The sequence below is a fragment of the Magnolia sinica genome, chromosome 19, assembly GCF_029962835.1.
Source record: "Magnolia sinica isolate HGM2019 chromosome 19, MsV1, whole genome shotgun sequence".
Lineage (NCBI taxonomy): Eukaryota > Viridiplantae > Streptophyta > Magnoliopsida > Magnoliales > Magnoliaceae > Magnolia > Magnolia sinica.
Genome location: NC_080591.1, coordinates 8,457,754 through 8,529,842, shown reverse-complemented (window position 1 = coordinate 8,529,842; position 72,089 = coordinate 8,457,754). Strand labels below are relative to the sequence as shown.

Below are 72,089 nucleotides of genomic sequence, written 5' to 3'. Positions count from 1 at the left end.
GATTTGTCTTAGCATTCTTACCGTTCGTTAGATTGGGCCAAATGACAGTCCTCACTCCTGCAGCCACTCAACATAGAACGAGGAATTATATCATCCTCGGCTCCGAGTCGTCGCAAACGATACTCGGGCTTTCTATTCTCATAAGTGAGGCCCATGGATCAGCAATCCAGACCGTTGTTTGTTTCGGCACTATTGTTTAAAGATCATATACCCACAAAGTCCCAAATAAGACAATCCTAGTTAGAATCTTCGTATTTGGGAAGTTATTGGGGGCGTTTGCTGCGCCGACGCTCGGGTTGTAAGCAGCAACTATAATACCAGAGCTCTCTGGGGCCCACCATGTTGTGTGTAACATCCTCTCCTTTCATCAGGTGCGCCCTCTATGTTAAGCCCAAAAATCGTCCGAATCCACAGAGCAGTGGGGTGAGGACGCCAACCACATGTTTGTGTGTGAATTCGTTCCTCACGTGATCATAATCCGGATGAACAATCCAGAGCTCAGGTGGGCCAAAACCCATGAACATATGAGATTTTAGGCGTGATTTTAAATATTTTTTTCCACATGGAGTGGATGGCCTGAGTGTTAGATTGGGGTGATTTTTTGTCTAAATAGTGAACATGAGAACTCTCACCTGATGGACGGAAAGGATTATAAAAAGAAATTGCGGTGGGCCCACAGAGCTGGGAAGTTTTTTGTGCTGCGTACCACAGGTGTTCCAGAGGTTTCCGGTCCAAAGAAAAGTTCTGACATCCTCGTTTTCCCCGCTACGCAGTCTGCATTAAGATAACGTTGCAGTGACCATCTTTTCACCACCACTGGAAATCACAAGAACAATCTTTGGGGCCCGTTTGGCCGGTCGGATTGGAAGGGCTTGGATGGTATTGGAAGGGATTGAAAGTCAAATCCTGGGATTGGCCTGGCGTGCCAAACAGAGTCGGTGATCTGATCCCAATCCCATAGATCTTAAGATAATCTACTGACAACACCATCATTACCTTTAAATCCCATCCAATCTAACCTAATCCTTTCAAATTTGCCCGGGACGTGTTTGGTTCGAGGGATTGGAAGGGATGAAAAGGTTTAATCCCAGGATTGGCCGGGCGCGCCAAACTGATTAGATATAGCAATCTAGGGATATTGCAATCCCATGGATATCCAGACAATCCACTGACAGCATCATCGTTACTTAGAAATCCATGCCATCCACCCTAATACCATTCAATCCCTCCCAATTCATCCGGCCAAACTGGCCCTTGAAAGGAAAAGGCTAGGAGCGGATTCGGTGTTACCTGTAGTTGGTGTTTGCCTGACCGTGGGGTCTACCTTGATGGATGTGTTATGTATATCCACGCCGTCAATCTGTTTTTCCATTTTAGTGCACAAGTCCAAAATCGAAGCAGATCCAATTCTTAGGTAGAGCACACCACCAGAAACCGAGGTGAATAACCTTTAAAAACTTCTTGTGGGCCACAAAAGGTTTGGATGAAGCTCATATTTTGTGTTTTCCTTCATTAATGTCCTTGTAACGTTATCAACAGGTTAGATGGCAAATAAATATTACGCTGTGCCCTAGGAAGTTTTTAATATTTCAATGACCGTTGTTTCATGTGGTGTGGTCTACTTGATATTTGGATCTACTTCATATTTTGTACGATGACCTAAAATGATCTGAAAATACTGATGGAAGGCATGGATATACAATAAATACATCAAGGTGGGTCCCTCAGTCAGGGAAACATCCACTGCTATGTTACCTGGATAACACCTAATCCGCTCCCGGCCTAAGGTTACGGTCCGCCACTCTTTTCAAAATAGTGACAATCCACTGACAGTACAGTAGTCATGATGCACAAACATCCAAACCGTCAAATAGTGGGCGCCATTGCGGATGGAGATTAGCCCGGATACCACCCTAGTCACACGTTCTGATTTCGCACAATGAACTTTATCCGATTGAGAATTTGTTTTAGATGTTCATTTCCCATGAATACATGCGAAGGTTGGGTGATATTAAAATCTACCTCTCTATACTTTAAAAACAAATAGATAATTGTAAACACCTCCCCTTATTTACAAATTCCCCACGAAATGGTCTGTTTTAACCGTTATCATTATGTAAATGACCTATCTTTGGTTTCAAAAGGATTAAAGGTATCCTTCCAGCACATCTCATGAAAAGAAACGACGATGTTGTGTCCAAGGTGGGAACCACACGTGGCTACGCATCCAAGATAGACCACTCATTTGTATTGGTGTCCAAGGTGCAGTCCACCATCTATCCGTAAAAAATGGTATTGCCATTAAAGGTGGCGATAGTGAAATCAGTCAAGCGTCTATAACTCATAAACAATGAAAGTGCATGGGAAACTCCGGTGCCTTCGTTAAACCGAAAAATAAGGTCGGAAAGTTAATTCAATTGTTGAAAATTAAAGGTGTTGAATTTTAATACATATAAATATTGAAAAATCTGTTTAATAGTTTATTTAGAAAAGTTCTAATATATGAGAGTGAATTGAAATAAGCAAGAGAAAAAGAAAAAAATCAAGTAACCACACAAATAATATGGTTATTTATTTATTTATTTTATGTGAAAGACCATTGTAGGAAAAAATCACGGCATAGAGTAACGATCAATCTACTATTGAGAGAAGGTTACAATGAGGTAGAGAACTTAGTAAAGCTAAAAACTTATCTCTCCCATTGGAGGTTGGAAAGAACTTACAACAAAAATTCTAACTCTCTCCTCTTGGAAGCTCTTAAAAAAACTCAAAATCATAACTATCTCTTAACCCTAATATTCTAAAAGCCACTATTTCAAAAGGAAAATGTCAAAAATACTCGTCCAATTGTCCGCTAATACTTAGACCTTTTTAGCATGTGAAACATGAGTATTATGGCCTCATAAAAGTGAATAAACCCATATTAATTTTGGTCTCACAATTGTAACAGTCTAAAATTGGACAATTTGTTATATTTGCTCCTATTTTTCCAATTTTTATTCTTTTTATAAAGTATAAAACAAAACTAGTCATTATCATACTTCCAAATTTGTCACACGTTTGCCCAATTCAATAAAATTTAAATAATATTCCCATCAAATAAAGCCAAGTAGATGAATGGTCAAGATCTTTTATGTTTACCATGTACAATAGAAACATGCATGAATTAATTGTCCAAGGAGGCAAATATTTATCCTAAGAAAATGCATTATATGTTGAGATTTTTAATTTCTACATGTGTAGCCTTTAGTTCCATGGTTAATTGATGCACATTGGTGAGATGGGCCACACCATTGATGGACTCTATTTTAGATGGAGAAATAACTCAAAGATCATACTAATTGGATGATTTTAATCATTCCGAATTAGCACATTGCTATTATACCTTAACTAATTTAGTTTTAGCCATCCAATTAACAGCCACGAATTGAATTATTAGATCTCTAGACGACCTTGATTTTGAGGCTATGAATTATTTACAATGGAACCCACAGCTTGGACAATATAGGCATAAATCTATGCACTGCAACATGTATGATGGGCAAGTTGCTGTAACTTTTAACATTGTGACAAACTATCAATGTTGTATATTGATCCATCCATCCATTTCTCTAGCTCATTTTAGAGACGGGCCTAAAAATAAAACAAATCTAAATTTCAAGTAGACTATATCATAGAAAGTAACAGGGCCAATGATGGGTCCACCATGATATTTATTTATCATCCAAGTTGTTCACGAGGTTACATAGACTTGGATGAAGGGAAAACAAAAATATTAACTCAATCCAAAGCTTTTGTGGCCCAAAGAAGTGTTCAATGGTAAGCATTTAAATAATATGACAAAAAAGAAAGACAGTATGGATGTAACACATACATCATGGTGCGGCCATCTAACTTTGCCACGTCAACATGGTAGTGAACTTAGTGTTGTGTTATGCACTTGGATTCGCCAGTGACCCAGCTATACTTACCTTGGTATTGGTTGGTGCAGGAAAAGCTTTGCATGCTCCCACCATGATGTATGTGTCTTATCCACTCTACCCATACATTTGGGGAGCTAATATTAGGGTGTGAGCCCTAAAATTAGGTAAATCCAAATCTATGTGCATGGACCACACCATAGGAAATAGTGGTGATTGAATACCCACCATTAAAAACTTCTTAGGGCCCTTTGTAATGTTTATTTACAATCCAACATCTTGATTAGGTCACATGGCTTGACTAAAGGGAAAATAAAAATATCAACGTGATCCAAAACATGTGTGGCCCTCAAGAAGTTTCTAATGGCAGGTGTTCAATCATTATTGTTTCTTATGGTGTGGTCCACCTAAGATTTGGATACACTTCTTTTTTAGGACCGTGCCCCAAAATGATCTTGAAAAACTTATAGATGTTTTTTTTTTTAATTTTTTTTAGATGGTTTGGATATACAACACATACATCGAGATAGGCCCCATGGATAGGGCAACACCCACTAACTTTTACTTGCTGAGACCTAATTCACTCCCTTGCAAAACAGCGTGCTCAAATTGCCTAGTGTAGAAGACGACACCCAGGTCGGCATGGTGTTGACGTGGCAAAGTCCTATGGGTCCCACCATGATATATGTGTTTTATCCATGCTACCCATCCATTTTGTCAAATCATTTTAGGGCATGCACAAAGGCAAAACTCAAGTGGACCACACCATTGAAAAATAGTGGGGATTGAATGCCTACCACTAAAAACTTCTCAAGACACTAGGTAGTTTTGGATCAAGTTGATATTTGCATTTTCCGTTCTTTCAAGTCTGTGTGACCTTATGACCAGTTATGTGAGGCCTTCCCAAGGTTTGAATGATGGGTATCACTGTCCCCATTTCTTACTGTGGTGTGGTTCACTTGAGCTTTGAATCTGCCTCATTTTCAGGCTCATGCCCTGAAATGACCGAATAAAATGGATGGACAGTGTGGATATAACACATACATCATGGTAGGAGCTCATAGAACTTTTTGAAAGCCTTAAAGGTAATATTATCTTTTTAAAATGTTACTAGGAATATTTTTTATCAATAATTATCCAAAAATATAAAAGAAAATCACTCACTGCATTCAACAATAAATAATAAGTGGATAGCCCGTTGCTAAAAAATCATGAACTTTAAGTAATTATTAACATTAAGTGCTTAATTTTTTGTCTCTACCAAACGGGCTAAATTTCTAAAATCACTCAAAATCACAATTATCAATGATAAGTGCTGAAATTAAATTTTACTAAATGACACTTTTGTCCTTTAAAAACTCTCACTCGTGTAAATGAAGGGGAGAAGTATACAATATTTGAAGCTAGAGGAGAGGGTAGGTATTTTCAATATTCAAAAGTAGAATGGAGGTGTTTCCAATTATAAGAATCGAGAAGGGAGGTTTTTATCTTTATGCTGAAAAGCCAGGAAAGTGAGACAACTAGGAATTTTAATATAAAATTATTTAGAAAATTTGATTTTATGAGGGATAACACATTTCACAAAAGTTTACAGTGCTCAAAGGCTTATAAATCACTTCGCACCTCTTTTATATTCAACGCCGGATTAAAGATTTTCATAAAAGGCTGAAACTAATCTGGATTTGCTTTGTACTCTTTTTTTTTTCCTTTTTTCTTTTGTGTGTGTGTGTGTGTGTGTGTGTGTGTGTGTTGTAATTGGATGGGCTAAATGGCAAAAAGAAGAAGAAGAAAGACTAAAAGCAAAAGGAAGAAGAAAAAGAAAATTAAATAAATAAAAAGATGAGAACACTATTTATAGTGAGTCACGGATTTTATGGAGTTTGAGTTGTAGTTTGATTCTGAAACTCATTACAAGGTTTGGTATCACTTTAAGTTGTAAATTCATTTTTATCGTCTGTCAATTAATTTTCAAATTTTTAGAATTTATTTTTATTTTCTTATTTTACCCTGTGAATTTGAGGTATCTCTCTCTGAGAAGTTTAGAGCTCTGTGGATTCTAAGTAGTCACATCGATCCCTGTGTCACTACGGTGCAATTTCAACCATCTGCATTGGGGTCCATGAATGTCACGTGTACATGACTGCAATTTGGATCATCTGCATGAGTCACCACCATGGCCAATTATAACAGTGGTCCTGCCCTAGAAAAATAAAATCTCATTCTTTCCACATTTCCCATTCTCACTCTCACTTGCAACACAAGATGAGAAATACAGTACTTCTACTACTCATATTCTTCCCACCTCTAATCTTTTCAAAATCCTATATCGAATCATGTCACTCTTCAGCTGTATGCAATTCGCTACTCTCCTATCTCCTCCCTTACGATTCCAAGCTCTCCGAAATCGCTTCAAGATTCCAAATAAACGTGACTGATCTACTCGGTGCCAACGCATTCAATGCCGCCAAACCATTCTCCGGCAATGAAATTCTCCCTCAGAAAACACTTCTAAGGATACCCATTCAGTGCCCATGTGTGGACGGCATCCGTCGGTCCCTATCGACTTCCTATATTGTTCGGGCAATCGACACCGTTAGTTCAATTGCAGCTGGGTTCGGCGGGTTGGTCAGCGCGGAACAGATTCAGACCACTAACGGGATATCGGAAACTGACGGTCTCGAGATAGGACAGAGCCTAGTGATTCCGCTGCCTTGCACATGCCTCCATAACAGGGATAACGGCGTTACGGTCATTTACATGTCGTACGTTGTGAGAGAGAGGGAGAGCTTGAGGAGCATTGGGGAGATGTACGGTACAACTGTAACGGATTTGGTGACCGTTAACGGGTTGGGGACTCCGTTCGTGTATCCTGGAGACATTCTGACCGTTCCTTTACCAGGTTAGTTGGATACCTTCTTCTTGGGGGATGAGCAATTGTGTGAGTTTGATACACATCCATTGTGTATACCAAGCCAATGCGTCTGCATGGAGGGTTTCTTAGTTGATGGGGGTGTAGCTAGAAAATCACTTGGATGAGAGCATCTTAACAATCTGATTTCAGCCCTTGAATTTGAACGGTTCACCAATTGGACGTGATGATTGTCTAATCGGTGCAATATTCGGGCTGTGCTCCATTCACAAAAGGTTCCCTGATTTGCACTGTCTGGATTGACATTTATGTACGACATGCCTAGCGTGAATGGGTTAACTAGATGATAGGAAACTCACACCGTAAGCCTATTGATGTTACGGTATTTTGCACTGTCCCTATGCACTTAACAATAGACAGTGGGATCCGAACCGTTCATCCATCGGGCACCATTGCTGATGAACCTAGAGCACCATAATAGCATCCATCGGACTATATAACAGCCTGATGAGTGGCCTGCAACAAACCCTCGAAAACAAAAACAAAAGCATAATAATAATGATACTAATAATAATAATAATAATAATAAAAGCAAGAACAGTGGGCATGAAACGTTCACCATTGGGTAGATAGAAATACATTGAACTGGCTGCTATGATTGTCCACTGCGGTTTTGTGGCCAGCCATATTGAATGGTTCAAATGTCCTCACTCTCTCTCTCTCTCTCTCTCCATATTGAATGGTTCAAATGTCCTCTCTCTCTCTCTCTCTCTCTCTCTCTCTCTCTCTCTCTCTCATTAAATAAACACAACCCAGTCCCGTGATTGTGCCGTACATAAGGCCCACTATATACGACAGAATTTTCATGGCCAATCACATTGTATTTTCTCAGACGGACCCCATTCATAGACAGATCACTATACATTTGTTTAAAGCATTTTCTTTTTTCTTCAACAAGATTCGGGCTATGTTGAAAATACTCTTATTCTTTCTTTTGATTACTCTATTTTGTTGAGGCGTATGTGCAGCCGTCAAAAGAAGTTCGGGAGGGGGGTGGGTGGGGGGGTTGTGTGAATCTCATGCTCTTCATTATAGCCACAACAGTAGTAATTGACGCCACCCCAAATGGAAGCAGAAACAACCTTACCCCATCTAGCTAGCAACAGAAAGATCCAACCAAATAGCAACAAATGCAGCCTAGCTCACAAATTCTGATGAAGCCAACTAACAGTGAGCCTACCATACTTGAACCACATCATTGACATGCCCAAAGTTGCACTTTCACATTCATCACATGGTAAACATTAGATATAAATTGATGATTACCATTTCTCAAACGAATTAGGATTTTACCTGTTCATTTCACTAAAATTTTGGATGAGTATCTAAATGCAACGTGGCCTCTTATCGATTTATCTTACCACATATTTTGGTCTCTACTTTTAATGCATTTATAAGCCAACAACCCTTCAATATAATTAACTCTCTTTAACATAGTTTGATTCTAAATTCCCCATCATAGTAATTATATTTTTTAGAACCAAAATATTAAACTTGAGATTTGTATTGAAAATTTTTTGACGCAAGAAAGGGTGTGAGGATTGAAAATTTTATTATTCAATAATGCAAAACCTTAAATCCACAAGATAAAAAAGGAAATTTTGAAATTTTATTATTTAATAATACTCAAACTTTCTGATTACATCACTTACAAAGAAAAAGAAAAACTTCTAAGTAGTAAGCCGACAAAATTAGAGTTTATCCGAAATAATAAAATTTACTAAAAATAAAACGTTGTAATTTAATCTTGTTGGGTGATTAGTAGTATGATTAAAAGCAATTCATAAAAAGACTGCATATACTAAAACTCTAAAATGAAGGAGACACATCCAAATTAAACTAACTAAAATTAGTAAGTTTTTATTTTTTTTTCTAAAACTATGATTTTGAATTGGAAGGAAGTAATTTCTTACGAAACGGACTGACGTGACTCACTTTTAAGTCAGTTGACTTCAGATGGCCTGTTACAGTAAAGATTTATAGGTTGTGCATCCCATAACAATACACGAATCAAAAGTTATGGCCAATTTATGGCTCACACTTCGAACGACATTTTCTTCCTATCCGTAATAAATTTCTTCAATCCAAATGCTTATGGGGCTCAATTATATCATGCCCTACGTTGGATTGGGCCTAGATCTGATGGACTATGTCTGTTTCTATTCGGGCTTCTTTCGGTCCAGCTGTGCCAAGAATATTTTTGTGGCCCGCTTTATATTACTTTCATACTTAGCCTTGAAAAATTCTCTTCCATTTCTTAAAGGATGAGATTCTTTTTATCCTTTTTTCAAAGTGGTAGATGCATTCTCCCATTCCTCTTCCTTGGCCATGACGCTGTCCTCTGCCTCTTTGACTTTTAAAATATTCTTAATCATTTTTCAATGTAGGCTTTAGTTTTAAAGATCCCATGATATAACCAATAGTCATGGAATTCAATTCTTTTAATTCTTCAATGGCTATAGTAACATAGTCAAACTTTGGATCTAATGACCATAAGATTTTTTCTGCCACCGAATTTCATTCAAAGTTTTTCATTGATTTACAATAACCAATACTCTTGAAAAATAATCTAAAATTAATTCTGACACTTTAATATTTAAAGTTTAAAACTCACTTGTAAGAGTTTGGAGATATACCTTTTTCACTTTATTAACGCCTTTATATGAGTTTTATAGAATACTCTATACTTGCTTTGAGGTGGTGGCACATGCAATCTTCTCAAAACAAGCCTTATTTATTTTTTGATGAATGAGGAAAAAAGCTATTTCTTTTTCTTGCATCTTTTAGAGTTTTTTTTTTTTTTTTGACAATGCGTACATCTTCATTTTGAGATTCAATGTACAATTTCTCAATGATCTCTCACAATTCCTAAGAGCCAGACAACGCCTTCCATTTGGATATACCAATTTTCATGGTTGTCTTTGATTGCTCGAGAAACTTAAAGGCATTACCCCATTCGTGATCTATGGATTTTTAGCTCTGAGATTACAATGTTAATATGAAAAGAGGCTTTTAACACTTTCACACTCTGGACAAATAAGGAGTGAGATAAGAGTAAGGGGGATTGGAAGAAAATATGTTCAATAAATCTCACAATTATTAAGTATTTCTTACTCGATGCATCACATGTAGGTTTCTATATGTATTTATAGGCACTTGAGAATATTTCCACACATTTCTCTTCTCATTTAATGAGTCTTTGCCTATTCAACTGTCCAAAAAATTTAAAAATTTTATATTTAAATTTAAATAAAAAAAAAAAAAAAAAAAAAAGTCACATAAATTTAACTCTATAAACCTTGAAGTGTAATCTCTTGATACTTCTAACTTTTTCTTTATAATAAATCTTTTTCCAAAATACCTTTCAAAATTTGTATAACTACAAAATTAGGTTTACTTATCAGCTCAACCATCTGCATTTGAGCCATAACGTCAAACATTCTGATCACTGAACCATGGGCCCCACTAGCCCCTACTTGTATGATGGAAAAGCCATGCACTTGCCCAATCCCAGCTTCAGGTCTGATATATAATAAATTGCTTGGATCAGGGCCGAAGCTTTAGTCCCAATTTCCCCGATTGCATGATTATATTCAAATTGTATTCAAATCTCACAAACATGGATGGTTTATATCTGCAGCTTGTTCATCAGCCTACCTCAAACTGCGTCATTCCGAGAAGCTGCTCGTTCCGAACGGATCCTACGCTCTAACTGCTTTAGGCTGCGTTGAATGCACTTGCGGGCCGAAAGATCTTATGTAAGTAGACACCTTTAAATGCCATAATCATACATGGCCAGAAATCTGTCGAACAAAATCACATTTTACATGCTTCCTTCTCATTGTCATGTCCAGCCTACGCTGTTTTCCGGCCCCGCTCGCAGTGTCTTGCTCTAATTTCATGTGCGAGCAGACCAATCTTTCGATCGGCGACATTTTCGTGCAGCCCACTTCGACAGGCTGCAACGTGATTACATGCTTGTATCGTGGCCACAAGGGCCACAAAATTCTCAGCAGGTAATACAGATTAGTTACTTTTTTTTAATCCAGATTAATTAGTTGATGCTAATGTTAATAACACATCTTTGTGACATACGCATAGGTGAGATCTGAGCCCTTCGTTAGGTAGGACACACCATGGATATTCACCAATGAGAAAATCTTGCGAATAGGATTATCCTGACTGTAGAATTTTAATGTCGAATATGATCATTGGTCAAGAAAATTTTGTTGGCTGTCCATCTTTTTACTCAAAGTCAGCTGCTAGGATTGTCCAACCTACCAGATTTTCGGCTTGGATCTTGCTCACCTGCCCTTTTCACTTGTGCCATGAGTCAGTTGTGAGGGTAGTGGTTGACAGCTGGGCATTGAGTCGAGTCGGACTAGTTAGGGCCGACACGGCTCAATCTTTTGAAATAGGCTTGACCCGAACTTAACCTGACTCGGTACTGAGTCCAGCATGCCTGACACGATCCGAGTTTGGGTCTGGCCTAGACTAATCCGGACTAAGTCCAACCAAGTCACAAGTACCGAGTCAGCACCGATTTGGGTTGAGTGCAGCTGGTATTCCCAGGCTAAAATCATAACTCAAAACCTAGATTCACTTGAGAGAATTGCCGCTTCTCCATCAGCTACATGGCATCTCAAATCTGAAACGTTAGATCTGAATTTTTTTTATTTTTTTAAATATATATATATATATATATATACACACACACACACACACGAGTCGAGTTTTGAATTGAATCAAGTCAATATCGAGTTGGATTTCAGGTCAAGTCGAGTAGAATTACTGGGTGAAGTCAACTTGATTCGAATGGACTCACCCACTCTATTCGGATCAAGTCAGATATGAACGAGTCAATGATTCGAGTTTTCCGAGTCGCTTCATTCCGTGCCCAACTCCAGTGGTTGTTAATCCTGCTCCTTAATGTTGCACATATGTGCAGCTATCCAGATCATCCAAATTGTGGGGCCATATTGTTGATAGAGGCTAGCACAAAATCAAACTGATCAAGCATTTCCAACCATTCAATTGTTGACTATTAAATCAATACGTAAAATTAAAATGAGCGGTCCAAATTCAACATGCAAAATCAGATAGTTGCTATCATCAGCTCGATGTGATTTTTGTCTTATACCATCTACGACCTGATCAGCAATTTGATCGGTCTAGATTGTCATACACATATCCCATGTGGATGGTGGATGAACCAACCTCATTTTTTTGGAATGGTCTGTGCTAGCCCAAGTTTACTAGAGCATTTTTGGATTTTTGAGTGCTGATAACCGATTTTCATCCTGTTTCCAATCGCAGCTTATCGAATACTTCTCAGGTTCTATGTTCAGGTGATCAAATCCATCTTAATCTCAATCCCCACCGTCCATCTTATGTAATATGACTTACAATCTTCAAGTCTAATTCATTTGATTTTTGCCACATGCCACAGGCACCACAAGACGGTCAGCATTGCCCACGTCATCATTCCCAACGGTAAATCAGTCCATATTCCCATCTGAACCGTCATCTCCAACTCCAAATCCAAATCCAGACGATGTCCCACTTCTAGCGACCGTTGCATACGGGCCCACCAGTAGACCAGATTCTAGCACTTCTGTTGCTGGAGATGCATCTAAGCATGGTTTATTTTTCAGATTATTGCAAGTAGAACTCATTTTATTGGCATGCCTGGAACTTATTTGAATCACAAACATTCAAGAAAGCATAACTTTCTTATTACATCAACCACTCCACAGATTTCCTCATGATTCAATGGTGCAAATCTCGATACCACATGTCACTCCCATCGGCACCATTGATTTGGATGCTTTTGATTTAAAACAGATTGATCTAGGGGCCAAAAACCTTACATTTAGGTGGGCCCAACATATTGATGATCTGGTGAAAATTTTAAGGCCGTCTAACTATCAGGTAAGCCACGTATGTAGTACATGAAGAATACATGGCCTAGATAAACTCCCACCATCATTTTGTGGCCTACTTGATAGTTGAACGGACTGAGTTTTATCCAAAGAGAAACGATCACATATATCCTATCGTGCAAAAAGATGGGCCCCACTCGGATTGGTTGTCTTACACAAGTGCCCTGTTGACACGTATGGATGGGCCCCCTAACAAGCCAATGCCATTAGACTCCAGGACACCACACAGAATAATGAGGAGATGATTGAATTAATAGGGCCTAACATTCCAATTGGGTCCTATTTAAGGGTGGCAATGCCAAGTAGCGGCCTGACCTGGCTTTGGGTCCGGCTTGGACCTCCTAGCTCGGCCCATGATGCATGGCTCAGTCAATTTTTAGGTCAGGCTTGGGCTCAAGTCATTTTATCCATGCCATCCACTAATTTTTTCAGATCATTTTAGGGCTTGAACCCAAAATTGAGGCAGATCTAAATCTCAGGTGGACCACACCACAGTAAAACAATAGTGATTGAACATACATCACTAAAAATCTCATAGGGCTCACTTTAATGTTTATTTGACATCTAACCTGTTGATTAGATCATGGATGAAGGGAATATATATATATATATATATATATATATATATATATATATATATATATATATATATATATATATATATATATATATATATATATATATATATATATATATATATCAGTTAGATCCAGAACTTTTGCGACCTCGAGAAGTTTTTAATGGTGAGCGTCCAATCAGTTTCATGTGCTCAATATGAGAATTGGACCTACCTCATTTTTTGGACTCTTACCATAAAATGATCTGAAAATAGGATAACCAGCGTGGATGAAACACATAAATTATAGTGGGCCCACAGAGCACTGATGGTAGGGTCCCTAGCCAATCCACGTCCCACGTGAGGTTACCTATCCCGGCTTAGAACCAGTCATTCATTCATACAATTAGGAGCACACTGATCAGATTTAGATGGCAATTGTTAAAACCATCCATTATTTACCAGCCATAAATCGCATCAACTATTTTATGGCGCTGCCCTTGCCGTGGGGTAACCATGAGGTCTACATTGATGTATGCATTATGTATCCATGCCGTTCATCCATTTTTTCAGATCATTTTAGGGCATTATCCCAAAAATGAAGCCGATCCAATTATCAGGAGGTCCACGTTGATGTATGCATTATGTATCCATGCTGTTCGTCCATTTTTTTCAGATCATTTTAGTAGGGCATTATCCCAAAAATGAAGCCGATCCAATTATCAGGTGAACCCTACCGTAAGAAACAGGGGTGCACCGTCCTACTATTAAAAACTTCTTAGGGCATACATTAATGTTTACTAATGTTTACATGGTGTTTATTTAACATCCAATCTATTGATAAGGTCACATAAGCTCAGGTGATGGGAAAAAACAAATATCAGCTTGATCCAAAACTTTTGTGGCCCGTTAATGGTCAATCACCACTGATTCTTATGGTATGGTCCACCTGATAATTGGATCTGCTTCATTTTTGGAATAATGCCCCAAGATGATCTGAAAAAATAGATGGACAGTGTGATACATACATCAAGGTGGGCCCACAGTAACCCCACCGTAAGTGTCTTGGGTGAGGCGGGGTCTAATCTCATTTACTCTAGTTCTCAAGGAATCCTTGCCATAAGTAGGGAATATCTGTTTTCCTGCATTGTGATTGGTTCAAGTCATCATGGATGTTGTCGGCACTCCTCCGTTGAACAAATTAGTTTTTGTGTGATGATGCGGCCCAATCACATTGAAATAAATAAGAAAGATCTGCTCATGGCAAGCCGACTATACGGACTCATTCTGAAGATGCTACTGTGATATTATTAAATGCAAGAATACCGGTGGTTTGGTCCCCTCGTCAGTTTCAAAACCACCAGTCTATTAGCAGACGAGAGCTCGTGCTTTCAAACTAATGGTCACCTTATCCGCTTCTGTCAATCGCGTTGTATAGATGTGCCATGCATCTACGTTGATCCATACTGTCCAAATCCTAGGCTGCATTGCGCATGGAGATAGCGGCAAATTACAACAATCGACAATCTTAACGATCCAATTTGTGGATACCTGACAGATGATTAAAAACTAAATGGTCAGCTGTAGATATTTGACAGGAGAGATGAGATGGTTATGATCTATCAACAGCAAATTTTGTGGACAATGGGCCGGTTGACAGAGTTAGTCCACCTTACATCAAAAGGGTTCACACCAATGATAATCAACATACCATTAAATTGGTACACATTGATAAGCCCATACCATCAAATAAGTATACTGGAACATAGTTCTATAGATACGGATAAACAGTAAATTTCTGTTTATTGCAATTTGATTGGACCACATCATTACACATTGTGTGCTGATGATATCAATGACTACATGAACCATTCAGCCGTTCAAGATATCATTTACAGCTGTAACATCTGTACATGCATTTCCAAGATATCATTTCCAACTATAACATCTATACATGCATGTCCAAGAATGGGATTCAACAACTCCGTATCTCTCTCTCTCTCTCCAAGAATGGGATTCAACAACTCTCTCTCTCTCTCTCTCTCTCTCTCTCTCTCTCTCTCTCTCTCTCTCGTGTCTGCTCACCCAAAACCAACAGAGATAGATTGCTTAGAAAAGGGCCAAAAAGCCAGAAAATCAATACCAAGCATGGGATGTAAGACAATTGTAAACGACCTGATTCACAATTTATCTAAACACTAGTGGCGTGGGCCCCTCATCATCTTCAAAACTACCAGTCTCTTAAGAGACGAGACCTTGTGCTTTTAAACTAATGGTCAACTTGCTTCTATCAATCGCGCCATGCATTAACGGTGATCTATACTGTCCAAATCTGTGCTGCATTGTGGATAGAGCTAGCAAAGAAATTACACTGATCAGACGATTTTAACCATCCAATTTGTGGCTACCTAGTGGATTATTAAAAACTAAATAGTCAACTTTAGAGATCAGATGGTTATGATCTATCTCAACACCATATTTTTGGACCATGGGCCCTGAATCATGGTCTGGGATTCTTTACATGTATGCCATGAGTAAAACCATATTTTTAGAATTTAAGCCCTTATGCATTAAGAAAGAAGGGGCCATTGATCATATGAAGAGGAGAAGCATCAGGGAGTGTTCGACTCTCATGGGTGCTTTGGGCTCCTCAGGTTATCGCCTTTCTGGTGCAGGAGTGAAATAATTTATTTTTTTCACACACGCACACACCCCCACACACTCATGCATCACCACCTACGGATGCTCGAACCCTTGACCGGGTCTACCACCGGATCAAGAGTAAGGATCCACAGGAGTAAAATAATTAAGATGACGTAGTCATGGTGAGATCAAGGTTCAGCTCGGGTAATGCCCATGTGGCATCATTGAGGCAGCTGGCCCCATCGGACACTTGATCGATCGTTATTATCCCTGTGGGACTTCACCTGATCGCATGGCTGGCACACCAGTGACTTGTTGATCTTGATGCTTGGGGACAGTGTGGCCCAATTGATGATTGTTGGGATAGATTTCCATGTTGATCAGCTTCCCTCCTTCAATGGGAATTCCAATAACTCTTAACCTTGTTGTCAATGCGGCCTCACAATCTCCAGGGCAACAGTCTATAACCATCATAGCGAACATGAAACACTGTTATTACCAAAATTGTCATTATTGCATGATTTCTCTTGTGACCTGCACCATCATAAATCATAATGCACTGATACATGCAAAACCTTAATTACATCTTTCTAGGTGAGTCATTTCTAATGATGTTGGGGAATTGTGGAAGCACATAAAGACGAATGAAGCAAAGTATATGCAATTGCACAACCAAACCCAAACAAGGACAATGCAAATTTTACATGGAAAAACCATCGTGGAAAAAAACATGACACAAAACAACAAGTAATGCACTATGAAAGCAGAAATTACAAAAGAAAGTCTTACCAATTCAAACAAGCTTCGAATCTCTTTCCTCAAACCCTAGCTATGCCCTTGACTCTTTTGGAATGAATTAGAAAGCCCTAATACATCTCTCGCTCCTCCAAATCCCAGTTATACTTGATATATATAGTGTTACAATCGGAATAGAAAACAACTTACAAATTTACCCAATTATAAGCACATTTTTTATAGGACCTTCGATGGCATTGACACTCCATTGAGGATCTGTCGATAGTATCAAACTCCCTAGATGTCATTGAGTAGTAACACCAGAACGTTCCAACGACCAACATAATTTTTTTAAATTTTCTCGATGGGATCGAGTATTTGTCGATGGCATCGATATCTGCTCGATGTCTATTGATGGCATCGACAGACCCTTATTACTAACAGATTTAATTAGATATCAATAACAAATGACACTAATAAAAAGGAAAATAACAAATAAATGAGAAAAACCTAGTTTACATGCATCATTTGTGTTATCATTTGGGAGAGGATCCAGTATTAAAAGCTTATTAATGATTCATTTGGGAGCTTGGATTTAGAATGCATTGGAATCCAAAACACAATTACATTGGAATCAAGGTGATTCCACCGAATAAGTTAAATTCAGAGTTGATCATTTTGTGTTGATTATTGTTTAACACCTTATTGGATTTGGAATATCACGATTTCCATTAGATTACAATTACAATTATAGCTATTAATATAGTTCTATTTTAAAAGTAAAGTTACATAGGTCGCACATGGTGTTATGGGACACTTCGTCCGAGTGTCAGCCATTGATGAGTGATGAGCCCTCCATATTATCCAGTGAGCACCAATGGAGATGAAGAGCCTTCCATTCCTTTGTTAATTTACTTTTGGGTGACAAACCCATACCTGTGATTTGAGTATTGTATATGGTATCAGTGACGAGCCCTTGCCATGTTGATTACATCTTTGGATAACGAGCCCTATCCTTAAAATAATTACTCATATTTGATAGTAGGGTGACAAATCCGCATTTGGATAAAGGGACACTGGAGACAAGTTGTGTGATCAGGATCATTTAACTTGTGATATCCTAACTTTGTTATATATAAATGGACTAATAAATGCTGGTAAATATGTATACATGACATATGAGCATTATTGGGTGCCTAATTGACTGTTAAAGACCAAAGTATTGTTCAAATGAACCTCATTTCTTTATATGGCCATTATCAAGTACTTGGTTGATTGTTAAAGACCGGAGTATTGTTGGAATGGCCCTCATATCTTTACATGAGCATTATCAGGTGCCTGTTTAATTGTTAAAGACTAGAGTATTATTCGAATGACCATTTTTTATTCATGGGACATGTATTCGCATATCATAACATGCAAGCACTTAATTAGCTAGATTGAGAAACTATTTTCTATGTTGTGTCATACTACCTATGCTTGATTGTGTTAGTATTGTGTGCAACTTAGAAAAATGATAACACTAAATTGGCCACTCACTCTCACTTAGAACGGTGTTTTAAAATACCACCCACATATCGTTGATGCAGGTGACATCGAGGCCATAGTCCTAGACAAGGCCTATGTGGATCCAATGGAAGAAGTGTTGTACTTCTATATTGTTGATAAGCAAACATAGTCTAGCATTACTTCCTCTATGTTTTTTTTTATTGGAGTTGTTACTTAGGTTTCTTAGGTTTTTGGTACATTTCAACACATATATTGAGTCCCCAACTAAGTGGACTCTATTATTGGTTCGGATGACTGAATGGATATGTGGGTGATTGTCATGCTACCACTTTACTTTTGGACTATATATACACTATTTAGTTTGTTTGTTCACAATTGATTTGATGCCGCCCTTATTCTACTATTAAACTATGCTTCCGCAATTTAAAGTAACACCTAAAATATTGAGGACCGAGTGTGTACTCAACTCTTGAAATTCAAGACATTACATAATCAAAACAAATTTTGAAGTTTTGAAAAAATTGGTCTACACGTTAGATTAGTTGTGCTATCCCGAGTGGAGTGTCTACGGTGAGTGGATAATCCATGCATCATCAAATGAGTGAATGGGAAGCGCAGACTGATAAGCATCAGATAGGTTGACAAGAATGATAATCCATATATAATGGGACGTAAGGATGATAGTTGTGGAAAAACGGGCTACACAGGAATGATGGTCCACTTGACATCAAATGGGTACATAGGAATGATAGTCCACATAGCATTAAATGGGTACACAATAATTATAGTCCACATATCATCAAATAGGTACTCATTAATGATAGTCCACATTACATCAAATGAGTAGACAAATTATGCTCCATGTATCATCCAATGGACCCACATAAATGATAGTCTACAATATGGCATTATAGGAATGATTGTCCACAAGCATCAAATGGGTGCCTAGGAGGGTCCCTACTTATGGCTAGCGGTAGACTTCTTGAGTTTTAACACTACTGAGGTCATGGGTTGTGCCCATGTGGTGTGTGTGTGGGTACCTAATAAAATAAAATAAAAGAGAGAGAAAGAAAGCAAAGCATCAAATAGTATACAAATGATAGTCCATGTAATTAGGCTAGACTTGGGCTGGCATATCTAGGCCAAGGGCCCAGCCCAGGCTCAAACTTGAAGCCCATTTATTAGTTCAGCTAGGGTTGGGTTGTGCATAAAGGCCCATTAGCCCAGCCTCATTCTAGCTCAACCAAGCTCAATTATAGTTTTCAGAGGTATATACAAAAGTACCACCTATTTATTTTTTTCATGTATTTTTTTTAGATTAGATAATTTATTAAAAGTAATTAATGTCGAGCTTGGGCTTATGCTAGGGCTAGGCTTGAGCTAGGCCAATTTTAGATTTAATAACTTATTAAGAGCAATTGATATTCGAGCTTGGGCTAGGGCCATGCTCTCAGCATATCCATTTTGGCTGGTCACGGGCTAGAGCCGGGCTTGCACTTAATTCCTACCATGCAAATCGGGCTTGGACTAACCTCAGCCTGCACCGAACCCGGGCCGTTGACAACCCTGATAGAGATTGCATCAAAAGGATAAACACGAACAATAATCCACGTAGCATGAAATGGGTACACATGAAGATACTCCACGTAGAATCAAATGGTTATACAAGAATGATAATCCACGTAGCATCAAATGGGTTTACAGAATGACAGTTCTATCAGCCTTTCTAACTTGGTATTGGCCGGTCAACATAACATTTTCAACTATCACATTACATGCATTTCCAAGAATGGCATTCACCAACCCTATCATTTCCCACTCTTTCCGCTCATTGAAAAACAACGGAGATAAAAATATCAGAAAGAGGCCAAACAGCTTTAAAAAAACCCAACACCGGTTATGGGATGCTTGGCAAATCTACACCACTTAAATTGTATAATATCGGTCGCGACTCGACCTCTCCCCTCGTCATCTTCGAAACTACCAGTCTTGGATGGTTTCAAACTAATGGTCACGTAATCCGCTTCTGTCAATCGCGTTGGATTGATGTGCCATGCATGTACGGTGATTCATCCTACATGTACCATGCATTCTACGTTGATCCAAATCCTAGGCTGCGTTGTGGATGGAACTAGCCAGGAAATTACACTGATAAGACGATCTTAACCATCCGATTTGTGGCTACATGAGGATGATTAAAAAAATACATGATCGGATGGTTTTGATCTACCTCGACAGCATATTTTTGGAACATGGGCCCATTATTCATGGTTTGGATTGCTTTACATGTATGCCATGAGTAACTATATTTTTAAAATTAACCCTCCTTATGCATTAGGAAGGAGCCATTAATGATATTGCACCGTCCCATCATATGAAGAGGAGAAGCGTTGGGGAGTTTGTATGTTCGAGTCTCATGGGTGTTTTGGGCTCCTCCTGTTCTTGCCTCTGTGGTATAGTCATGGTGAGATCAAGGTTCAAGTCAGGTAATGCATATGTTGAGTCATCGAGGCAGCTGGTCGCATTAGAAATTTGATCATTGTTCTCCTCATTGGACTTGAACTGATCACATGGCTGGCATGCTTTGCTTTTAGGCCCAGATGATACAGCATCATCAGTGTTGTGTTGAACTTGATGATTTGGGATGGTGCGGCCCAATTGATGATTGTTGGGATCAATTCCCATGTTGATCAGCTTCCTCCTTAGATGGGAATTCCAATAGTTCTTAACTTCATTGTCGGTGCGGCCCGGCAATCTCCCGGCAATCAATGACCACCTATTACCATCAAATAGAATATGAAAATCATTATTAATGCCAAAATCATCTTTAGTGCATGATTTCATGAGTGACCCCACCACAAATCATAATGAATAATACATGCAAAACGATAATTTTACATTGCTAGGTGGGTCGTTTCTAATTACATAATTAGTGAAAAGCAAAAATGATAAAGAAATGAGAAAAACTTAGTTTACATGCATTATTTATGTTGTCATTTGGGAAAGGACCTGGCATTAAATGCTTACGTATCTCAGTCAGCAACCATTCTTTCGTGGCCACATGCAGGGCATTGTGTATGAGTTCCAAACTGTTCATCTTTTAGTTTCCACTGATGATGGTTGCTAACCCAAAAGGCATAGCAGATGGTTGATCCCAACCACCAATTTGAGGATTTCCCCAGTGAATGTTGATTCTTGGTCATGCTTTTTATCTAACTATTTCAAATCATCAGAAAATCCCCCAATCTGGCTAGGATCATCCAATTGGTGTGGATTTTGGTGTACAACCAATATCTGGTGTGTCCCAAATGGAGAACGGTTCAGATTCCATACACGTATAGCATGAGTGTAAGTGCATACCAAATTGGTTTTTTTTTTTTTTTTTTCCATAAATTTATTTTAGGCATAACCAATTGGATTTTTTTTTATCAGATATGAAAAAAGATTTTATCCAAGTGAAGAAGAAATTGAACTGGAACACAGGATTCACAAAATCCAACAAGATTTTTCTTTTTTCATGAAAAAAGAAAGAATAGAGGTTGAGCTGATTAAGAAATGTAGTTAGAAGGAAAATCACTGGACTTTTAAGATTGAAAATGCATTGTAATGTAGTGAGGCCTTCAAAAGTTAGACAGATATGAAATAATTAAATGATGATTAGGCATTAATCCTTTTACATGTATGTTTAAGTTGAATCGCACCGATTGCCAAGAAGCGCATGGAGCTTGATTATAAGGTCTTCTTCATCTTCGGCAAAATTCCCTCTCTTGAGGTTTGGTCTCAGATAATTTATCCATCGTAGCCTACAGCTTTTACCACATCGAAGCAATCCTATAAAGAAAGAAGTAGAAAGAAAGATTAGAAAATTTGACTATATTCTTTTCTTAATGATAAATCAACTCATGAAGAGCTGATTGCAATTTCAAAAGAATAAAACAAGGACGACCCAATACCAGTAGTTGAATCAGGAGAGTGCATATACCATCACACGTACCAATAGCACATCTGTGAGATATCTGAGTTACCCTTTGATGGGCCACTTTGGATCTTTTGGCCCAAAAATAAGGTTCCACTACTCCTTGAGTGGCTACAAACAAACCGATGACTAAGGAAAAAAAATGTTTGATCTGTACCTGTGTTTGGTACATTCTGGCACAGCTGAGTGGAATGGCCTGAATTTTTAGCCAGAAAGTCAGTGTGGCCAACTTGATGTAAAGCTTATTGATCGTCCATGTTCTCTATATTGGTACGTGTGTTTGCATGTGGATGCAGGTGGTGATAGCAAATCTCATCATTCTACTAGAACATGCACGCATGTAGATGTATGCATGACTTTACACACATACATAGGGTCGAAGAACATAACGAAAGCATGACATTAGTATTTAGAGAGAGAGAGAGAGAGAGAGAGAGAGAGAGATTATTGTGGACAAACCTGCAGCCTGAGGGAGGGATCTCCAGCAACCTTCTCCATGAGATCTGATGTAATCAATCAGCTTCTGATCTTCCTGCTTAGTCCATGCTCCTTTGTTAGTGTCTTGCTTATCACAGCAAGGTTTTCTCATTGAAACAAAAGCTATCTCCACACAGAGGGAGAGGAAGAGGTAAAGGTAGAGAGAGAGAGGCCAACAACACAAGCTAAGATCATCGACGATGAACCCGTCATATATACTGTCTCTAGGAAAGCATTAACTTTTGACTTTGACCGGCAGTTCGCGAACGTGAGATGATCGGTGTGTTTGCTGTTAAGTACGTGTCTCTTTCTCTCCTCCCCGTCTTCTTTCCTGCTTTCTTCTTCTACCAACGACCTATTTTGGGAATTTGACCATACTGACCTCGAAATTTGGTCAAATTACCTCAGGAGGTACTATATCCCAAGAGTGGCCTTCTGACATCTTTTGGATATTGTTTCAGACGAAAATGCCTGTGTCCTTAGTTCAGAAGTAGTACGATCATGGAGTGAATAAGAAATTACCTTATGTTTCAATACCTGAAAAGGTGACGGATTGGCTACTCCCCCTACCACCAGCCAATGGCTGGTGCTCGGTGGTCTGTGAGCCCCACCACCATGTATGTGTAGACCATTAAAAACTTTTTTGGGGCCATAAAAGTTTTGGATCAAGCTAATCTTTGTTTTTCCCCTTCATCTGTGTCTAAACAACATAATCAACGGATTGGATGTAAAATAAACAATACAGTGAGCCTTAGGAGGATTTTAATGGTGGATATCCAATCATTATTGTTTTCGTGTGTTGTGGTCCACCTTACATTTATAACCCTCTCATTTTTGGGATTAAGCCCTAAAATGATCTGTAAAAATGGATGAACGAAATGGATGAAACACATACATGGTGGTTGGGCCCATGGCTGGTGACGGGGGGAGTAACCAATCCGTTTTCCCTCGAGAATACGGAAGCATTTATGAGCTTGGGATGGGACAAATGTCGCCTTTCACATGCACATTAGATCGTGGTTTTCATGTTATAAGGATCGTGACGATCACACGACATAAGTCGTGGTTATTATGTTACATGGGTCGTGGTTGGCAAATGTTATGGGTCATAGTTGTCATGCCAAATGGGTCATGGTCGTCATGTTATAAGGATCGTGCCTTTCACTGCCCTGTGTAAGGCCCAACTCGTTTGGCCCATAACCTTGTATCGTAGTTGTCAGGTTATATGGATCGTTGTTGTGACGATGTATGGATCGTGGCTACTAATTGTTATAGATCGTGGTTTTTATATTACACGAGTCGTGATTGTCAGATGTTACGGGTCGTTGTTGTTATGTTATATGGATCGTGGTTGTCACAGAATATGGATCGTGGTTGGAAACCCCAACCATGACAACAACGACCCATGTACAACAACGATCTATTGTTAATCATAACCACGACCCCACATGGATGACAACCACAATCCATTTTGCATTTGAACCACGACCCGTTGTTCATGACAACTAGGACCATTTGCTCTTCATAACCATGACTCTTCGTACTAGCCTCGATGCATGGTCCTATCTCTCATTTATTTCGAGGGTGGCCTTCTAACAACCTCTATAAAATGTTTCGGATGAAAATGTCCCTTGTATTTGGATCAGTAGTTATACGGTTTTAGAGTGCAGAAGAAGTTACCTATTTTGAACAATCTCGAGAATGTGACGTGCACCGAAGCTTTTTTGAGCAATGGATCGTGGTTTCATCTAGAGTGGGTCGTGGTCGACAACCACGATCCGACATGGATGACAACCATGGTCCAATGTGCATGTGAACCATGATCACGTGACAAGGTCGTGGTTGTCATATATACTAGGTGGTGGTTCCCAGCCACGATCCATTAAGGATGACAACCACGACCTATTGTTCGTCATATCCACGACCCTTCAGTAATAATGTTACATTCTTTTTCAAGAAATCGCATTCATTTCGTTACTTCCCCGTAATCCCGAGAAACAGTATTCCTACCATCGAAAAACCAATAGTGACACCAGCTAATGGTTGGTGCTCGGTGGTCTGTGGGCCCACCACCATGTATTTATTTCATCCATGCCGTCCATAAAATTTTATAGATCATTTTATGCATGAAACCAAAAATGAGGTATATCCCAATCTCAAGTGGACCACATTATAGGAAACAATGTTGAATGAGCATATAGACCATTAAAAACTTTTTAGGGGGCCATAAAAGTTTGGATCAAGCTAATCTTTGTTTTTTCCCTTCATCTAGGTCTGCATGACCTAATTAACAGATTGGATGTCAAATAAACAGTATAGTGGGCCTTAGGAAGATTTTAATGGTGGATATTCAATCTATTATTTTCCTATGTTGTGGTCCATCTTAGATTTATATCGCTCTCATTTTTTGGATCAAGCCCTAAAATGATCTGTAAAAATGGATGAATGGAATGGATGAAACACAAACATGGTGGTTGGGCCCATAGCTAGTGATAGGGGGAGTAGTCAATCCGTTTTCTCCCGATCCATGATCCAACGTTGGATGACAACCACAATCCAATGTGCATGTGAACTACGATCACACGACAAGGTTGTTGTTCTCATAAATACTAGGTGGTGGTTCCCAACTACGATCCATTGTGAATGACAACCACGACCCATTGTTCGTCATATCTGCGACCCTTCGATAATAGCGCTACATTCTTTTTCAGAAAATCGCATTCATTTCGCTACTTCCTCTTAATCCCAAAAAATGGTATTCTTAACGTCAAAAAACCAATAGTCACACTGCATCCTAATCACATTAATCATTGGTGCACCAGCCTATAAAAAAGTGGTACTTGGGTTTCAAATTACTTTCACAAGTCAATCCGAATCAGAATCCTTATTGCAACACCTTAAGTATTTATGGATTTCTTTGATCTTTCAATCAAAATAATGAAGGAGATATTCGAAGAATGCATCGAGTCCTTCTCGCATTCTTCCTTTATGGGTGATCCCTTCCCTTTCCTCAGGGATGTTGTCGATCTTCCTGAAGATCAACGGCTTCCACAGGAAATTCTGAAGATAATTTCAGAACTCCAGCAACTTAAAGATAATTTCTCAGAGGCGGATAGAGAAATCGAGTGGTGTTCTTCCACTCTGTCTCGCCTGTTGGCCCTTAGTGCTGAGTGCAGGGCTCTGCCAGCCTGCTCTGAAGCAACTGGGAAGAAAAGGCTGCGCTGTACTCACGAGCAGGACTTTAACAAGAAAAGGTGACACTGGATCGAGAGGTGTAATGCCACAAAGGAAGCGAAAGTTGAGACCGCGAAAAGATTTCAAGATCTCAAATTGGCCCACCTGTAGCTCTCATTCAGTCACTCTTCTTCTTCATTGTCCTGTTCTTCTTGTAATTAAACGAAAGTTCACTTGTTGATTTTATAGTCATCTTGCGGATTTCACGTATAATATAATTTTAGGGTGCAATAGAATGTCATATATAGTCGTGGTGAGGGTCGTGATTGTCGTGTGGTAAGGGTCGTGATTGTAAGGGCCGCATTAAAGTCCTAACTCATTGGCCCCACTATGTTACATCATGGTTGACATGTTATATGGGTCGTGGTTGACATATTAGATAGGTCATGATTCACAGTTATTGTAACGCCCTGAAAATCGGGGGTCGTGCATATACTCGACTCCCGAGTTCCCGGGGGTCACTTATAGCTAATTTTCATTAATATGTGATCCAGTCTAAATGCGCAGCCTGGAATCTCCTGGAACATGAAGTACATCCACACAAGTTCACTGAAATGAAAGAGACTGAATACAAATATAAATATACATATACATGTCCAAAAGAATACATGGGTCGCATAAGATGCTACCCAACAAGATCGCAAAAGAATAGCAAGACCAAAAGAATAGGACTAAGCCCCCTGCTCAGTGACCCAAACCCGTCGATCAGGTTGGCGGAGAACCGTCCATTAACTGGAAGTAGGATCACACAAGCCTTGTCACGCCCAAACTCGGAAAACGGGCTCACGAATTCCCGATCGCGAATCCGGTGCCGACCCTCGTAGTACCCCATTTTCTGATTCGGCATTCTCATGCCAGTTCCGATCCCTGGGATCCTACAAGGAAGGTTTTTAGTAAAAAAATTTTTGTAATAGAGCATAACCACAAGCATAACCAAGTCACAAAACAAAGATCACCACATATCCACTAAATCAAAACTTTAAGTACAATGCGTAAAGGGAAATACAAGGTGATCAAAAGCTCCAAAATAAACCGAGGCGCACTTTTGCCTCAGCGCTGCTGCTCGCACGCAATCGTGCATAAGCTTACAAAAGCTTAGAGGGTGGTGCAAGTGTGTGTGCAAGGCCAGCGCCAAGTGTACAATATCAGAGTAATGCGGAAATATGCGATAAGTCCATGAATGCTATCGGCCATACCAAGGCCATGCGATGCGAGGCCTATGTAGCCAAATGTCATATGCGAGATGCGAAGCAAGCAAGTCAGTCCTCATCAAGTACACATATCAGTACAGTTCCTCTCTAGGTATCACCGGGGTCTAATACACCTCACACTGACTGCCTCCTCCCTAGCTGCACAGTCAAGTAAGTGGAAGAGACCACACTATCCGCCTGACCAGTAGTCTGCCAATATCTACCCGGCTCGTCGATAGCGGACTCATTTGCGAGCTGGTCAAACTCAGCCTAGCTTATAGCCCCCTCACTCGGGCGGATAAGGCCACACCCCCTTCCAACCGACCACGAAACAGTGGGAGACGCGGCCTACTGGTATTCGGCACTCGGGCGCTCGTGTATCCACTCGGTCTAGACGTTGGAGCATCTCCTGGTACCAAAAAGGTTCTGGGACTTTCACCCAAGGACATCCTAAGTGCCCACAGTGCTAGAACCAAGCATTTCCGGTATCCGATACGGCCATCCACGATGTGTCTGTGGAGCCACGGCCCTGATGTCGCTAGGGCGTGCAGTGATCAAGTCACACATATGCAAGATGCATGAGTCACACCGTACAATCATGCAGCAATCTCATGCGTACCACGCAATCATGTGGGGCACTCCGTCTCATAAGGAGTCCCGTAAATGTCTCAGTCCAACGGCTTATGCTATGATCAAACATTCCTCATATCAAGCACACAAATGATGCGTATGGGTATGAATCATGGGGCTACACTAAGCATGTTATAAAGTGGTGAACTACCAACAAATGTGGGCCTACTAATGGGCCCTAGGGAGAGTTATAATGCGGACATTTAACCAACATTATTCTTACAACGTGGACGTCAAACCAACATTTCTCCCAAGGCATAACCTGTCATCAAACATTATTACACACACTATGGGGGAATCCCTCATTGCAATGGACCCTAAGGACATCCTGTTGGGCCTCGACCCATGGGCCTTATATTCATCAAATGGGCCGCATCATATGGGCCTTTTATAAATCAAGTGGGCCACATCGGAGGGGCCTTATGTACATTGCAAATGGGCCATATCCCACGGGCCTTTGAATGCATCACAATGGGCCTTGTAACATGGGCCTCAAATACATTGAATGGGCCCCATCACATGGGCCTTACATGTATACCAAGGTGGGCCATACCAAAACACAAGCGGTGATGATGATTTCCACCATTAAAATCCCTAAGGCCCACCAAAAAAATATATATAATATAATATAATATATAATGTATACAATATAACATATATAATATAATATATATATATATAAATATATATATATATATATAGATAATAATATATATATTTATATACACACACCACACGCACGCACGCACACAGCACGCACGCACACACACGCACGCACGCACGCGCACAGGGGAGGGTCCCACCGTCCAGGGAGGACGGTGCGGACGAACACATACAGCAAGGTAGGCCCCACCGTCTGTCCGGACGGTGGCTACAACACATACATCACTGTGGGTCCCATGTGGGGCCCACCATAACGTTTGCTTTCCATCCAACCCGTTGAGGAGGTCACGCAGACCTGGTTTAAGTGGAAGAACAAATTTCATATTGATCCTAAACTTCTGTGGGCCCAAAAATTGGTTTCAATGGTAGAGAGTTCAATCCCACTGTTACCTTTGGTGTGGGCCAACTGAGACTTGGATCTGGCTGATTTTCGGAGGGGACCCACCTCAAGGGGTGGTCCACCTCATGGACGGCGTGGATATTAAATATACATCATGGTGGGGCCCACATGAGGGGCCGTGGGTCCCTGCACGGACGCCCGCCTACACGCGTAGGCAGCGCCTCCGCCTCTGGCGCTGTCAGCGGCAGCAGCGAAAGCTGCTACCCGTATATATATGTTTTTATTTTTTTGAAAATCACATTGTTGTGTGGTTTTTCGGTGGTAGGGCCCGCATCAACACATTGGTCTCTACAGACCATAACAAATCCATCGAGTCCAATGTTGGATATTTTTTGGCATGAAACAAAGGTTCAAGTTAATTTAAACGGTGAAAACCACTGTTTTGAAAGGTATGGCCCACCAGCTGCTTGGATCGGCTTCATCTTTTAGCTCAATGCCTAAAATGATTTGAGAAATGAAATGGACGGTGTGGATTAGTCCCAAACATCAAGGTGGGGCCTAAACAAGTGGGCCACCAAGAAGCTTGTGAACCAAGCTTATATTTGTGTTTTTTTTTCAGTCAGGGACGTCCCTGGACAGGGACGGCCTGTGCACACGGCATGCACAAGGTGGGCCTTGCTCCTGTGGGCCACCAAATGGATGAATGGTAAGGGTAAAACATATATTAAGGTGGGGCCCATCCAAGTGGGTCACATGGCCACCCCATCACACACAAGGATAAATAAATAAATAAATAAAAGAGAATGAGAGAGAGAGAGAGAGAGAGAACTGGGACACGCATGATGGAGGGCTCCGCCACTATGAGCCCTCCCTTACAAGCAATCATACATTGAGTGGGTCCCATTGCATGTGGGCCCACCAAATCAAGGATCAACGGTGGAGATCCCTTCTCCACCAAAATGAAAGGTCTAGATGACCCTTTTCAAGCTAGAAAATAAACATCATGATGGGGTTCATAGAGAATGGCCCCATCACGGAATGATCATGAAGATCAAGGTGGGCCATCGACCACATCTTAAGGTCCCAAGTGAGATCCATACCATTGATCGGTAGGCCTCACTTGGTCCATCATCAAAACATGAAAACCTATCCTATAAGGCACCCACCGGTCGATCTTCTCGGTCCGTTGGAATGCCGGCCTCCTTGAGCTTCACTTTAACGGTGGAAGATGGTGAATGAAAGGCTAGGATGGAGGGTTTGGGATGGGAAAGTGGACCACACACATGCACTCTCTCACATGGAGAAGCTTGGACGAGAGCTCTCTCCTTGGTTGCTTGGAGTTGAGTTGAGAAATGAGAAAGAGAGAGAGAGAGATGGGATGTAAAGAGAGAGAGTGATGGATGTGAGTGATGGGTGAGGTGATGTGTACTTGACTAGCATGGGTGTGTAAGAGAGAGGGTGAGAAAGGGTTGACTTTGGAGAGAGAAAGCATGGGTTGCTTGTACTTGACATGAGGTGATGGATGGGATTGATTGACACATTGTAGAGATTCTCTTGGGATTGCAAACGCGCGGCGTTTTCTTCGAAATAAACGCCGGCTCACATCTTCCTGACAGGGTATCGGATCGGTACAAGAGACGCGGCGTTAGAACCGCGACGACGGTGCGGTCGCAAGGGTACAAGTCTTGATTTAAGCCGACGCAAATCTACAGCATACGACTTAGGGTCGATCGCAACGTCAATTATACGTCACGGGATGTCGAAATTCGACAGGAAGGATCGCGGGACTCGATGGAACAGAACGGACTAGGATACGGGTCTTACAGCTCTCCCCACCTAACAAGAAATTTCGTCCTCGAAATTTGCACTATCATCACAACTCAACATAACTCATAAGAGAATAGGAAATATAATATCATATATAATCAAAACACATACGTCATACAATCAAACATCGAAAAGATGGGGATAACGCTCTCGAATCTCCGCCTCGCGCTCCCAAGACGCCTCATCCACACTATGATGGCTCCACTGCACCTTCACCAAGGGAATGACCTTGGTCCGCAGGACTTGCTCCTTTCGATCGAGGATATGAACTGACTGCTTAATGTATAAAGCGTCCTCACGAATCTCTAACAGCTGCCAAACAATAACGGGAATGATGTCTGACCCACATTTCCTCAATATAGAGACGTGGAAAATGTTGTGGACGCCAGACAACTGAGATAGCAAGGCAAGCTGATAGGCCACAGCGCCAATGTGCCCTGTGATCTCGAAAGGTCCTATAAATCTCGGGGTAAGCTTGCCCTTCGCTTTAAAATGAACTACACCCTTCATGGGTGAGACCTTGAGATACACATGGTCCCCAACGGCAAACTCCAAGGGATGACGCCGATGGTCAGTAAAACTCTTTTGCCGGCTCTGACCTGTGTGCATCCTCTGCCTGATGATGTTGATAGTCTCTGACGTCTGCAACACAAGCTCGGGACCTAAGAGACGTCGCTCTCTAATCTCGGGCTGAAAATCAGGAATATCTGGTGGCGGAACAGGAGTCGCCGGTGGTAGAGCGGGAGCAGCAGCTGGTGGAGGAGCGGGGGTCGCAGGTGGCGGAGGGGGATTCGCTCGGGTCGATCTTCTAGCCATTTGTCCTACAGGAAGGAACAAGGGCCTATCAGCCTTGAGAATTCTCGAAGGCATGAAGGTTAAGGGTCTAAGTCGAAAAATCGCGAAGTTATTCCGACTTGGAACCTATACATTCTAAGTTCATAGCAGATATGTGATGTGATCCTCAGGTATTCCCAAGTTATGCTCTGATACCAACTTCTGTCACGCCCCAAACTCGGAAAACGGGCTCACAAAATTCCCGATCGCCGAATCCGGTGCCGACAGCCTCCGTAGTACCCCATTTTCAGATTCCGGCATTCTCATGCCAGGTTCCGATCCTGGGATCCTACAAGGAGGGTTTTCAGTAAAAAAAAATTTGTAATAGAGCATAACCACAAGCATAACCAAGTCACAAAACAGCATCACCACATATCCACTAAATCAAAAACTTTAAGTACAATGCAGAAAGGGAAATACAGGGTGATCAAAAGCTTCAAAATAAACTGACGTGCACTCCTGCCTCAGCGCTGCTGCTGTCCACGCAATCGTGCATAAGCTTACAAAAGCTTAGAGGGTGGTGCAAGTGTGTGTGCAAGGCCGGCGCCAAGTGTACAATATCGAGTAATGCGGAAATATGCGATAAGTCCATGAATGCTATCGGCCATACCAAGGCCATGCGATGCGAGGCCTATGTAGCCAAATGTCATATGCGAGATGCGAAGCAAGCAAGTCAGTCCTCATCAAGTACACATATCAGTACAGTTCCTCTCTAGGTATCACCGGGGTCTAATACACCTCACACTGACTGCCTCCTCCCTAGCTGCACAGTCAATCAAGTGGAAGAGACCACACTATCCGCCTGACTAGTAGTCTGCCAATATCTACCCGGCTCGTCGATAGCGGACTCATTTGCGAGCTGGTCAAACTCAGCCTAGCTTATAGCTCCCTCATTCGGGCGGATAAGGCCACACCGCCTTCCAACCGACCACAATACAGGGGGAGAGCGGCCTCCCGGTATTCGGCACTCGGGCGCTCGTGTATCCACTCGGTGCAGACGTTGGAGCATCTCCTGGTACCAAAAAGGTTGGGACTTTCACCCAAGGACATCCTAAGTGCCCACAAAGTTAGAACCAAGCATTTCCGGGATCCGATACGGCCATCCACGATGTGTCCGTGGAGCCACGGCCCTGATGTCGCTAGGGCGTGCAGTGATCAAGTCACACATATGCAAGATGCATGAGTCACACCGTACAATCATGCAGCAATCTCATGCGTACCACGCAATCATGTGGGGCACTCCGTCTCATAAGGAGTCCCGTAAATGTCTCAGTCCAACGGCTTATGCTATGATCAAACATTCCTCATATCAAGCACACAAATGATGCGTATGGGTATGAATCATGGGGCTACACTAAGCATGTTATAAAGTGGTGAACTATCAACAAATGTGGGCCTACTAATGGGCCCTAGGGAGAGTTATAATGCGGTCATTTAACCAACATTATTCTTACAACGTGGACGTCAAACCAACATTTCTCCCAAGGCATAACCTGTCATCAAACATTATTACACACACTACGGGGGGAATCCCTCATTGCAATGGACCCTAAGGACATCCTGTTGGGCCTCGACCCATGGGCCTTATATTCATCAAATGGGCCGCATCATATGGGCCTTTTATAAATCAAGTGGGCCACATCGGAGGGGCCTTATGTACATTGCAAATGGGCCATATCCCACGGGCCTTTGAATGTATCACAATGGGCCTTGTAACATGGGCTTCAAATACATTGAATGGGCCCCATCACATGGGCCTTACATGTATACCAAGGTGGGCCATACCAAAACACAAGCGGTGATGATGATTTCCACCATTAAAATCCCTAAGGCCCACCAAAAAAATATATATAATATAATATAATATATAATGTATACAATATAACATATATAATATAATATATATATATATAAATATATATATATATATATAGATAATAATATATATATTTATATACACACACCACACGCACGCACGCACACAGCACGCACGCACACACACGCACGCACGCACGCGCACAGGGGAGGGTCCCACCGTCCAGGGAGGACGGTGCGGACGAACACATACAGCAAGGTAGGCCCCACCGTCTGTCCGGACGGTGGCTACAACACATACATCACTGTGGGTCCCATGTGGGGCCCACCATAACGTTTGCTTTCCATCCAACCCGTTGAGGAGGTCACGCAGACCTGGTTTAAGTGGAAGAACAAATTTCATATTGATCCTAAACTTCTGTGGGCCCAAAAATTGGTTTCAATGGTAGAGAGTTCAATCCCACTGTTACCTTTGGTGTGGGCCAACTGAGACTTGGATCTGGCTGATTTTCGGAGGGGACCCACCTCAAGGGGTGGTCCACCTCATGGGCGGCGTGGATACTAAATATACATCATGGTGGGGCCCACATGAGGGGCCGTGGGTCCCTGCACGGACGCCCGCTGCTCGCAGCGCCTGCGTCTCTGGCGCTGTCAGCGGCAGCAGAGCTGCTGCCTTATATTTTTTTTTTTTTTTTTTTTTTGAAAACTGGTTTTTCAATGGTTTTTCATACATGGGGCCCGCATCAGGTAGATCTACCCCAGCCATTGGTCTCTACAGACCATAACAAATCCATCGAGTCCAATGTTGGATATTTTTTTGGCATGAAACAAAGGTTCAAGTTAATTTAAACGGTGAAAACCACTGTTTTGAAAGGTATGGCCCACCAGCTGCTTGGATCGGCTTCATCTTTTAGCTCAATGCCTAAAATGATTTGAGAAATGAAATGGACGGTGTGGATTAGTCCCAAACATCAAGGTGGGGCCTAAACAAGTGGGCCACCAAGAAGCTTGTGAACCAAGCTTATATTTGTGTTTTTTTTTTTTTCAGTCAGGGACGTCCCTGGACAGGGACGGCCTGTGCACACGGCATGCACAAGGTGGGCCTTGCTCCTGTGGGCCACCAAATGGATGAATGGTAAGGGTAAAACATATATTAAGGTGGGGCCCATCCAAGTGGGTCACATGGCCACCCCATCACACACAAGGATAAATAAATAAATAAATAAAAGAGAATGAGAGAGAGAGATAGAGAGAATCGGACACGCATGATGGAGGGCTCCGCCACTATGAGCCCTCCCTTACAAGCAATCATACATTGAGTGGGTCCCATTGCATGTGGGCCCACCAAATCAAGGATCAACGGTGGAGATCCCTTCTCCACCAAAATGAAAGGTCTAGATGACCCTTTTCAAGCTAGAAAATAAACATCATGATGGGGTTCATAGAGAATGGCCCCATCACGGAATGATCATGAAGATCAAGGTGGGCCATCGACCACATCTTAAGGTCCCAAGTGAGATCCATACCATTGATCGGTAGGCCTCACTTGGTCCATCATCAAAACATGAAAACCTATCCTATAAGGCACCCACCGGTCGATCTTCTCGGTCCGTTGGAATGCCGGCCTCCTTGAGCTTCACTTTAACGGTGGAAGATGGTGAATGAAAGGCTAGGATGGAGGGTTTGGGATGGGAAAGTGGACCACACACATGCACTCTCTCACATGGAGAAGCTTGGACGAGAGCTCTCTCCTTGGTTGCTTGGAGTTGAGTTGAGAAATGAGAAAGAGAGAGAGAGAGATGGGATGTAAAGAGAGAGAGTGATGGATGTGAGTGATGGGTGAGGTGATGTGTACTTGACTAGCATGGGTGTGTAAGAGAGAGGGTGAGAAAGGGTTGACTTTGGAGAGAGAAAGCATGGGTTGCTTGTACTTGACATGAGGTGATGGATGGGATTGATTGACACATTGTAGAGATTCTCTTGGGATTGCAAACGCGCGGCGTTTTCTTCGAAATAAACGCCGGCTCACATCTTCCTGCCAGGGTATCGGATCGGTACAAGAGACGCGGCGTTAGAACCGCGACGACGGTGCGGTCGCAAGGGTACAAGTCTTGATTTAAGCCGACGCAAATCTACAGCATACGACTTAGGGTCGATCGCAACGTCAATTATACGTCACGGGATGTCGAAATTCGACAGGAAGGATCGCAGGACTCGATGGAACAGAACGGACTAGGATACGGGTCTTACATGGAACCCACCCCAGGCTCCACGAAGTCTGTATCACTGCATCTATAAACGGGTCTGGTTGGTGTTTTAAAACACCGTCCCAGAGTGGGAGTGAGTGATCAACTCAGTGGGTGCTATTAGTCTTAAGTTATCACAGGCATCAATTATAATATGATCTTAATGAAAAGCAGACAATCATAAACATCTATCTAGTCTTGTTAATGCGCATGCATGCAGGATGATATGATGTATGCCCTCGCCACAACACTCCCTCGTGCGACACCATCTAACGATCGCCAATGCCAACATTCCCTCAGTGCGACCTCGACTGCCGAGTCGCCAACCTAGCTAATGCCATGCAATGATGATGTTAACCGGGTTCTTAGTTAAGTCCATTCATCCAGCAGATTTGAGAATCTGGTACACCCCACGTATCAATGCCCTAAACGGATTGCGAGGCCAAGACCCCCCAATGCGTGAGGCCGAGATCCCGCGGTCCGTGATCCCGTCGAGTTCCTCATCCCCGACTTCAAGCACATGAGGAGTGCCATGAGAAAGGGATCGCTCGCGGTCACTACGGGGAGGTGCAGTACCCCAGCGTAGGCCGACAGCTCGAACATAGTGTCCCATTCCACCATGCCCGGCTCACGAGGCTGTGGACCAAATTTGAAGTGGGTTATTGATGAGCGACAACGGTTGTAGGGTGTTCCAGGTTCCATACATGTGTAAGCAAACAGGGTTAACAAACAAGGTTGGTCAGATAGTAGGTTAGACCACCTGAGTTGGACGAGCATAAGGCGAGTGACATCGGGCACAAAGGACCCATGTAGTCGAACTACAGCCATCCGCACACACCCGCCCAAACGCATGGGTCTAGCCATAGCATAGTCCAACCGATGGGACTACCATCACTTCTCAAATTCCTGACCAACCCAAGGATAGGAATAGGGACTCATAACATGTCAACTAACCAACTTATCAACAAGCATAATAATAACATATTCACAGACATCTCAACCATACAAGAATGGATATTCCTACAAGCAAGCAAACTTTATCAAGAACAAAGTACATGTGATAGTGTGGGTTTGTGAGGAAGCTAAGCACTTCCTCCATCTTGAGAAATCATATGTACAAGAGTGATAAATCATGCATCCAATGAAGCAACATCACATGGGAAAATTAAACAAGGCATGAACATGTAATCATCCATACACCAAATCATGTGAGAGGCAAGAATAATCATCACAAGAGTCAATCCAACAATTTCATATTATTTCAACAAACCTAAAATTCCTAGGCTTTCTCTAGATTCTCCAAATATAAAATCCAAGCAACCAAAATCATTAATCTCGTATTAAAATTGGTGCTAGGCCACCTAAGAACAATAGTCCGCACCTTCGAATTCGTTGAAGGCTTGAGAACGACCTAGGAGCGTGGATCTTGGGTCGATTGGCCGGAAATTCCTAAAGCAAAGCATTGCATGTTAGAATCCCATGTAAATCCCTCCTCATCATAAGGTTTTCAAGAAAAATGGGTGATGGATCTTACCTAGGCGATCAACGGAATGAAATGGTGGTTGTGGTGGAGGGATTTCCTTGGAGAAAGGGTAAAGAGTAGCAAGGTTAAGCTTCCTTGGGCCCCACCATGAACACCACCTTCCTTCACTCTCTTCTTCCTCTCTCTTTCTCATCCTTTCTCCTCTTTCTCTTCTCCTTTTCCTCTCTTCTCTCTTTCCTTCTCTAGGGTAAAATCGTATGGGGAGAGAGAGAGCCCAAATGAGGCCCTTTTATAATGCCAGGTTTGGTAGAAATGGCCCCAAGTGTTGGGTTTTTACTATACTAGACCTATGGGAGGGTCCTTTCAAGATCTAGGGCCCACTATGAGGTGTACACATTGATTTACACCGTAGAATAGTTAGCCCTAATGATGATCTACGTATGGACATGATCGGCCCGCCATTTGGATGCGGCGATCAACAGATATGATTAGAAGTCTATTCAACGGTCACCGATGGTCGATCGGGGCCAAGACTATACGGATATGAGTAGGGAAATATTCTTACTCCATGTGTGAAGTTTGGTCACAAACCGACGGTCCAAAATCTTCAACTTTGCATAAGAGTGGATGACTCAATTCACTTAAGTTCCAACTCATTTCTTTAGAGTATTTGCGCTTCTCATGCACTCGTCCTACGGCTCAAGTTGAGCAGTTCTGGACATGACCCAGGTCCGACTCCCGCGATGGACGTCGAGCCCAGTAAGACGAACATTACTCTATAATTTTGGAACTAATGGCCCACCAACGAGCGGTCTAGAGCTTGTTCAGAAAATCGGGGCGGTTCTGGTGGCCCTCTGACCATGAAACTTATAGGATAGGTGCTCCATGGCCCGATGAAGGGCCATGTAAAATTTGAGAATGATCAGATATGAGGTTTGGTCGCACGGGTCTGATTCGCGATCAACGGTCACCGTGCCACGATCGGGTCCCAGAGTTTGTGGATAGGTGTAAAAAAAATTCATTAGACCTCCCCTGAAAATGTAGAAGAGATCCGACTGCTGGATAGCCTTGTATCTCAGCTTCATTTGCGAGTGCCAGATTCCGGTCCTGGCATAAGTGGGGTGCATTTAGTCAGTGCCAGATCCCACTTCTGGGTGTCCACTGGGTCCATGGTCCGCGATGATCCACAAGCCCAGTGAGCTCTATAGTTTCCTAAATTTTTAGATTTTTCTGACCTTCCCGTGTCGCGTTACAGCCCATACGGGCAGTCGCTAGGTGTAAACGGCCATCTGGCTTAGAGGCCCGCACCAGGTTCTATCAGGACCCGTCTGGTCTACTCAATTGGGTTAATCTTGGTCTAATTTATTTGTGATACCTCATTACGAGTAGCTTAAACGAATGGTCTTGTGGAAAATCCTACGTGGACGCCCCAGGACACTGTTCTGATTGGGCGGGACGTTACACTACACCTGATGTTCAAGTGATCGGGCGGATTCATTGACTTTCTACGACTGATTAATCGGACTGGTGCGGTTCTTTACTGGTACCACCCCAGTATACACTAACATTGAGTCCTTATGGTTAATAAGTAATATTAATAGTTAATTTAAATTTTTAAAAAAAAATTAAAGGAATTTTGAAAATCCAAAATAGTGAAAATTCAGGATGTTACAGTTATATAGGTGTCATGGTTGTCATGTTATATGGGTCGTGGTTGTTATGATGCATGGATCGTGGTTGTCAGTTGTTATGGTTCGTGGTTATTATGTCATATGGGTCATGGTTGTCATGTTATATGGGTCGTGGTTGTCATGTTAGATGGGTCGTGGTTGTCATGTTACATGGGTCATGGTCGTCGTGTTGTATGGATCGTGGTTGTCAGTTATTATGGTTCATGGTTGTTACGCTATATGGATCATGGTTGCCATTTTTCGGTCATAAAAGACCTTGTCATGGTCCATGGTTGATATGTTACATTGGTCGTGGTTCTTAAGTTATTTAGAACGTGGCTATCATGTTAGATGGGTCATGATTATAATGAGTCGGCGTTTTCCTACTCATAGGTCATGGTTCTCATGTTACACGCATCGTGGTTGTCATCCACGATAGAATGCATCGTAGTTCACTTCCAAAATGGCATCTTGGTTCACACATGAAAAATGGATCATGGTTGTCATCCACAAAAGCTCGTGGTTTACAATCACGACCCATATAACATTACAACCACAAGCCTAAGTGCAAGACAATTACTACCCATCTCATTCACCAAACCATTACAGATAATAATAAGAAGAAACATTATATACACCAATTCATTCAGCATTCAATACCAAATCAGTGTTTGACTCTCTTCATTAGTCTACTTAATATTTCTTCTTGTTTCTTTGCAAAAGCAGCATTAGCTTTTTTCTTGTACTGCAAACAGTCATATGCAATTGTCTTTCTAAATTTAGAAATTTCCTCCTACAGAAAAAGAATGAACTAATATTAAAACAAAAGACAAAGCAATCAAGATTTAATGTAGACGAATAAATATATACTTACATGTGTAAAATCAATTGCATGCATGCCACTTAAGAAGTCTATGAATTTCAGCATGAATACGCCACAATCATCAGAGTTGTGTTGCACGGGTCTATCAGTGATTGTTCTTACATTTCATGGCTTCTTCGAGAACTTATCTCGACCATCAAGAATATAGAATAACCACCTCAGTCCGTCCGTTACTTACGCGACGACCAGCTCATTTTTCTCTTTTCAATCAGTACTCATGCTGTCATACAAAGTGACATATTTCTTCTTTGGAGAAACAACACCCATCAACTAGTGTTGCTGCCTCATATTGAGAGGAATGTATAACTGTCAAGCACAAAAAATACGAAAACAGTTAAACTCATGCCTTTTTAAAATAAATAATATCATTTAAGTACATGTACATGTGTAAGTAATTAAGATCTTACCACTTCATATTTCCATAGAAGTTTCGTTTTACCATCATCGGCGACTATATTTATAAGATTTTCATTCAATTTTTCAAACTTCATGACCTGTCGAACCTTATAGTTCTCAACTCCATAAGTGCACAACAAGCCAAGTTGAATTCTCATGATTTGCTATTGAGATATTGGATAGTGTTAGAAACATAAATAATTAATGATGTTTTAAATAAAACTATGGTCATGGTTTTCACATTACCATAAATAGTGACGGGACGAATGCGTAGTCATGTCTACCTCGCAATCGATTTTCTTGACGTATTGATAGGTAGTTCAAGTATAGATAGATGGCCTACGTAATAAAGAAAATGTATGATATAATATTCGTACATTGATATTAAATAAAGAAAGAGAAATGATAGAAACTTACCTCAGAGTCGACATATGAATTTAAGTCATAGATGCTTTTCAACAAGTAATGTGAAACCAATTCTCTAACAATTCTTAACTTGCTGTCTTCGGCATCAGTTAGAGCTCAGTGGGGATCCACGTACCCCTGACGACTCTCCTTTACAGAAGAAGAAGTTGAAGCCATGTATGGAGAAGACGGAAATTTCGAGGCCAATGTATTGCGTTGTGGCCTAAGTACATCTGCAGCAAGAGTAGCATCCACCATAGTCGTAGCTGTTGTACCCATTGGCTGTCCTCTCCCTTCCTTACTCATTTGCAAAGTACCAATGTTGAGCTGTAATAAAATCACATATTATCTATGCAATTCATAACATAATATCTTTTTAAAAATTTAAACAAATGCAATTTCACGTACAATTTTCTTATTAACATCATCCTTTAGTAGGTTCATCTCCTGCCTTAATGAAGCATTGTGCTCTTTCAGCTGCTTCATTTCTGCTTTGATTATTTACATCGAAGAGATTTTGTCCTATAATATAAAAGCATAATATTTATGTATTTCAACACGTCATGTAGGAAAATGAAGAGAGGATGAACCACGATCCACTATAATTGAACCACGATCCACATTGGCTAGTGGTTCACAACCATGAACTATCGTGGATGAACCACGACCCGGTGTGAGAGAAAACCACAACCCCATATGGATGATAACCATGATCCAAGGTTCCTAGTAACCAAGACGCAGTCAAAGGATCGTGGTTGTCAACGATAGTGGTCGTGGTTCACATCCACGATCTACTTTGGGTGATAACCACGACTGATTATACATGATAACAACGATCTAATGTTGATAATGACCACGATCCTCGTGTGGATCGTGGTTTCATCCAAATTGGGTCGTGCATCAACTATGATCCAATGTGTATAAAACCACGACCCATTGTGGCTGGCAACCACGATCCATTGTGGATAATCACGACCCATAAATATACATTCAATGCTTGGAACTCCTCTCTTAGCTGCTTAATCCTCTCCCTTAGTTGTGCATTCTCACGTCTGAGAGGGTTTGTCGAAATATTGTCATAAAATAAAATCATATATTATTTATGTATCAACTAGATAAATGGTCGTGGTTGGCACCTATCACCCATATTGGATTGTGGTTCTCATCCACATTAGGTCATGCAACAACCACGACCCAATGTATATAATAACAATGACCCATTATGAATAATAACCACGATCCTTGTCTAGACTAGGCATAACCACGACCTATATAGCATGACTACCATGATCCACTGTGGATGATAATCACGATCCATTATGGAAGATAACCATGACTAAATAAGGCCCAAGATAAATTAAAATTCATATACCTTTGTAGCTTTGAAATCCTCTAGTATATACTTCATATGTTCCCACAGTGGAGCATTGTCATCTTTAAGATGGCTCATCCCATCTTCAAATGAGAGAGCTAGCTCATCCCAGCCTTAACGGTTGTAGTTGTTGTTGAGTTGTTGACCTGTTATAAAATCTTATATTATATGACATTACATTCATAGTGACTTATTAACTATCAAACCAAAGGCAAACCACGACCAATTACGCATGATAACAAAGATCCAATATTAACAATAACCACGACCCAAAAAGAAATACAAAAATGACCAAATTTCAATTTCATATACCTTCACTGCTTGGATCTCCTCTCTAAGCTGCTTTATCTGCTCCTACAATGAAACATTCTCTCCTCTCAGAGGGCTCATCGAATGAACATTGTCCTGTAATAAAATCATATATTGTTTATGAATTTCAATGTCCTTTTCAAGGAATTCAACCACGACCCTTCCTGGTTATAAACTACGATCCTCTGTGGATGACAGCTACGATCAAGAAAAGGGTCAGGGTTATTACGACCAATGGAGCGTGGTTGTCGACCATATTGGGTCGTGGTTCACACCCATGAACCATTGTGATTGTCGATTATATTGGGTCGTGGATGAAAATCACGATCCACTATGGATGATAATCACGATCCACAGTTCATACAAACCATGACCATAGTCTGGATCGTGGTTATCATCAATCTTGGGTCATGATTCAGACACAACCCAATGTGTATGACAACCACAACCCCTGGTGAATGATAACAATGATCCATCACTAGATCATAACCACGACCCAAAACAGAATACAACAATGACTAAATAAGATTTAGGATAAATTCGATTTCATATACATGCATTCATTGTATCTCCTCTCCAAGCTGTTTCAGCTGCTCCTGCAGTGAAGCATTCTCTCCTCTTAAAGGGCTCATCGAAGGTACATTGTCCTGTAATAAAATCATATATTAGAAATGAAATTGAATATATTTTTCGATGAATTCAATCACGACCCTATGTGGATGACAATTACGATCAAGGAAATGGTCGGGATTATTATGAACAAGATCGTGGTTGTCATCCATATTGGGTCGTGGTTCACAGCTAGGAAGGGTCGTGGATTAAACTCACGATCCACAATGGATAATAATCACGATCCACAATTCATACAAACCAGGGCCGTGGTCTAGATCATGGTTGTCATCAATCATGGGTCGTGATTCAAACACAACCTAATATATATGACAACCATGACCCCTGGTGGATGATAACGACGATCTATTATTGGATAATAACCATGACCCAAAATGGAACACAACAATGACCAAACAAGATTCAGAATAAATTCAATTTCGTATACCTTCATTACTTAGATCTCCTCTCTAAGTTGCTTCACCTACTCCTACAGTGAAACATTCTCTCCTTTGAGAGGGTTCATCGAAGGGACATTATCTTGTAATAAAATCATATATTATTTATGAGTGTCAAGCAATGAACAATGGATCGTGGTTGTTGGGAATGTGAACCACGACCCAAAAAGGAACACAACAACGAGTAAATAAGATTCAAGATAAATTCAATTTCATATACCTTCATTGCTTAGAACTCCTCTTCAAGCTTCTTCATCTGCTCCTGCGGTGAAGCATTCTCTCCTCTTAGAAGGCTCATCGAATAGGCTTTCTCCTGTAATAAAATCATATATTATTATGTATTTCAATATGTATTTTTAAAGGAACTCAACCATGACCTATCATGGTTGTGAACCACGACCCACTCTGGATGAAAACTACGATTAAGTAAAGGGTCATGGTTATTACGAACAAAGGATCATGGTTATCAACCCTATTAAGTCGTGGTTCAACCATAACCCATTATGGATGGAAACCAGGTTCCATTGGGAATTTAAACCACGACCCTCCATCTGGATTGTGGTTGTCATCCACATTGAGTCATGGTTCACACCCATGAATAATTGTCGATGAAAATCACGATACACCATGGATGATAACCACGACCCACAATTCATACAAACCACGATCCTTCAAAATCAGTAACCCGACCCTGATCTAGATCATGGTTGTGATCCATATTGGGTGTTGCTAAGCCATGACCTAATGTGTATGACAACAACGATCTCTAGTGAATGATAACAATGATCCTTCTTTGGATAATAACTACGACCCAAAAAGAAACACAACAATGACCAAATAAGATTCAAGATAAATTCAATTTCCTTCATTTCTTAGATCTCCTCTCTAAGTTGTTTCACCTGATCCTGTAGTGAAGTATTCTCTCCTCTGAGAGGGCTCATCGAAGGGATATTGTCTTATAATAAAATAAGATTTAAACACGACCTAATGTGTATGACAACCACGACCCCTGGTGGATGATAACAATAATCCATCATTAGATCATAAACATGACCCAAAAAATAATACAACAATGACCAAATAAGATTCAAGATTATACCTTCATTGCTTGGAACTCCTCTCCAAGCTTTTTCATCTGCTCCTGTAGAGAAGTATTCTCTCCTCCGAGAGGGCTCGTCGAAGGGACTTTCTCCTGCAATAAAATCATATATTATTATGTATTTCAATGTCTTTTTTAAGGAACTCAACCACGACCCTTCCTAGTTCTGAACCACAACCCACTGTGGATGAAAACTATAATCAAGAAAAGGATCGGGGTTATTATGATCAATGGAGAGTAGTTGTCGTCCATATTGGGTCGTGGTTCAACCACACCCACAAACTATCGTGGTTGAAAATCACGATCCACTAGGTATCATAAGCACGACCCATAGTTCATAGAAACTGTTCACACCCCAAGTATAGGGTTGCAATGTAGTAATAATCTCGGTAAGACTGAGGTCGAATCCACAAGGACTGAACCTTATACATAATCTGAAAGAAACTTGAACTAGAACTAGGTGAAGATGTAATCTAAACCAGGGAAATTAAGGGAATAATTGTGAATTTAACTAACTAAAATTTGTAAAATTTAAAGGTGGAAAACTAGTGTAAGACCCGTGTCCTAGTCCGTACCATTCCGTTGGCTTCCGCGGTCCTTTCGGTCAAATTCCGGCAACCTTCGCACCATATCCGGTGTTTGCGCACGATCCTAGGCCAGGTCCCGCGCACCAACGTCGGCTTGATCCAAAAGTCATATCATAGCGACCGCGTCGTCGCCGCCGTTCCAACGCCGTGACTTGCGCACCGAACCGATACCCAGGCAAGAAGATGCCGATCAGCGTTTATTCCGAAGAAACACCGCGCGTTGCAGATTTTGAGGGAATCTCTACGCAATAAGTCCCATCAATCAACATTTAATGCATCCCATATATCAAGTACATCACCCCATCCCCTCTTTTTTTCAAAGAATCTACCCTCCTTCCACTCACCACTCCTCTTTTCCCATTTTCAACATCCACCATACCCCTTTTTCAACTTTTCAACCCAAACCATCCCCCATCACACCTCACCCATCCTTATCACCCCTCTCTCTCTCATTTCTCATATCTCTCCAAGCAACCCCCCCAAGCCTCAAACGTCCAAGCTTCCTCTCCCTCTCAAGTGTGGTCCACTTTCCATCATCCATCTACACCCTCCCATCTCTCATCCACACCATTAATCCCCCATCATCCACCATCCAAGGCATAGGCAAGGTGCATTTGAAGCCAAGGGAGCAAGGAGAAGGAAGATAAGGTGGGTGATCCACCGTCATTTCTCCTTTTTTTTGGGCCACATGTGGTGGGACCCGTTTGATGTATGCATGTATGAAATGGAGGGCCCATAGTGGCGGGGTCCCTCCTCTATCTCACCGTGTATCTCTCTCTATTTCTCTCTCTTTCCCTCTCTTTCTCTCTTCCTTAGAATGAAGTGGGCCCCACCAATATATTAAATCTACTCCATCCATCAAATAGGGAGGCCCACCTCATTTTAGGAGAGATTCCCCCCCTATTTAGAGTAAATGATATATTATAATATTTTATTAATATTTATATATATGTAGGCCATGATCATGTGGGACCTACCTTGATGAACATGGGCCACTCACGCGTGGGACCCACCATGAGGCAGTGTTTACCCAAACCGTCCAGCGTCCGGAGACGCTGGACGTAGGCATGGCTAAAAAAAAAAAACAAGGAAATTTCTTTGGGTTTTGGGGCGGACCGCTCATGCAGGTCCCACCTTGATGTTTGTGCTTAATCCACGCCGTCCATCCCATTCAGGGGATCATTTTAGGCGTTGAGCCTAAGGATGGGACTAATCCAATTTTTTGGTGGGCCAGAGCATACGAAAATAACTTCCTTACCGTCAAAAATCACCCTACCGTCTCTGTACTCCGAAAAATACCCAATGTTGGGCTCGTTGGGTTTGTTTTGAGACCCAACAATTGATAGTTGGGACGGATCCACCTGATGTGGGCCCCGCACTCGAAAAACCCCAAGATCATGAATTTTCAAAATATATATATATAAGGGCAGTGCCTGCTGCCACTGACACAGCCTGCGGCTGGCGGGCTGGCGGCCAAGAGGCAGGGACCCACAGCTCCATCCGTGGGCCCCACCATGATGTATATTTTGTATCCACACCGCCCATTTGGTGGGCCACTATCTGACGTGGACCCCCCTCTAAAACTCAGGCCAATCCAACGCTCGGGCAGCCCACATCACAAGAAACAGTGTGAATTGAACTCTACCATTGAAACCCTTTCTGGGTCCACAGAAGTTCCAGATCAAGCTGAAATTTGTTGTTCCCCTTCACCCTGGCCCGTGTGACCTTATGAACGGATCGGATGGAAGATAAACGCTATGGTGGGCCTCACATGGGACCCACAGTGATGCATGTGTTACATGCCCACCGTCCAGACGGACGGTGGGGCCTACTTGATGTATGTGTTCGTCCGCACCGTCCTCCTGGACGGTGGGACCCCCCTCCCTACTGCACGTGAATGTGCACGTGTGTGCACGTGTGTATGCATGTGGGTGTGTGTGCACTTGTGTGAGTATGTGTGGATATACATACATACATATTTATATATATATATATATGTATATATATAATATTATATTATTATTATATATAATACTGTATATATTTACATATATTAATATTATATAATATATATATATATGATGGTGGGCCTCTATGGGCCCCACCATGATGCATGTGTTGCATCCAAGTTGTTCAACCATATGGCCGTTGTTGAGGCCCACTTGATGTGTACTTGTGGCCGTTGTTGAGGCCCACCTGGACGTGTATTTGTGGCCATTGTTGAGGCCCACCTTGGTATATACATAAGGCCCATGTGATTCGACTCATTTAACGTATTTAAAGGCCCATGGGTTATGGCCCATTGCAATGTACATAAGGCCCACTAATGCGGCCCACTTGATTTATATAAGGCCCATATGAGATGGCCCATTTGATGTATCTGAGAACTATGGGTCGAGGCCCAATGAGATGTATATTGGTCCATTGCAATGTGTGATTTTCTATGGTTTGTGTAATGGTACTTTATGGCGGGCTATGCCTTGGGAACAATGTTGGTTTGACGTCCACATTGTAAGGATAATGTTGGTTAAATGTCCGCATTGTCACACTCCTTAAGGCCACTGATAGGTCCATACTTATACTCTGCAGGCCATCTAGGCCCATCTCTGTGATACGCAGAGCCCATCCCTATATGCATGTATAGTATAGATCCATGATTCATGATCATACACATCATATGTATGCCTGATATGAGAAGTGACTGATTATAGCATATGCCTTTAGGTAGATCGTTTATGGGCTCCTTGGCAGGCGGAGCTACCCCACATGAGCGCTCGATACGCACATGATTGTTGCATGTTTGATAGTGTGATTCATGCACTTGCATTAGTGTGATTGTGATTACTGTATGCCCTAGTGACATCAGGGCCATAGCCTCCACAGACACATCGTGTATGGCTGAATTGGATACCGAAAATATTGTTACTAGTATCGAGGCGCCATAAATGTCATAGGGTGAAAATCTCTAAACCCGATGGTACCAAAGGATGACTCCAATGTCGAGACCGAGTGGATATATGAGCGCACGAAGGCCGAATACGAGGAGGCCACGTCTCCCACTGTGTCGTGGTCGGTTGGAAAGGGGTGTGGCCTTACCCGCCCGAGCGTAGGTGGCATTGCTAGGCTGAGTTTGACCAGCTCGTGAATGGGTCCACTATCGACGTGCCGGATAGGTATTGGCAGACTATTGGTCAGGTGGATAGTGAGGTTTCTTACGCTCACTTGGACTGTGCGGCTAGGAGAGCGACAGTGCCATTGAAGTGTATTGAACCCCGGTGATTATCCAGAATGAGAACTGTACTGATACATGATGAGGATTGGCATGCTTGAGTTGCATCTCGCATCGCATGGCTGTGTTATGGTCGATAGCATTCATATCTTGGTACGGCTGATTGCATTCATGTGCTCATCACCATGATTCTGCATCACTCTGACCTTGCATTTTGAGCACGTTTATATTGCGCACACACTTACACCACCCTCTAAGCTTTTCATAAGCTTATGCACGATTGATGCATGCAGGTGACGCCAGGACGCAATTGCAGCCATAGTCTCGCCGTAGTTGGACCGTGCAGACGAGCTTCTGGAGTTTTGTTTCTTTTATTACATTGTATTTTCCCTTTCTATCGCATTGTACTCAAAAGTTTTCGATCATAGTGGATTTTGTGGTGGTGTTCTTGTGGTTATTATTTGTGGGTTATGCTTTTGTTATGCTCATTATGAATCAGGCTGATGATTTGAAATCCTCCTTGTAGTATCCCAGGATCGGAACCTGGTGAATGGGTGCCGGGATCCAAAAATGGGGTTCTACGGAGGCTGTCGGCGCCGGATTCGGCGATCGGGAATTTTGTGAGCCCGGTTTCCGAGTTCGGGGTGTGACAACTAGGATGTCAAGGATCCACTTGTAGATAAGATCAGGGAGATCTACGCTTGATTCATGAACACAACTGAATTTAGAATCCCATCTTCATCCAATTAGAGGATATATCATTAAAAATCAAATTTGAACTTCCTTTGATCTAGTTTTCAAGAAATGAGAAGGATGTGAATTAGACTTGATTCCATCATAAAACCTTGCCCATGAGACAAAGCAAACAACAGAATTTAACCAATCCACAACCTATCTGAGAGAGTTATGAATGTTAGGAAGGATTCCATCATCCAACCATACCCAGGAGATGATGGTGAACAACAAAGTTCCTACGCTCATAATCTCAATAATGAAAAGAACATGCTCAAAGCTATCGTATCGCAGATCCATTGTAATTTAAGTACAATAAACTATTAAAAACTGAAAGCATTCCTATTAATTAAACTAGAATTAAAGTCAGTTCAATTTCACATGAATCAAAGCCGTAGGAAACTACCTATCACATTACAAGCTTCACCTTTTAGCCCTAGCTAAGAGGTTTAGCCAGACATGATCAAGTTAAATCTCGTAAAAGAAAAAAAAAACATTAAGGCATGGAAAACTAAATAAGAAGAAAAATCTCTATGAAGATGGCTCTCTCTTGTGCTCCACGTCTAAGGAATTACTAATCCTCTACACATTCTCTCTCTCTCTCTCTTTATAGGCATTAGGAAAGTCGGTAGAGTGGAGTTTACGCACAAGGCAGTGGAGCTTGCGTAAGCTTACGCAACAACTAATTTGGAAATCTCTTGTGCAGCAAGAGAAAACCGCGCAACCGGTTTGCACAGCATATAACTTTGTGGATGCGGACACTGTGCTACGTCCGATCTACTCTCCTCTGATCCCTCCCGATGGATCTGAGACATTCACTGAGTGGAAGGGCCATCAGATGGATGACAGTGATTGTCCTTTGTTTGTAACGGTAGCATCGGCGTCCAAAGATAGGAGTGCTCTGTTTTGATGGCTGATCCATCTCTTGATGTTCTTTGTTTGAACCACACCTTTTGGACGACTTAAGGAGGATCGGAACTCCCTTGTCTATGCTTCATATGGTTCAAATCAGAGCCAAACTTCTGGGCTCTGTCGTGCTATGCATGGAGTTTTAAAACAAGTAGCCGGGTTTTCCACTAGCATGGATTTTATGGAAGTTGTTTGGTACGTCTTAAGCTGCTGGAGTCGGTGGGGTCCACTATGGTGATTTCTCAAAAAATTCACTCCCTCCATTAGCATGAGAGGGTCATGTTGGGTCATAGGCTAAAAGATGGAGTGGATCAGGGTTCTGAGTGGGCCATAACACGCCTGATTATTCGAGGCTTCTCGGTCTTTAAACGTCACTGATCGTTTCTTGTGACTTACATTGCATATTAGATCCCAGTTCTTACCTGATTTTATGAACATGATACTGTTTAACGGCCTATTTTCATTGTGTTTGTGTTGCAAGGTGAGTTTAGGAGCCTAGACTGAAAAATGGTACTAAAAGCATGGATTTAACACTCATAAATCACCCAAGAGACCAAGATCGAAGAATTTACATACCAGAGATCCGAGAAAATCAAGTCATTCATGCTAAAGAGGCCTGAAAATTATCTAGAATGCAAGATCACAGGGTTCCCACCATCCGTTCGGCTTGAAACTTTATATATGGCCTGAGGACCATAAATTAACCATACATATCAAATTTCAGCCATTGGATCCTTGTGAAAGTGGTCCAATGGACAGATCAGCCCATAAATCTCTGATTTGGGGCCCACCTGATATCTGGATATGCTTTAATTTTGGTCTCAACCCATTAAATGGGGTGCCAAAGTAGACAGACAGAGCGAATTTCACGTGCATTGCATGTAAATCACCACGGACCCCACTTGTGCATTGCACATGCACAGTGTGTACAAAGACTCGTCGTGCGTCGCAACCACCAAAGTCGGTCAGCATTATGCTGACCAACAGTTTTTTAAAAAAAAAACGTCCAGCTTCCTTATGCACGGAGGCCATTTTTGGCTAGTGGGCCCCACCCATCTCATATTTTGATGATCTGGACCGTCCATTGAGTCTAAAGGGGGGTGGCCAAGACCTTTGCCTAGCTTTCCTTTTTGGCCCATGCACGTATACGCATGTGGATCGTCAGAAAATGCAGGATGAACGGCAAGTTGAGTTGGTGCAGTGGGCCATGCCAGAACCTCCCAAAACCACCCCTTCCGAACTGGTTTTTTGCCAGGAATTCAATGGACGGGGTGGATTCTTCCAAAAATATCACCGTAGGGCCCACCGAACACGTCAACGTGTCTGCGTAAGCTTTATGCACGTACCGGGAAAATCGATTTTTTGAGTAATTGTTGCCCATCACCGGTGATCGGATGGCCGATCTGATCCGTCCATCGTGTAGGCTGTCCAAAAACGTCCTAAGGTAGGTTGGTTCTTTGGAAAAGAAGTGAGAAAAATGGGAGGTTTAATGGTTGTTTTCTTGAGTGCGTAAACAGCCTTACGCAGGAACTGACTCCCGCCACCGACTTTCTCCACTCTTATAAAAGGAAAGAGAGGGAGAACATGGAGAGACATCTCAGGGCAGCCGTGGAGGCACCAAATCTAGGAGCGTGGGAGCAAAGGCAAGAGAGAGAAGGAGATCTAACGTGAAGAGAGAGAGAGGGCACGGCTGGTTCAAGGAGTTCTCTTCTTCCTCTGTTCTGTTTATGCTATTTTTTTAAGAGTTTTTAGTTAATCATATCATGGTTAGCTAAACTTCTTATCTAAGGCTAAGAGGTGAAGCTTGTAGCGTGATTAGGATGGTTGCTTTGTTTTGATTCATGCTTTATTGAACTCTTGTACATTCTAGTTTAATTATGAAGGAATACTTTTAGTTTTTAATGGTTTGTTGTGACTTAAATTACAATAGATCTGTGATAGCTTTGAGTATGTTCCTTCCATTATAGAGGTTATGCATTTGGGAACCTTGTTGTTCACCATCATCTCCTGGGCATGGTTGGATGATGGAACCCTTCCTAACGTTCATAAATCTCTCTGATTGATTGTGGATTGGCTAAATTCTGTTATTTGCTTTGTCTCATGGGCATGGTTTTGTGATGGAATCAATTATAATTCTCATATGTCACACCCTAAACTCGAAAACCGGGCTCACAAAATTTTTGATCGCCGAATCTAACGCCGATAGCCTCTGTAGTACCCCATTCTTGGCTCCCGCCACCTATATACCAGGTTCCGATCCTAGGATTCTATAAGGAGGATTTCAAACATGATTTTGATTCGTAATAAGCATAACCCACGAACAATAACCACAAGAACACCATCACAAAATCCACTATGATCAAAAACTTTAAGATACAATGTGTATAAAAGGGAAATACAAGATAATAATAACAGAAACTCCTGAAGCTCGACTGCACGCTACTACTGCGGCGAAGCTACGGCTGCGTCCTGACGTCACCTGCACACATCAATCGTGCATAAACTTATAGAAAGCTTAGTGGGTGGTGTAAGTGTGTGCGTAATATGAACATGCTCAGAATGTAATATCAGAGTAATGCGGAATCATGCTAATAAGTGCATGAATGCAATCAGCCATACCAAGGCTATGTGGTGGAAGACATGAATGCTATCGGTCATATCAAGACCATGTAATGAGAGATACAACTCAAGCATGCCAATCCTCATCCACATATCAATGCAACACATCACTAGAGCATCAAATATCAGTACGGTTCTCACTCTGGATAATCACCAGGGTTTAATACACTCCAAATGACAATCCCTTTCCTAGGCACGCAGTCCAAGTGAGCGTAAGAAACTCCACTATCTGCCTAAATAATAGTCTGTCAATACCTATCTGGCACGTCGATAGTGGACCCATTCACGAGCTGGTCATACTCAGCCTAGCAATGCCCCTACCCTCGGGCGGATAAGGCTACACCCCTTTCCAACCAACCACGACACAGTGGGAGACGTGGCCTCATGGTATTCGGCCCTTGTACACTCATGTATCTACTCGGTCTCGACGTTGAAGTCATCCTCTAATACCATCGGGTTTAAGAATTTTCACCCAAGGACATATATGGCGTCTCGATGCTAGTAACGGTATTTTTGGTGTCCAATCCTGTCATCCACGATGCACCTGTAGAGGCTACTGTCCTAATGTCGCTGCGCATATAGTAATCATGTCATACAAATGCGAAGTGCATGAATCACACTATCAGTCATGCAGTAATCCTACGCGTCCCGTGCACTCATGTGGGATAACTCTGCCTATTAGGGAGCCCATAAACAATCTGCCCGAAGGCATATGCTATGATCAGTCACTCCTCATATCAAGCATACATATGATGCATATGAGCATGAATCATGGACCTATACTAAACATGTTATATGGTGATAGATTCTGTTCATAACGAAGATGGGCCTAGACGGCTGACACACTATAAGTATGGGCCTAACAATGGGCCCTACGGAGAGTTACATTGCGGACATTTAACCATCATTGCTTTTATAATGTGGACGTCAAACCATCATTGCTCCCAAGGCATAACCGCCATAAACATCATTACATACATCATGGTGAAATCTCACATCGCAATGGGCCTCATATACATCACATTCAGCCCAAACAAGGCCTCACATACGTCTCATTAGGCCTCACGCATGGTCCTTATATACATTACATTATGCCTCAACCCATGGGCCTCAAATACATCTCAATGGGCCTTATATACATCAAGTGGGCCGCATCATGTGGGCCGCTCCAATGGGCCAACATGGGCCACATCATATGGGCCGCACCAATGGGCCCATATACATCAAGTGGGCCACATCATGTGGGCCTCAAATACATCAAATGGGCCGCATCATGTGGGCCTCAAATACATCAAATGGGCCACATCATGTGGGCCTCAAATACATCAAATGGGTTGCATTATGTGGGCCTCAAACACATCGAGTGGGCCGCATCACATGGGCCACACCGATTACACTATTCATCTATTTTTAGAGATCATTTTAGAGTATTATCCAAAATAAAAAAGTCATATCAAAAGATCATCTGGACCAAACCACAAATAACAGTGGTGATAATGATTTCCACTGTTAAAACTTTAGTGGGCCTCCATAGCGTTTATTTTCCATCCAATTTGTTCATAAGGTCACAAAGACCTGAATTAAGAGGAAAAACAAATTTCATGTTGGTCCAAAACTTCTGGGACCCAAAAGATTTCAATGTTGGACTTTCAATCCCTCCTGTTTATGGCAGTGTGGTCCACTTAATAGCTAGATTTGTCTTATTTTTCTTCTCAAGCCCTAGGACGAGCTCACCAAATGGATGGACAGTTTGGATGAATCACATACATCAAGGTGGGGTCCACATACGTGGCCCACCAAAGAGTTGAATCTGCTTCATCATTTGTCTCAGGCCTTAAGACGATCTCACCATATGGACGGATGGTTTGGATGTAACTCGTACATCACGGCATCACGTGGGACCCACAGATCTTACTGACGTCAGTTCATCGGTGGGGCCATGTCCTTAAGGGCCTGTTTGATTTTCCAGTGCACTGGTAAATACCAGGCAAAAGAGTAATAATTATTTCCCTGTGTATTTACAAGGCACCTGATTTGACTACTTACTTTTTTGACACAGAAATCGAAAACATTACAAAATATATATGGGTCCCACTGTGATGCATTTCGCTTATCCACACCGTTCATCCATTATGCCTTTTGAATTTATAGTATGAGCAAAAAAATGAGGTATATCTAAAACTCAAGTAGACCACACCATACGAAAATAGGAATCGAATACTTACCGTTAAAAACTTTGTGAGGCCACTATTTCTTTTGGTGTGGGTCACCTGAGTGTTGGATCATCCTCATTTTTTGGCTCATGCCTCAAAATATTGTGATAAAACATATGGAGGGAATTGATATATCATATACATTACCTTGAGGTTCAAAAATTTTAAATAGCTATTTGAACCGATTCCCAATGCAGAAGTTTCCCTGTATTTTCAAACGGATGAAATGGTAATAATTACCCATTTCCTGGGTATTTACCCAACCTCTTGGAAATCAAACACGCCCTAAATGGACGGATGGGATGAAACGCATACATCATGAGAGGTGGGTCCCACCCGTCCAGATTGCTGAACAGTGTGGATCAGACCCACATCATGTTAGGGTCCACAGAACTTGCAGACGTCAACTTCACAGCAGCCATAGCTGTGTGAGGTATGCCATCCAATCCTCTCATCAGGTTGGTCCCACGTACGTGGCCCACCGGATGTGTGTGTGTGTGTGTGTGTGTGTGTATATATATATATACACACACATATATATATAATCTATTTCATTATTTTTATTTTTTTATTTATTTACTAACCACCAACAATACAACAACAATATAGCACCCAACCACCAACAATACGACAGCCAGCGCTGCTGACTGTTCAGTGATGGACGGCCCACATCCAACAGATGCAAAGGTGGGTCCACACGTGTGGAACCCACCAGCTCGAGTGGATAAAGCTCATACTTGTGTTTTCCTTCATCTGGGCCATCCAACAGACCAGCGGCAAGGTGGACCTCATGATCGGACGGTCAAGATCGTCTTGCATCATGGTGGGCCACAAGGCATCACAAGAGAGAGAGAGAGAGAAAGAGAGAGAGATAGAGAGAGAAACGTGAAGGGGAGGGACCTCGCCACTATTGGGCCCTCTTATATACAATGCATACATCATGTAGGTCCCACAACAAGTGGGCCCTTAAAATAAAAATCAACGGTGGATCACCCACCTATTAGCCTTCTTCTTGGTCTCTTAGTTTCTTTAGATCCTATGCTCAACTTTTGACGGTGGATGATGAAGTTTTGATGGTGGGGATGAGAGGTTGGGTGGTAGAGAGTGGGCTACACTTGGGTTGCTTAGGAAGCTTGGACGTTGGATTTTTTTTCTTAGTTGCTTGAAAAATTGTTTGAGAAATGAGGGAGAGAGAGAGAAGTGATGGGATGATAAGGGATAGGTGGAATGGGTGTTGTAAGGAAGGGATGGTTAGGGTATGGGCTTGGTTGAAATTTGGGTGAAAGATGGATGGGTGGAGAGAGAGAGTTGAATTTGGGAATGGGAAAGGGATGGGTTGCTTGTACTTGTGGTATGGTGTGTACTTGATTAATGGATTGATTAATGTGACGGGTTATAGAGATTCTCTCAAAATTCGCAATGCACAGCATTTTCCTCGAAATGAATGTAGGCCCATATCTTCTGGCTAGGGTATCGGATGGTGCGCAAGCTGTGGCGTTAGAACCGCGGCGGCGGTGCGGTCGCTAGAATACAAGTTTCAAGTCGAGCTGACTTTATCTTAAACATCCATATGCCGTCCAACTTTGAAGCATGCATCCTCCAACTACAATTTTTTATAATGCACCTAATCGTATATCTTAGCTTGTTAGACTTCAAGACCTTATACTGAAAGTTGTGGCGCATTGTATATTTAAATAGAAAACTTGTAATCGGCTTTTGTCCTTGAACACTTACCCAATAGATATTTCAATTGGATCTTCCACAAATTTCAGATATCCTTGATAATCTGAATTGATAAAAGTTTCATCAGATGGAGCGAAGACAGTATACAATGATCTAGGAATATCTCCATTTTCTTCATACACCGGTATGGGTAAATTTAAGTTTATAGGCTGTGGATTGACCTACGCGGATGGATCAAAAGACGCATCATTGACGGATGGAATTTGGAGATTGCAGTGGTCAGCTGTTCCTTGGAATTGATCGTTACTTGAAGGGCCGCATATATCGCAATCATCGAGTCCTTGATCATGATATCTATCATTACTTGATGGGCCAGGTACAACACAGTCATCATTCCCTAGATCATGATGTGTATCGTTACATGAAGGGTCACATGTATCGCAATCGTCGAGTCCTCGATCGTGATATCTATCATTACTTGAAGGGCCAAGTATATCGAAATCATCGACTATCCGATCATTGCTTGAAGGCTGCAAATCAAGAGACAATAGGTTCGAATGTAAAGATAATGTATGTTATTATCTTCAACGAGAGGACAATGCCTCACTTTCTCTACATAAAATGGCATTTGTGTTGGAGGAGTCTGTCCACAGAATAACACATATGCTTCGAGATCTTCATCGTCTTTGATTTTATGTGGAAGGAGGATTCATGTAGTGCATCACTGCACATAACTTTAATCATCAAATCAAATTCATCTGATACAGTCTTCATAATCTGATGCATTTTATCTAGAAGCTGCCGATATGTAATATCATCACTCGCAACAAATCCTTTTGAGTCTCCCCCATCGTAAGTAAACATTCCCTTGTCATAAACACTCTCCATCATAATAGCATAATATAGGCTTACGACCCATACTCTTCTAATATTGGTTAATCTGCAAAAAAATTGAATGAGTGCAAGTTGTCAGAAATAAAGGATATTGGTTGTCATCTGTAAAGGGTCATGGTTATCATCCACATTAGATCGTGGTAACCATCCACATTGGGTCATGGTTGACGACCACGACCCACTTTAGATAAAAACCACGAACCACTCGATGAGTCGTGATTATGAGGAAGAATGGGTCGTGGTTTTCAACCAAAATGGGTCATGGTTGGTGAACCACGACTCGTTGTGGGTGACAACAAGGCAACAAGGACCAATTATTTGTCATAACCAAGACCACTGTGGATGACAACTACAATCCACTTGAAGGGTCGTGGATATGACGATCAATGGGTCGTGGTTGTCATCCACAATGATCATAGTTGGGAACCACCACCCTAGGTGAATGACAACCATGACCTTGTCGTGTGATCGCAGTTCACATACACATTGAATCGTGGTTGTCGACCACGACCCACTCTAGATGAAACCATGATCCATTGCTCAAAAAGGCTTCGGTCTACATCACATTCTCGAGATTGTTCAAAACAGGTAACTTCTTCTGCACTCTAAAACCGTACAACTACGGATCCAAGGATAAAGGACATTTTCGTTTGAAACATTTTATAAAGGTTGTTAGAAGGCCACCCTCGGAATATTTGAGAGGTAGGATCATAAATCGGGGCCAGTACGAAGGGTCATGGTTATAAAGTGCAAATGGTCCTGGTTGTCATGGACAATGGGGTGTGGTTCAAATGCATAATGGATCGTGGTTGTCATAAACATTGGGTTGTGGTTATGATAAATAATGGATCGTTGTCGTATCCAACGTGGATCGTGGTTACCAACCACGATACATATTCCGTGACAACCACGACCCATATAACATAATAACCACGACCCATATTAGCTGACAACCCACAACCCGTGTAACATGAAAAGCACGACCCATATACACATGTCAACCACGATCCATAATAACTGTTAGCCACGATCCATACACCATCACAATAACGACTTATATAACCTGACAGTCACGATACAAGATTATGGGCCAAATGAGTTGAGCCTTGCATAAGGCAATAAAAGGCACGATCCTTATCGTGACGACCACGATACATCTGGCATGATAACCATGACCCATAACATCTGCCAACCACGACCCATGTAACATGATAACCACGACTCATGTGCATGTGAAAAGCACGATCCTTATAACATGACAACCACAATCTAATGTGTATGTGAACCACGACCCTTCATCTAGGTTGTGGTTTTGACAATGTGAAGGGTCGTGGTTGTCATTGTTAGTGGTTGAGGTTTGATTTCTTTGAGGGTGGAAAGTTTGAAAACGTGAAGTCGTGGTTTTTTACTATCAATAGTGGAGGTTTGATCAAGGTGTGCCCCATAGTAAGCTCCCTTCACGTGACAACAAGAACCCTTAACTTCTCCACTCTGATCTTCCTTTACATTAGCAAATGCCTACAATAAAATAAAATACCAACCTCATAGTGGAAGAGGATTTCAGACGAGAGAAACGACAATGAGAAACAATGCCCCTCTCTGGCAGTTGGTTCCTAGATCTTCACTTTTATAGGAAAATGAAAGAAAAAGAAAAAGGTCTGTAAAAGGTGCTTGTGAAAGACGACATTTGGCCCTTCCCAAGCTCATAAATGCTTAGGAGGCAAAATCCCCTGCTAACGCTCTAGCTTGGCTAGGAAGCGATTCTCAGATCAACCGTAGGTTTAATTCGCTAGGTGAGCTGCCTACCCACATGCGTGAGCTGATTTTCTTGGATAGAACTGGGCTTGGGTCGATCAGAGGAACTATGTGAAGCCTCCTTGTTTTTGTAGGTTTTTTTTTTTTTTTTCATGTCCTTCACACGATAGGCCTACCCGACCTTTTTCCTAAGCAGCCCCGAATGTAAGTTTGTCCAGCTTTATATGAAATGAAATCCAGGCAATGAGCCTTAAAAAAAAAACTCATAAATGCTTTTGTATTCTCGAGGGAAAACGGATTGGCTACTCCCCCTATCACCAGCCATGAGCCCAACCACCATGTATGTGTTTTATCCATTCTATTCATCCATTTTTACAGATCATTTTAGGGTTTGATCCCAAAAATGAGAGGGATATAAATCTAAGGTGGACCGCAACACAAGAAAACAATAGTGATTGGATATCCACCATTAAAATCCTCCTAAGGCCCACTGTACTGTTTATTTGACATCTAATTTGTTGATTAGGTCATATTGACATAGATTAAGAGAAAAAACAAAGATCAGCTTGATCCAAAACTTTTATGGCCCCCAAAAAGTTTTTAATGGTCTACGCTCATTCAACACTGTTTCCTAAAATGTGGTCCACTTGAGATTGGGATATACCTCATTTTTTGTTTCATACCATAAAATGATTTACAAAAATATGTGGACGACATGGTGAAACACATACATGGTGGTGGGGCCCACAAACTACCGAGCACCAGCCATTGGCTGGTGGCAGGGGGAGTAGTTAATCCGTCACTTTCTCGGGTATTGAAATAGAAGGTAACTTCTTATTCACTTTATGACCATACGGCTTGTGAACTAAGGACTGAGGCATTTTTGTCCCAAATAATATCAAAAAGATGTCAGAAGGCTACTCTTTGGATATCTGGAACGTTATACCTTCCAAGGTAATTTGATCAAACTTTGATGTTAGTACGGCTAAATTCCCACGAAAATGTGGTTGGCCAGTCACATCCTTCCATGTTGACCATAGCCGTCGCCGTTTCTACGGTGCTGGGGAAAGCGGATTGCGTCCTGCCCCACCTGGATGAATTCGGTCCAGGTAGGGGCTCTGGTGGGCCTACCGTGATGTATGGGTCTTATCCATACCGTACATCCATTTTTCAGGTCAATTTTTGTTATGAGTCCAAAAATTGAAGTAGATGCAAAGTTCTAGTTACCACACCACAGTAAGCAGCTCTGATAATGATGCTCACTGTTGAAGCCGTCCTGTGGCCCACCGTGATGTTTATTTTTCATCCAAACTGTTCATAAGGCTACATAGGCCTGCATGAAGGGAAAACACAAATATCAGCTTGATCCAAAACTTCTACATCTTATGAGAAGTTTTTAATGGTTGGAATTTAATACACAATTTGTGGTTGTATTGAACTTTGGATCTGGCTTGATTTTTGTCTGTTAAACTAAAATAATCTATAAAAACGGATGGGCGGTGTGGATAAAATTGATACGTCAATATGAGCCCCACAGAGCCCCTGCGTGGACCGAGTCTGTACAGATGGGGGCAGGACGCAACCCGTTTCCGGTGGTGAACCAAGGGACTGTGTGGTAGGTGGAAACGGATTGGCTACTCCCCCTGCCACCAGCCAATGGCTGGTGGTCGGTGCTCCGTGGGCCACACCATGATGTATGTGCTTCATCCATGCCGTCCATCTATTTTTCCAGATCATTTTATGGTGTAAGGAAAAAAATGAGATGTATAGCAATCTCAATGGACCACATTATGGGAAACAGTGTTGAATAAGTTTCAACCATTAAAAACCTTCTGGGGGCCAAAAAAGTTTTGGATCAAGATGATTTTTGTTTTTTCCCTTCATCTGGGCCTGTATGACCTAATCAACAGATTGGATGTCAATAAACAGTACAGTGGACTTCAGAATGATTTTAATGGTGGATATCCAATCACTTTTGTTTTCCGATGGTGTGGTCCGCATGAGATTTATATCCCTCTAATATTTGGAACAAAGCTATAAAATAATCTGTAAAAATGGATGAACGGAATGGATGAAACACATACATCATGGTGGGGCCCACAGAGCACCGACCACCAGCCACCAATCCGTTTCCGTGGTAGGTGGGAGTGGATTGGGTGGGCCTTACCCAACATGGTGAGACCCTGACCGTCGGGCCCACCTTGATGTGTATTATATATATCCACGCCATCCATCCTCTTTGCCAGATCATTTTAGTGAATGGTTTGAAAAATGAAGCAGATACATATCTCGTGTGAACCACACCGTGGGAAACAGTTGTATTGAATGCCCACCATTAAAACCATCCTAAGGCGCATCGTAATATTTATTCTCCATCAAACCTGTTCATAAAGGTCATACAGACCTGGATTAAGGGAAATAAAAAAACAAACAAACATCAGCTTCATCCAAACTTTTTTTGGCCCACAAGAAGTTTTTAATGGCCAGTCACCACTGTTTCCTGTGGTGTGGTCCAATGAGATTTTTATCTGCTTCATGTTAGGGCTAATACCCTAAAACGAGCTGGAAAAACGGATGGATGGTATGGATATAAAATACATATATCAAGGTGAGCCCCACGGTCAGGGCCACACCGTGTCGGGTGAGGCTGGGGCCGCACCTAATCCGCTCCCACAGTAGGTTCAGCTCCTAGGCTTGTATTGGTGGGGCCATGGCTCACTGATCTAAGGCGTTTTATAGGATTCACGTAGGATGGCGCATCCCTAGACCATCAATTGGTTAGATACTGGTTTACTATGAATGCATGGCCGTTAGAGTTCGTGATGTGCCCTGGAGTGGGCGAAATGTTTTCATGTGGTGATGGCCTGGGAACCCCTGATCTGACCGTTCCAAGCTCTTACTAAACATGGATCACCAACAGAACTTCATATTTGAACCTGAAGAGATAAAGATCGGCCTACATTGTGGGCCCCGCATCTAGACACCCGTAATCCAGATGGTCCATTCAATTCATAACAATGAGGCCAATTCATGGTTCAGTAATCATACAATTTGGACGTTCCAATGTAAGAATTTTATTAGGTGGGCCCATGTGATCAATGGTTTGGATGATTCAACCGTTGGATATTTAGATTGAGCATACCAGTGGACCCCACTACAATTGTGATGAATTTACATACATTATGGGGTGGTGCACTTGACAATATTAAGTATCGACGATACTTTAGTCGGCACTATATTCTAGTGTGGAGATTTCTTATAATGAATTAAGCTACTCCAAGGCCCTTTTCTATGTGAAGAAATAAAACAGTAGTCCATTCACTCACTAAGTGTCGCTGTAGATTACTTATGATTCTATGGCTCACAACCAGAAAATTTTCCCAACTAAAATAATGCTAGCTATATAATTTGTTGACTTTTATTTTTGAATTAGAACCACTTTTGTATTTTCTCTCAATCATTTCTTTATTTTTTTTGTGGGCCGGCCATCTGTTGAGTACTTCAGGATTTTGCATCTGAGAAACCCTCAGTGCATGTACCGTGCATTGTAGAGCCTATAACATCACATCTTGGATGGTAATTGAAAAGGATATATATATATATACAGAGAGAGAGAGAGAGAGAGAGAGACCCTCTCCAATTTTTATTATTAATTAGAAGAAACCTTGGTACTAGGCAAGGATTAATTTAAGTATACACACCCACTTGCACCCAATCACATTGTGACCAGAAGGTTGACCTGCCATTTGCTCCATCATTGTGGCATTCCAAGGAGGATTAGCCAAAGTGCATCTGCTAAAATAATAGTTGAAATAGAAGAAAGAAAAGCACAGAATCACAGAGAAAGCCATTCAAAAGAAATAAAGTTGTTGATTGGGTAAGTACTACTTGACTGATACTTTTCTTGAATAGAGATTATATATACTTGGAATTTCATGGAAAAATATGAAGCTGGCTTGAAGAGAGACTTGACACAGAATATTAGAGAGGAGCAGGTTTTGGAACTGGAGCAGTGGAGAGTTGATGATTATGAGTCTCATTAAGCTGTGATGATCCCGAATCTAACTTGTCCCCTAAAACAAGCGTCAGGAACCAGTTAGATTATCAATCTGTTTAGAGTATTAGTCTGAAATTAGTTTGAAACCAGGGTCAAGGTATAGTAAGATTAATTTCCTGTAACCCCACTTACAGGGACTGTAAACAGAAGCCTAATGGAGCATACCATAGTGATTTTACGACATCTACTCTATCCATCAAATTCACCAGCTCATATTTTGATATGCATCCAAACACTACACACATCCAAAATTTAAGTGGACTACACCACATGAAATACTGAGAATTGAATGCACGCCTTCCAAATTGTTCATAAGGCTAAAATATATTTCCACCGAATGAATGGAAAACACAAATATCATACGCAGCCCTAGGAAGTTTTTAGCGGTGGACGCTCAATCCCATTTCTTCCCATGGCATGGCCCACTTGAGTTTTGAATCAAATATCATTTCTTTTTCATGTCTTGACATGAACTTGCGAAATCGACGGCGAAGTAGATGTCACTCCGACGTCAATGGACCCACGTAGCTTCCGCCTGCATTTAAGAAAGGGTTATCCGAAAGTACGCCTTCACGGACGATGGGCATGCCCGTAGAAACTGAAATCTAGAAAGATAATGCAAGATCCGTCGAAGCATTGAACAAACTGAAATCTAAAAATATATTGCAAGATTCGCCGCCGCCAGTTGTACAAACTGAAATCTAGAAAGATATTGCAGATCACCGGTTGCTTTTTCCTTACCACAGGAAGTTCCTGTGGTCGAACGCTGATGGGAGCCCACCAAGATGCCCTTGAGAAATCTACCCCCGTCATCTATCAGACTATCGCCTCCTAAAACAATGGATTAAAATGCTCACCGTCCAAACCTTTATGGGGGCCATCATGATGCTTATATGCCATCCAAACCATTCGTAAGGTCATCCTAACTGGGATGAACAGTAAACAAAACTATTACGCTGATCCAAAACCTCTATGGCTGTATGATAGTTTATGCGGCTGGGCGTTCCAACTTCGTTTCTTTACTATAAGTGTGGTACACTTGAGTTTTGAATTTGTCTTTTTTTTTTTCTTTTTTTTTTTTTTTTTATCATGTGAGAAACTTATGGACGGGGTAATTTCTTATGACATCTCAGTGAGCCCCACAAAGGTTTCTATCAACCACAAGAATTTCCTTCGGGCAGGAGCCTGTTACAATATTAGTAAATAAATACTTATAATTCATGCCATGTTAGTAAATAAATACAATGGTGGGCCTCACAAATCAAGGAAAATGTGGCACCTGTAAAATTTGTGAGGTCCTCCATTGTGAATGTGTTTAACTTAAGTAGCATGTCTGTTTTAGTCACTCATTTTAGGGTATGAATCCAAAAGAAGGTAAGTCTAAGGTGCAAGTGGACCTGGCCCTAGGAAATAGAGAGAATTGAACGCCTACTCCTTACCGTTTGAAAGCTTCCTTGGGAGCCACATAAATTTAGAATATTGAAATTGATAGCATGAGACTAAAACTTACTACGGCACACTTTAACATTTATTTGCCATCTAATCTATTGATTAGATCACCGGACTTTGATAAAGGAAAAAACACAAACATAAGCTTGAATCAAAACTTTTCTAGCCTTCAAGAAATTTTTAATGGTGAACATTTGATGACCCGTGTTTCTTGTGCTCCACCTGAAATTTGGATCCACCTCACTTCTAGATTAATGAGCAGGCAAAATGGATGGATGGCATGGCTAAAACACATATGTTGTGATTGTATATCTGGAATCTAACTAAGATTAAAGGTTTGTTGTTATTGACAGACTACTCAATGTCATTGAGAAAATTCAAAAAAAAAAAAAATCAATTGTTCTAAAGTCATTGACTGGTCTTTGATAGTTATCAATTCCATCACGGGTCTCATCTACGACGCACGCAGAACTGCGTAATTGGGCATTTTATTTTTAATTCCAATCGTGATTATATATATATATATATATATATATATATATATCAGGTGTAATTGGAATTATAGTATATATTGTAAGTAAATGTTAAGATGTTCCAAGATAAAGTTAGGATTTTGAGAAGGAATTTTAGAGTTATTTGAATACGTAAGTTCATTCATCTTTTGTAATATTATTTTATAGTGAATTGATTGCATCCTTGTTCCCTATTTTTTCCCACAAAAATTTGTCCATGTAAAATTTTGTATGTTTTCTGTGTGTTTTAGTTTGTGTTTGATTTTATTTTATTTGATTGAATGTGAGTTTGCTTCTGCATGATCCTCCAGTAATAATCATTGTGGAGCCATAGCACCCACCAGGAAATGCAAGGATTGGATATTACCCACCAAGACTTTGGTGAGATGTACAAATGCAAGGATTGGATATTACCCACCAAGACTTTGGTGAGATGTACAGTGTTGTCAGAAGCTTTGTGGGAGCCCACTATGATGTACATATTTCATCCATGCTATCTATTTATTTTATATATCATTTAGATCATATTAGAGCAAAAGCCTACAAAGGAGCCAAGTTGGAGGCTCAATTGAACCACATCACAAGAAATGGGCCAAGATTGAACTCTTATTGTTGAAAACTTCTTAAGACCCACCATGGTATTTATTTGTCATCCAACTTGTTTACAAGGTTGCATACACCTTTACAAAAGTAAAACATAAATATCAACTTAATTCAAAACTTACGTGGGAAGTTTTCAATAGTAGGCTTTAAATCCCCATTGCTCTTGGTGGCGTGGTCCACATAAGCCTTCAACGTGACTTCGTTTTTAGCCAATGTCTTAAAATAATCTTCCATTTTTAGCTAATGTCTTAAACTGATCTTTCAAATTGAATAGAAGCATTGAATGAAACATATACATCATTGTGGCCTCAAAAAGCCTATATCAAGACTGCCCGTCTCTAGTTAGGTCTTGGTGAGGTAGTTCCCAATCTGCCTCGCACGGATTAGCTAGTGACCCTGGTTGGTGCTACATTGTTTTCACCGTGATGTATGTGTTTTAATCCACCTTATGCATTCATTTTTATCATATTATTTTATGGGATAAGCCCAATAATTAAGTAGATACAAATTTTAAATATATCACATCACATGAAACAATATTAATTGAATGCCCACCATTAAAAACTTATTAAGGGCACAAAAGATTTAAATTAGGCTGATATTTGCATTTTTTTTTCCTATGATCTAGTTAACAGGTTATATATCAAATAAACATTACAGGGTTCTAATAGGTTTTTAATGGTGGACATCCAATCACTACTATTTTCCTGTGGTGTGGTGTGGTGCACCTGAGATTTAGATCTGCCTCACTTTTGGGATCAAGCCAGAAAATGGATGGAAAGAGGGGATAAAACACATACATCATGGTGGGGCCCACAGTGCACCGATCGACCACTAGTCACTTGGCTAGTGACAGCGTCACTACCCAAATCGTGTCCTACCAAATGAGTCCACACCATACCTTAGGCTTCATGGCCCAAAGAACGCGATCGTGCGAGGCTAAAAGGATTGATGGTTTGAGGGATTGACTGACCACATTCAACGTCCATGCATGACGCTAGGGATGACGGGGCGGATCTGATTTCTATCTGCCGTAAAAACCAATGGTTCTCATTTGATGAACGACCTCGATCTTGTATTCACGAGCCACGTAGGCACGTTTATCCAATTGGTCAACTCGATAAACCCTGTACCAGATTTGGTCTCTTCACGTGGAGAGTGGCACGTGCCTACCTACCCACGTATCCAATCCACTCCATGGTTGTTGGGAAACGGAATTTAAATGAAATTGTAAGGTAGTCCGCGAGCTACTTTACGAAGGTGGTCCATAGTCTGTCTTTAGTTGAAGTTCGTTTTGCTTCCGCCGCGCGACTCAGGGATCAGCGTCTGTCACGGCCACTAGAGCTCAAATGCAGAGTGGTCTGATGATCAGAACCGTCCATGTTATGGAAAATGTTCTACATAGGCCACCCTAATAAATTTACGCTAAATGGATGATTGTGATCATCACTTATCTGTAGATGAATTTTGACAGTGGAAAAAAAAATAGATGGCTCGTATTCTAACTCTGAAATTCGAAGGCTAGGATCATCTAGAAGCGTAGTTATGACGATAATATCTTGTTTACGGTAGCATCAAATAAAATGCAGGGTTCATTGGGCTATCTCAACATGTGGGCCCCAGTTTCTGGCGACTCCTAGCTGAAGCATGGCCATTGGCCCAGATGTGAATGCATAGAAAGATGGCCCAAAAAAACATAAAAATAATAACAAGTAGATTGGTTGTGGATGGCACACCACAGAATAGTTAGGGTCCCACCAACCTTGACTATTTATGCCACCTTGGGTAAAGTGACACTGAATCCTGTCCTGGGAGGTAAGGTCTGAAAAAGCTTATCTTTGGGCTGTTTGGCTGGTAGTTGGACGGATAAGATCGCCAGCATTCCATCAAAAATCACCAGAAGTTTTCAGAATCTTAGGATTGGAGTAGCTAGATAGCCTGGACAGGCCTTCTCGTTAGGTAAAAGCGTCTGTTCCCATCGTTGCTACGCTGTTATAACGTTTTTTTTAGGGTGACGGATTGCCGGTCCAACACAGGTACCATGCGCATGCTCAATCCACCGTTGGATGATACATATATCAGAGCTGGTGACCATTAATATTGCACACTGAACATAACATATCACAAAATTTCAGAGCGGTAAATTCACAACGTGGGACCCAGATATATGTTGAATTTCGACCGTTGATTTCTTTTTAAACCAACAATTTTCTAATGCAAGTGTGTGTGATCTACCTGATCAGATAACCAATATATATTACCTTTTGGTCCAGGGCGTGTTCCCAGTTTAAACAATCTGGTAGATGGCCCTGATCTCTTACTCTCTTACCAATGGTGGAATGCGGCGATGCAGGGTAGCTGTCAGGGAAAAGTATTGCAGAAAGCCAGTTTACACGTTAAATTACCTAACACACGTGCAATGGAGTTGGGACTTTGCATGGATCTCCAACTCGTTAATAAGGCAGTCATGCTCAACGTACTTAATTAACTGGAAAAGCCTACCTCTTCTCTTTGGTTTTATCGACGGATTTTGACCAAAATAGCATTTTGATATTGCCTAACGCACCACATATATATATATATATATATATATATATATATATATATATATATATATATATATATATATACACGGAAACGCTCACCTGCGAACCAGTTCGTACGTACTAGGTACGAACTTTTTTGAGAACCCATCATACGTGATGTGGATCCAACATCTGAACCGTTCATGTGAAGCAGCACCTCGTGAAACCCCCGCATCTATATATATATATATAGAGAGAGAGAGAGAGAGAGAGAGACACACACATCTACATTGAGCCCAGTGTCCCCCAGGGCATGATGGTGGGGACACACACATCTACATTGAGCCCAATGTCCCCCAGGGCATAATGGTGGGAGGGATTTGCATGGAATAAATATTATAGGGTTCATTATGATGTTTATGAGAAATCCAGACCGTTCATATATTTTGTCAAATCATTTTATGACATGATCCCAAAAATGAAATAGATCCAAAGCTCGGGTGGGCCACATAACAAATAAAATATTCATGGGGCTGTAGAAGCTTTGGATCATGTTAATATTTTTATTCTTTCAATTCATCTCTTGATAAGGACCTTATGAGCATTTGGGTCACTTTATGAATGGTTTGCATTCCATATAATTATTGCAATGGAGCCCAGAAAGGTTTGAAGCAACCACTTTTCACTCCTTCCACTCATGTAGCCCACTTTAGTTTCAGTTCTGTCTAATTTGTAGTCGCATGCTTAACATGATCTTCCAAAATGAATAGATGGAGTGGATTTCTCACGAACACCACAGTGGACCCAACATAGATTTTGGTGGCGAGAACTTCCGAAAAAAGGCTTTTGCTTGAAATCCGCGTCAATGTGATGGGATGTAACGTGGATTGGGTATCATGACCTAGCTAGAGACCCATCGTCATGTGGGACCACTATGATATATGTATTTTATCCACGTCGTCCATCGGCATGAGCCCAAAAATGAGGCATATCAAAGGCTCAAGTGGACCACACCACAGAAAGTAGTGAGATTGAAAATCTACCATAAAAAACTTCTTGAGGGGCCATAGAATTTTTTAGATGTAACTCATTTTTTGGCCCATGGCAATAAATTAAATGCTAAATTCAATGGACAAAGTGGATTCAACACATATCCCACAGTGGGCCCTACAACCCTTAACATATGACAACCTAGACCTTTAACATATGATAACGACACCCAGACCCTTAATACATGACAACCTCCACCCTTAACACATGACAACCACGACCCTAAACTCAGACCCTTAATACAGTACAACCTTAACCATTAATAGAACATGACAACCATGACCCAAACACTTAACAAATGACAACCTCAACCCTTAACAATGTGGGGCCCATAAAGATTAGTGACATGGTTTCACATGCATGCCCCCATTAAAACGTATCCCGAGGCCAGTAATGGCTTCTTTGTTGGGCATAAATTGAAATTGCATATATCGGCTATCATGGGACGCGAAAACTTAGCATAGCTTAAAATTACAACTAAGTTCTAGATAAGGGGTAAATAGGACTACTAAAAACATTCGTCAATTAAAAAAAATAAACACTTAGGCTTCCAAGCCACATCGGTTCAAATACATAAATTACAAATGATATAATAAGTTGATCCACTAGTTTATTTGCGAGATGGATATTTTATGTGTGTGTAATCAATTAAATGCCTAGCATACAATCCATTCAAGTATATTCATATAATTCGACTAATTAGACTCATAAGTATGAATAGAAAATATGCACAAATTACAATCGCAAACATAATGATATATAGTGGTTCAGCTACTTACCTACTCCACTCTTGATGGATGCACTCTCCCCGAGTATATTGAAGATTTTCTCATGGATACTAAAAAGTACACACTTGTGCCTGATAGGAGTGTCAATGGGTCGGGCTCAGGCTTGCAAAAATCAAATTTTGAATAAGGTCGGCCCAACGGCCTGACCCGAAATAGTTCAAAATTCAGGCCGAGACTAACCCCAGGCTCAGCCCGTTGATAGCCCTAGTATCTGGTGGCAGTCCTACACAAGGATCTACGTGAGTTAAGTCACAAATTATATACTTAATTCTACAAAAGAAATAGTATGTGGACTCTAAAAATGACAACCTTACTTATCGGATTGAGTCTCATTATAGTGTCTTGCTTGTAAACTTCTTCAATTTTGAATCGGCTTCTTAATTGCTCCCTCGAACTTTGATGTCGATCTTCTTCAACTTCAAACGATCAGTTACCTTGCACTTAATGTTCCAATGAAGCTACCAAGGTAATGAAAAAAAAAAAGTTGAATCTCCTACAAATATGGGATAGTTGTTCCAAATGGGGATTCACGTATATGGACATTATAGAGAATGATAGACATTATGATTTTCTTATGGGATTGATGTCTAACCTCTTAAAAATGTAAGATATAATATTCTTCATCAAATAGAGCTTGAAATACTCATTAGAGTGATTAATCACAATGAAGATGGCATAAATCTCTTTGGGTGAAAGTCTAAAAGTGTAAGCATTGGGACACACTAGGACTTCTAATTCACTTAAAACCTTCATTTACACAAAGATCAAATTTCTAATTATATGTATATATAAAAGGTTCCAACGGATCTATAATTCCTAGCTTTGATCAATCGAGTGACTTGTTTAATCGATTGAACTTAATTCGATTATAAGGTACAAAACTTGTTAGACACTTATGCGCACTATCAATCAATCAAACTTAATATGTTGATCGATCGAGGTTTCTACGAAAATAGGGCAGAAAGCTCGCTAGACTATTTTGGTTACCTTCAATCAACTAAGCAAAGGTTTGCTCGATTAATCGATGATCAATCTAACTTGTGCATTTTCGTTTTGCTTCTTTTGCATATGATCTAATCGACACAATCCTATTGACTAAGGATTTTTTTTTTATATAAAACAAATCATCTAGGACAGGTTGTTTTGAATCTAAAGGGATATAGGACTGGGATTACCAAGGCATCTCATGTTTTACTTGTTATCTTCGGTTTTGATGCTTCAAGTCTTCGAGTTTTTGATTTTCAATGTCTTCTTGTGAGACTTAACCGACTCAAGATACCCTACCTCACGTCATTGACAGAACTGAGGCACTAACACAAATACCCTTTAATGGACACGGAAGCAACCTTAGATGTGAATTAAACAAGCAATAGAGATAAAATAAATCCAAACACACGTAGAGAACGCATGAATTTTACTTGAAAAATTCTTGTGAGAAAAAACCACGGCATAAAATAACGAATAATTCACTATAATTAGAAGGATACAAGAGATGGAATAACTAATAGATGGAAACCATAGTTTTCTTCAAAACCCTTGAATAAATGTTTTAGGCTCTAAAACTAGTTCTGCTCCCACCCTAATCAAGATTAGAAGAATATTTATACACTTCCATATGCAATTAGAAACAAAATCCACACGTATGCATTCAGTTCGATCGAATCAACTCACGAACCTTCGGTTGAACTGAAAAAGTGCAAAACATCGAAGCAAATAATGAGGTCGAATTCAAAATTTTCAGTCGAACAGAAAATTGCCTTCTTTACTGTGATTAAAGGCACTCATCAGCATTCTTCTCGTGTACTCCAGCCTTGAGTTTTTGCAAGGCCCATAGTTCAGTGATTGCGATTGCTAAGCTGGTAGTATCTAACATATATATATATATATATATATATATATATATATATATATATATATATATATATATATATATATATATTGGGGCTTATGCAAAAAAACTTCATGACGGAGTCATTCGAATCCTCTGATCCATGGCCCACATTTAGTGGAAGGCCAAAGATCATATGGCTACAATTTGCCAAACTGGAGATGCCGGAGAATGATAAATAACTTGTAGCCCTCATCGATCTAGACCATCCATCATTCGGCCCATCCTAATGCAGATCCTTTGTAAAAAAATAAAATAAAAATAAAAATCATTTCTCTCTCAGTTGATCAACAATTAGGATTACTGACCACTTGTACAAAATCAAGGCTCATAAAAGTCCTTTCCTTAGGTACAAAATCAAGGCTCATAAAAGTCCTCTCCTTAGGTCCATGCATCATGCATCATAGATTGTGCAAAGAACCTCATTTAGATATGGTTATTTTCCG

At 41.2% G+C, this 72,089-nt stretch overlaps 2 protein-coding genes across 2 annotated transcripts; one reads left to right on the top strand and one right to left on the bottom strand.

Annotated features, from left to right (window-relative positions):
- Positions 1-6,157: 6,157 nt before the first annotated feature.
- Positions 6,158-12,566, top strand: LOC131235194 (lysM domain-containing GPI-anchored protein 1-like). The gene is made up of 5 exons (XM_058232335.1): positions 6,158-6,819; positions 10,490-10,607; positions 10,704-10,865; positions 12,166-12,197; positions 12,299-12,566. The coding sequence occupies exons 1-5, from the start codon at positions 6,183-6,185 to the stop codon at positions 12,550-12,552; spliced, it is 1,203 nt and encodes a 400-aa protein (XP_058088318.1). The 5' UTR covers positions 6,158-6,182; the 3' UTR covers positions 12,553-12,566.
- Positions 12,567-19,824: 7,258 nt separating this feature from the next.
- LOC131235660 (uncharacterized) lies at positions 19,825-40,789 on the bottom strand. Its single transcript, XM_058232931.1, has 6 exons — positions 40,712-40,789; positions 40,440-40,630; positions 26,551-26,796; positions 22,670-22,911; positions 21,936-22,065; positions 19,825-21,010 (listed from the first exon to the last, which is right to left on the bottom strand). Exons 1-6 carry the CDS (start codon positions 40,787-40,789, stop codon positions 20,605-20,607), a joined length of 1,293 nt encoding a protein of 430 aa, XP_058088914.1. The 3' UTR covers positions 19,825-20,604.
- Positions 40,790-72,089: the final 31,300 nt, after the last annotated feature.

Bases quoted from the DNA above. Each gene is read 5' to 3' on its own strand.
- LOC131235194 (XM_058232335.1), top strand. From the start codon at position 6,183: ATGAGAAATACAGTACTTCTACTACTCATATTCTTCCCACCTCTAATC. The intron at 6,820-10,489 runs GTTAGTTGGATA...TTATATCTGCAG, and splicing joins TCTGACCGTTCCTTTACCAG to CTTGTTCATCAGCCTACCTC. The intron at 10,608-10,703 runs GTAAGTAGACAC...TGTCATGTCCAG, and splicing joins TGCGGGCCGAAAGATCTTAT to CCTACGCTGTTTTCCGGCCC.
- LOC131235660 (XM_058232931.1), bottom strand. From the start codon at position 40,789: ATGAAGCAGCTGAAAGAGCACAATGCTTCATTAAGGCAGGAGATGAAC. The intron at 26,797-40,439 runs GTACGTGGATCC...CCTTCCTTGTAG, and splicing joins GTAAAGGAGAGTCGTCAGGG to GATCCCAGGGATCGGAACTG. The intron at 22,912-26,550 runs GTAGCATCTTAT...ATGCTTTCCTAG, and splicing joins TTCTTTTGCGATCTTGTTGG to AGACAGTATATATGACGGGT.